The sequence below is a fragment of the Drosophila elegans genome, unplaced genomic scaffold (genome assembly GCF_018152505.1).
Source record: "Drosophila elegans isolate 14027-0461.03 unplaced genomic scaffold, ASM1815250v1 contig_149, whole genome shotgun sequence".
Lineage (NCBI taxonomy): Eukaryota > Metazoa > Arthropoda > Insecta > Diptera > Drosophilidae > Drosophila > Drosophila elegans.
The window spans coordinates 12,560,835-12,621,876 of record NW_024545513.1 but is presented as its reverse complement, the minus strand read 5'-3'; the positions used below and the strand labels follow the sequence as shown (position 1 = coordinate 12,621,876).

Below are 61,042 nucleotides of genomic sequence, written 5' to 3'. Positions count from 1 at the left end.
AACCGCCCCCCCCGCACACCCCTCACATGCACAATACCGAGTGCAATTGCCACAGAACAAAAGGTGCACATTAAAAACTGTTTCGATATCGAGATTGCATTGATCATGGCAGTCGAGGGTTAAGGGGACAACGCATTGTCACCAGCCGCCAGTCGGTCGGTTTTAAAGTGTTAAAGGGGTCCAGTATACGGTACGGTGCGGTACGGTACGGTAGCTCGAAATGATCAAAGCCAATGTGCGTGGTCATGTAATTGATTACGCTTTCCACTTGAATGGGAATCGCAATTGCGATCAGGATTGGGATCGAAATCGGAATCAGAATCGAAATCGGAGATGGAGATGGAGATGGAAATTGCACGAGGGGATTGCAACGAGATTAATCATTAAATCCGAAGAATGGTGCGATGATCAATGGAGTCCGATTGTTTAGGACTCTAATCGTTTTAAGGTGTGTCAACGTATTAAAATGATTTATCTTTGAATTTTGTTTAAAATGCACTTTGATTCAATTTAAAATAAGTACAAAGTAGGGTTCTCCCAATGAAGCAAAGAATTAATTTTTAAAATACTTGTGCCTATAATGTATCACTAGTTTTTCAAGCCATTAATTTTGAGTCTACATAAATTAATATTATATCATGTGATCTTTTGGTGTATTAGTTTATTTTAATTGAATTATTTATTTTATTTATTTGTTGTTTATTTATTTTATTATGTTTTCATAAAAAAATGAAATGAAATGCTTCTAAAAATGTTAAATACTTAAAAGTTAGACAAAGTTAATTTACTCATCTTTGTGTTATAAAGGTTTGTATAATTTTAATTCGTCTCCCAAAATGAAAAAGATACACATACTTCAATGTTTTTATTTTTGTATTTATGTGTCCAAAAATCCTTTCAATAACAAGCGTAGAATTTGCCAAAGTGATCTTCATTATCTGTTCCCTTTATCAAAGGCATTAAAGTGCCTCGCCCGGCCATTTAATTAACCAGAGGCAAGCTGAATGAGCCAAATTGAACATCCCCAAACGATGGCAGGGGATATGATGGTATATGGTGTAGTGGTGTATGGGATATGGTGTATGAGATATGGGATATGGGATATGTGGATATGGCTATGAGAACAAGATGAATTACCTTTTGCCACTGCACGTGAAACTGACACGCCAAGGTGTGTGTGTGTACGGCAGCCGGGGGTTAAATGTGTTGGCGGGGGTTAAGGGTGGGGGATTCAAAAAACCCCTTTCAACACGTTTTTGGCCATTTCTGTTGCTTCTTCTGCTGCTGTTGCTGTTGCTGCTGCTGCTGCTGCAACTTCTGCGTGACCGAATGATGGCTTAATTCATTTGCTCGCCCGGATCGCCCAAAATGCATTTTTAATTTAATTTCATGAGGGAAAGAAAAATAAATTGAATTATTTACTTTAGCTTGCAAAGAAAACAATAAAAACGAAAAAAAAAAGACAACATCGCGGCAACGAATCCATTAAAATTAGTTTCAATATGGCCGGTACGCTTTCGATTTGGACTAAGTGCAAGTGCCGGTCCCAAGAGCCATGGACATCCCCCACTCTTTTAATTGCCCACCTCAATTATGATAAATAGAAGTTGCTCTTCGCGAAACTCAACTCTATTTTTGCATAATATTCTTTTTCGCTATCCGCCGCCGCCGCGGATTATACGCAAATCGTCATTGTTGCCCAGGCTAATTTTCATATTTTTCCCCTTTCGGTTTTTTCGTTTTCATGCATTTAATTGGATTTCGAGTTGAAGTCGGAGAGTTGGCAAGCCGGAGTCTTTTAACTGACTGCGATTACATTCTAATTATGAAAAATTCTTAATTCTTAATAACCAAATGATACGAGGCGAGGTGAACAGGAGGAACTTTGAGAGGAAGACAGACAGGTGGGTGATCCAAAAGTCTACGACTCGAATTTTCTATGCTCTGAAATAAAATATTGCATATTAAATATTATATCTTTAAAATGAGTATATCAAAAAATCTACTAAAGTTGTGAAGACAAAATGTAAAATAAATATTAAGAACCAGATTTAATAATTGAATTTCAATAGCAACTCTTCCTGATGGTTATTTGTTTTAATGTGTTGGCCTAGCACTTTTTTTCTTTCCCTTTTATTTTAAGGTTTTCAAAATTTAAAATTCAAAAAACAGGCAGAGCAAAAATAAAAATATATAAAATAGGTGTAGGCAGTTTAAACCTTAGTTTTAGCTAACCATGAGTACGAGAAATGTGCCTAAGATTAGAATTAAGTTATAAAGTTTTTACGAAATAAATCATTCAATTAATTATTTGTATTTTAATTCCCTGTTGTTTGTGTTTGTAGTTTGGCTATATTTACATACATATTTTCTATGACGCACTTAGATACCCGTTTAAGCCCAATTATGCATATAATATCATATTCAGTTAATTACGTAATTTTCAACCGCTGTTTTTTATTTTAAGGAATTTCCACTTTTAAGAGTTGTCAAAGTCGCAGCTTGTTTGCATATGCCGGTGGATTTGTTGTGGCCATTTATGAACTCAGCTATTCTTTTGTAGCACAATTGCGAATGGAAAAAGCCGTGTGTGTGCTTTATGTATTTGGTCAGCTTGACGTGTTGTTGCCCAAATGCGCATATCAAACATCAAACATCAAAATGTGCAACATTTCAACGTCTTCGTCCGTCGACTTCAACTTCAACTTCAACTGCGACTTCCAATTCGACGGCAAGTTGTGTCAGTGATTTAAATATCGCAACATTTGTGTCATTGCGAATGAAATGATTTTTCGGCAAAGGATTTTCCACTTTTCCAGTGACCACCGAATGTTGCAGCAACATGTTGCCTGCGATCGCTTGTCTAAAAACTCAAAAATGACAACCACAAAATCAATGGCAAAAACAAATGGATTTGATTGAGTGCCTTTTAAATGGTGTACACTATGCAATAATTTCCATAACTCTTAATACATATGCATGGTATTTTAGTAAAGAAATAGTTGCTATTTATATTACTATTTGAAATTCTTTGATCAATTGTCGGCTGTGAAGTAATAAATTTATATCATAAATATAGCAGAACATGCTTTCTCTTAATGAATTCTTGAATTTTTTTTATTTTATTTACTGCACAACAAAAAGGACTTCTTGGAAGTGCTTTATTTTCTTATTTCGGCAATAACCCAAAAAGACCGTTTAAAAATCAGTTTTTGAATAAAAAGCCTGGTAAATAATTGTCAGAAGTTAGAGTGTCATGCATCGTTGGATTCGTCATAAAATTTCCAATGAAATGGCATTCATAGTTAAAAATTTTTCAGGTCTTCAAATTTTCGCAAAAAATTATGATGTACCCCCTTATAAAAAAATCAAAAAATGGTCATAAATTATATTTTTCCAAATCGACCGTGGATGTATCCATAGTAAAAGTATAGATTGCCAGTCAGTTTAATGGTTGTGAGTCTTTTTTTGACCAAGTTACAACAAAAAGACTCTTTGGAAATTTTCTTATTTCGCCAAAAACCCAAAAATACCGTTAAAAATCAGTTTTTGAAAATATTATTAATAAATAAATAAATATTGTTTTTGTTTTAATTCATTTTAAATTTAATTTAGTCATAAATGTAATCAAAACTCTTCTAATAAATAGTCAGGTAATCACAGGCTTTTCAGGTGACTTGAGTTTAAATAATCTAAATATCTCATGAATTTTCTGTTGCTTATTTTATTACAGCATTTAATAATTAAACTCTGATTTTGATTCTGGCTCGGCTCCTGAGGTAATTATATATAACTGTAATATTAATTTAAGTCCTTGAAGAAGTAATGACTTCTTCAAATCAGTCACAGTTTTCAGGGCTAAAAATGTAAAAAATGTTATTTAAAATTTTATTGAACTTCCTAAATTAATTAACCAATGTTCCTCACTTGCATTTCATTACGCTTAGTGTATGCACACGACGATTTTCAATTGCGCCATTTGACAGGCAGACAAAAAAGTTGAGAATTCGGACAATGGAGACGCTAGCAACAGCAGCAGCAACTGCAGCAGCAACAGCAGCAGCAGCAACATCAATTGCTGCAACGGCAATGCGGACATCGATGTGCGTGCCTGAAAAAAAAAGACTCTCCACTCTCCTCGATTCTGCCGCTCGCTTTAATTGAAAGATGTCAATTTGCAAACGCACAAAGTGCGTTGCGCAATAGCAGTAGCAACAACAACCTAAGACAACAACAACAACAACAACAACAACAACAATCTCAACAACTGCACATAACAACTGCAGTGAGCCACAAACAACGAACTGGGATATAAAAAAAAGAAAACAACAAACGAGGCGATCTGCGGGCTCCAAATAAATTTCAGCCAAATTGCCAACGTCAGCGACGCTATCAGCGGCATTTATCAGTTAGCTGCGGCGCAGTTTAAACTCCCAAGTACACAGATGAGCTTAAATACACTTGAAAAAATTGTCCGAAGGCTCAGAAAATGTATATCGATTTCTGGAAAAGAATGGTGGTATTTAAACAAAGATTTAAATTAATGGTATGATATGTAAAATCATCAATTCATTTAAATTACAACTCTAATAATATTAAAAATATACTTTTTTTTTTCGATGTTATACGTGATTCTTTATAACAGATTCTTTAGTATTTAATGGGTTTTTTTTAATCTCAACCTTTTTTGGTATATTGCGTTTGTTTTAAGCAAATTGGGTATTTTTTGTCAATTGTAAAGTTGAGTTCTTTGTTTTATAATTGTTTTTGAGTCCTTAAATTTATTTTCCTCTTTTTTTATTTTTGTTTATATTTTGATTACAATAAATTTCTACAGTGTCCTGTTGTGTGCGTGTGTTTTTTTGTATAGGCTGCATGCTTTATCGCAATATTTAATTGGCAAAATATGCGTCTAAACGCACATAAATTGCATTGCTAACGCGTTTGTTGCGTCTCCCCTCTCGCTCCCACCTGTCTCCATTCATCTCCCTCTCGCTCACGACATCATCTGCCGGAGCTTCTTCTTCTTCTTCTTCGTTGGCCACCGCACGCCAATTACCCCCAACAAAAAAAAAAAAAAAAACATCCACACGCAATGTCATGGCATTTCACTCAACTGTTGCTGCTGTTGTAATTACAGTGAACCTTCGATAGATGAAATTATTATTATAAAAGATATATATCTATCAAATATAGGCACTAATTTGTTATTTAACTTATTAAATTTTGATAATATAATTATTATTTAACCATAAAATAATTTGAATTTTGTTGATTATTTTCAAAAATCACCGTGTTTGTCAAAAAAAATTAATTACAAATGCAGAACAATATTTTTTCATTTATTTATAATTATGTCTTCAATCGGAGAGGCTTCTTTACGCTATTTTTCTCTATTAAACATTAATAAACATTTTTAGAAAATACTGAAAGAGTGCCTAAAAGTATGCTGTCAAAAATGTGATTTTGACATTTACAAGTAAAACAAATTATATCGTATTAGTTGATTGTAATTGCATTGACAATACGAAAGTCTGAAAAATTTGTATTTAAAACTGTTTAAACTTAATTTAGTTTTCAAAGACATTTTTATTATAATTTTGAAAATAGTTTATTTATGAAGGTACATTTCTGTATGACTACTGTACTTCTTTTGCCAGTTCTTTCGCAGGTTCTATGTTTGTTTCTTTTACTGTTGCTGCTTTGACTACTGCTGTTCCTACAGCAATTTTATCTGCTGCTGTTGCCGCCGATGTTGCTGCTGTGTTGCTACTGTTGCTGTTGCTGCTGCAGCGGCAATTGCTGTGCGGTTTGCTATAGCGACATCGGTTGGCATTAGTGCCGCACTTTGCAGATGGAGGTGACTAAGATGCAAGCTTCAAGAATTGCTGAGCTGCACTAACCTGCCGCAAAATGTCACAATTGTCCAGGCCCTAACTTTGGGCCTTGCTTACACTGGAAAAACAATTAATTTAAACGGACAAAAGGTTGTTTTGTATTGTGCTTAGAAAATTACTTAAACATTTCCTATCCTATTTCAATAACACGTAAGTTATTTTAATTTGAATTTTATTTGAGAAGAAAAAATTTACCAAATTTCAAAATAAAATAAATTGTTGTTCACAAAAAAACCAAATAAAGACATTTTAGTTGAGAAATGTTCCAATTATAGCAAACAGTACAATAATTTTTTATGTTTTGTCTATTAATTATTTATACTCTTATACTCTTTCAGTGCAATTGGTGGATTGGACCACTGACCACTCACGAGTTGAGGTCTGGTTTTGGCATTTGCGGCTTTTTGTGGGGCTTGTTAAATTGTGGCAAAGTTATGAGTCGTCCAGGAAACTCAACTGCGGCCACTTCGATGGGTTCTTAGTGCTCTTCCGTGGATGGGAACCGATTGACAAGTACGAAATGCTGGAAGCTGGCTTTAAGCAACCTTGAATGTGCTGCAAATATTTATATAACTTTAACTTTATACTATATATATCGGGCGGGTGAGACATCTCTTGCTGGCTGAACTTGCCCCGAAAACTTTTAACCAGCACAACGACCTTCGGTTAAAGTTGCGGAAAACCCAAGGCCCCCCGCTCCTCAGTTTTCCGGTGTCTGTGTGGGTGGGAAAAACTTTGTCTTAAAGTTCAAACTGGAGCAAAAACTATTTGCCCCAAATGCGGCGGCCACAATGCATTCCTCCTTCTCAGATCTCGCTGGCAAAACACATAGATACCTATGTGCATTTTCAGGGGTACATAGTATAAAGCATGCACTCGGTCTGGAGTCTGAGTGTGTATATAACTCTTTTTTATTTGAATGCCAGCGCATTGCCAGACAACGCACATTGGTCCACATTAAGGCGGCAAGGACATCAAATTATCTCGAATGAATTATATTTACATTCTTATAATATTGCAATACCTGATAAAATGTGTGGTTCTGAAAAAATTTGCCTTAGATGCCTCCGAGTTTAAATGAAAATTTAGTTTGAAGTTCTAAAATAAAGCATTAAAGCGTTCAATAAGTATTGGATTTTTTTATTTAATTTTGATAAGTGATTTTAATAACCTAGTAAATTCTGTAGCACTTTCAGTATTTAAAATTCAACAAATGTATGTATCAAATGGTTAAAATAGTTAAGATATAGGAAATTATACAATATGATTAAGAAATCAAACAGAAACTGGTTTTTTCTACTTTCACTGTTTATACCCCTACAGAAAGGGTATAAATATTTGTATCTACTTAACTGATAAAGATTTAGTTTAAATTATTTAACATGTTTTGTTTTTCTGGCTTTATGACTTATTGGTTTTAAAAATCACTTTGTTTAGATCACTTTTTGTTACAAATTTTATTAGCTTTTTGGCCAATGTACAACAGCGACGTTGCAGCTGTTTTCGCGAGCAACTTGAGCAACGTCCTTGGCCATTCTCCTGCTTGCACTTAAGCCTTTCTCTCACCGCACCACCCTCCAGCCCACAAATCTCCCGCTTTTCACCTCCATCCCCCCAACAATTTTCCCTACCCTTCGCCCAACTTTTCCTCTTTTTCCTGGTACTGCTGCTGCTGCTGCTGTTGTTATTGTTGTTGGTTTGTCTGGCGTTGTCTGAAAAGTTTTCCATATTTTTAGTGCCAGCGAACAGAGAGCGAGAGAGAGAGAGAGCGAGAGGGGTGAGCGAGACATACAGATAGAGTTTTCCAGTTTCCCACTTTGCAATAAGTTTCAAACTTAAATAAGGATAATAAAATGCTGTCGACTACAGCAGCTTCCTGTGACTGTGTGTGTGTGTGTGTGTGTGTGTGAGTGTGGATGTCTCATTTGTTCGCTTAGGTACCCACCACCCACTTTACCAACCTCACACCACCGCCCCCTAAGCCAACGTCCTTGGGTTTGTCTGCTCGCTGTCTGCTCTTCCTGCGAAGCAACAACAACACCACCAGCGGCGGAGAAAGAAGAAGAACAAGGACTCTTCGCAGCAACCTTGCCATTGCCACTCCCACCCACGTCCAACCCACAACCAACGCCCCCTTTTCGCCGCATGATTCACTCTTGAACAACTTTTTAACATAATGAAATCAAATAAAATGTAGGTAGAAAGCTGATGCAGCCAAAGACACCCCATACGTACATAGGTAGTATGTATATATATATATATATATATATATGCCATATATATGGCGAATGGGGGGCTGGGAACAAAATATATATTCCAGTTGTCTGCGGTTTTAGCTGCTTATTTTGTGGAACACTTTCGCTTTTCACCGGAGCAGCGGAAAATAATGCAGTCACAGTCACAAATACGGATACAAATACTGATAAAGATGCGGATGCGAACAAAGATACAGATACTTCAAATACAGATACACCACTTCATGTATACAGTTTTTGCCAATAAAGCTTTCATTCTACACCTTTTGAAAACAAATGTGTCCTTAAGAATGTCAGGGTCTTACTGTTTCTATTTATCTCGTGTTCTAGATGCTACAACTTTTTTGGACTCACAACGATGTTTTATAAAATTATTGGCTAGGCAATTTAAATTTGACTCGCAAAAGGATTTGTAAAAGAAAGCATGCCAAAAGTATTCATTCTCTTAGAAATTACTGTTTGCCTTAATATTTTGCCGTCCAGTGAAAATTAAACAAGCAAATTAAATCAGTTCTGCAAAAAAAACTATGTATCGTTTTCGTCAAGTTATTGAACAATTTAGGTCAGTATCTGAATTTTAGATAATAAAAAAAACATAATCGTCCATTAATCTGCACCTTAAATTCTAATATACAATATAAGCGCCTAAAAAAAATATTTAAAAAATGTGTATTTCCTTCATAAATTAAAGAATATATATCAACATTTTCACCCTAACTGAAGTGATTAACAAAATTCCAATGACAAGTCTCATTTCCCTTATATAACAGACGATGGTCATCCGGTCGTATACTTATTTTCGTACGTGTGTATACCATTTCCTTGTCGCTTGTCCAGCTAAATGACTTCAATTGAGCCCAAACACAAAAGCAACTCATTTCAGTTCATTTCGATTCGGCTCTATCCAATTCAATCTTGTTCTTCTCTTTTTTGCAATTTAAATATTTTCTAACAATTTGCCCATTTCAGTTGCGAAATGAAAATTAGTAAAACAAAAAAAGAATGGGTGGAAAAAATGTATTGAAAGGGGAATCTCCTTCTTTACGAACTGCTCATTTTGGCAAACAGCCGCTGGCAGCTGCCACAGTTTTCCATTGCTTTTCCCTCTTTTCCCGCTTTTCCCCTCCGTATATCTTGTCATCGTTTTGGATGCGACACAATGACAATTGCAGTGCAACTGTTACAATTGCCCCACCTTCAGAACCAATTTTACTTCAACCATTTCCCGGCTGCCTCATTTGTGAATGATTTTCTGCTTCAAATGAACTCGGCATTCGGCATTTATCAGCCGACTTTAAGACTGGGAGAACTTCTAATGAGGGGATACGTTGTTTTTACATATTTTTGTGTGAAATTTACGTTTTGCTGTTTTATTTTAATTAAAGGGGGATAGTAAGTGCATATTCTAGGATAGAAATTTAAGATTTACCTTACGGTTGAATTTTATTTCAGTTCAATTAATAAGTATATTTCTAGCTATGTTCATTTACAAAAATATACCCAAACTTTACTATATATTAAATAAATCTATTTAGTGTGGCCCTTTTTTCAAAATTTACAAAACAGTTATTTACATGAACAGGTTAATTGTGCATTGCTTTTTTAATGTTGTTCAATTACCCTGTACTCAGCTTAAGTTCTTTAGAATTTATTAAATAGCTTTTGCGGAAATTACAAAATAAGTTATGTTTTATATTTTTGCCAACTGGCTTTTAAAATTGTTACATTTAATTTATGACTGGTGTTTTAAAGTAAATTACAACTAAAAATGAATTTAAATAAACATATGTTAGCTAGAAATTTTCTTATAAAACCAACATAAACCTAATTCAACCATTAGGTAAATCATAGATTTTCTAATAAGAATATAAATTGAAAATATTGTTTGATTTTAGAATGTTAGATAACACTTTTATTTAAGTTTTCTATTGTAGAATTTTTAAATTTTTGCAAAAGGAAATGCGTTTTTTGTTTTTATATCCCTGACTTTTCAGCTTCCAGTTGCGTGCGTCTCGTTTTAAGCTTGACTTGGCCAACTCCCAGTGACCCCTACCACGCCCCTCCAGCGATCCCGCCCCCGACCTGGTGGACCACCCACCGTCCACCGCCCACTCATCCTGCGCTTCATTTCGTGCGCTGTCGTCCATCAGTGAAATAAAAATGTCACTCCCATTGCAATCCATCACGTGACAAATGTCCCTCTGCCGCTCCTTCTCGCTCCTTCTGCTTTCGGCGTAAAGTGCCGAAAAAAGGAGCAGTGCCAGGATCGGAGTACACTGAGCAACAAAATGGGAAGTTTTAAATTACAATTAGAGCAATAAATGATGTCAAAGCTTAGATCACATGCTATGGTTTTAGGTTTCTCAAATAAAAGTTGCAAATGAATGTTGTAATTTTTAAAATATATTTCCGAAAAATATATTTCCGAAGGATGATTTCGTTTCTTCGTAATAGACAAATTAATATCGAATTTACTACATTTAGATTTAATTCCGTTCAGTGCAGTGGGCGAAGTGGGAGTGCCAGGCGGCCGAGAGCCAAAGCCAAGCCCAGCGAATGACGTGACATGCCGAAAAACTTTTGGTTCGCCAGCAACACGCAGTGGGCGTGCGGTAGGGGGCGTGATACACACACACACACACATACACTGCTGTTTATTTTTTTTCCATTTTTTCACAATTTTTTTTTAGTGTTCTTCACTCTTTTCTGGTATGTTATTTTTATGCGCCTTAGTCTGGAGTTTGTCTTTCGCCTCGTTCCTTTTCTTCTTCGTTTTTTGTTGTAGATTGCATCCAAAATTTATGTTGTGTATATACGTGTGTGTGTGTGTATGGGGCGGAAAATGGGCGTGGTGGTGGGGGTGGTGGGGGTGGATGGGCGGTGCAGGACTTGGCCAAAATGGCCGCTCCAAGTCGATTATTTATAAGCACTGACAGCGTCGCGTCAACTTGATGATAAACTATGTTTGCCGCGGCGTCCTAATTGAAAATAATGTTAGTCTGCCCACCGCCCAATGGCCCACCCATCAGTTACCCTCCCCCAATTTCCCTCTCCCGCCCACAACTGCACTTGGAAAAATGTACAATTAATTTGTCTTTTCACAGTCTAACAATGATGCAAATCGGAAATAATTTACTATTTTCAGAAAATATATTTTAACAAGCAATTTAAAAATATCAACATATCATATTATGACTCGCTGTTGAAATATGGTTTTCCTCATATTCTTGTGTATTTTACATAAGATAATATTGAGTATCTTATGTAAAATACATTAAAAATGGTTCTCCCATTTTACTTTACTGAACAACAAAATACTTTATAAATAAAGCCACAAAACAGAACCATATTATTATTTATGCATACCCTAAAAAAAAAAGCTTGAATAGTTTTTGAAGATTTACTTCTGTAGGATCTCAAATATTTTATAATTTCTAATGATATACTTATTTTAAATTATTCTTCTATAATAAATAGTTTTTCTCCGTGTGACTGCGATGTCTTTTGGCCAGGCAGCGAAGCCAAAGGAGCTGTAGGCGCACTGGACGTATACGCAATGTCACGTAGGCGGTGGGCGGGCCAAAAAAGAGACAGTCTTCAAGGGGCTTGGGGGGTGGTGCATTGGGTGCTGTGTGAAAAAGGCGGGAGGTGAACACAAAAAAAAAAAAGTAATGGCGCAGCCCCCCGAAAAATTGCAATCAACTGCAAAATTGCCGACGTAAACGATGGCCAAAAAAGAAAAAGTACAACAAAAATTTTATATCGTCCAGGGGGTGGTAAAGGGGGTTGGTAAAGGGGGATGGGAGAGCGGGGAGGGGGCGGTAGTGGAAAAAATCGAAACTGGCAAGGACCGAGAAAAGTCGGACCCGGGAGGTGAAAAAGCGAAGGAGAAGTGCAGCCAGCAGCTGCCAGGACACGTACATCCAACAAGCCTGACGCTGATGGAGTCAGGAGCCAAAAACGATGTTTGTCCCACCCCCTTTTCGCCCCTATTTGAAACACCTCCTTACCACTCCGCCCCCCTCTTCGCCACACGGCTGCGTTTTTACTTCCCTTGCCTGCTTTTTTTTGTGTGTGTGTTGTTTTTTCTTTTTTTTTTTGCGCCAAGACCGTCGTAAAAACAAACTGAACTGAAAAGCAGCCCAAGGAAGCAGCCAAAAGAAAAGCAGGCCCCCAACTTTCCCGCGCTGCAGCTGCATCTCTTGGGAAATTCAGAGGGGGTGGCGGAGGTCTTGGGAAATGCAGAAGGGCGGTTCAGGTTGAGGCCGAAGGAGACCCGGCAAAAGGCCAAAGAAGCAACGGAATTAAGAGCTTCGTTGCGAAACTTTCGGCATGCCCTTGCTTTTCCATTGCGTTCGATCCTAATTTGGGGCCAGAAAACCGGGTAAACCCCAGGAAGCTCAAGGATAAATGACCATAGTTGATGGGTTAATGTCCGTAATAATTACAAAATTTAATTGATTAGTCAAATGTCTTTAATCTCATGATTTAAAATGATAATTTTGCTTTGGAACGATGGCTGGTAAAGTTACAAGATAAATAATTTTACATAAAGTTTTAACATTTACTAAAAACGATGAAAATGGGTTTCAACCTTCTAAGTTTTAATTTTTCCTTGTTCCAAATGTCTGGGTAAAATATTGTTGACAGCTATTTTAAGCCTTATAATAAATATTTACCTAATCAAAGAAAACAAAAGACAATTTTAAAATATTTTAGTAAGCGATTTCTTTAGCTTTGAAATGATTTAAAAGCTAAAAATACAAAACGGTAAAAAAGAAATATAGTAAAAATTTTGACAAACGAAGTGATAATTTGTTAATCACTATTATACTATATACGTACATATCTTATCATTATTGACCTGTTTCATGGCCAGTCGCGTTAACCCTTTATGGCCTGCGTGATTTTCAGAGTAGAGTACACACACAGAAAAACAGGCAGAAATTCCATTAATTTTTGTCCTTCTTATCGCTCGGTGGCTCAGTGGGTCGCCGATGGGGGGTTGATTTTTCCGCTTTTCCTCCGATTTTCCGCCCGCCCACTGCAATCTTTCGTTTTCAGGGTTCCCTGCGTGCCGCTGTGCTGCAGCTTTGGCTTAGCAGTGTCACGTGCTGCAGCGCAAACTTAACGCATTTTCGTGCCCAAGGAGCTGCACCAACACCCAGCGACACCCTCCGCCACCCACAGCCACCTACAGCCACCCGCAGCCACCCGCAGCCACCCGCAGCCACCCAAAACCACTCAGCCACCCACCAGAAATGCGGGAGAAAGGGGCGTGCTCAAGGGCCTTATTGATGGCAACAGCGACATGGCTGCGAAAATTTATTGAAGCGTTAAGTTGCTGCCTTCGGAGACTCGGTTTAGTTTTCCACCAAATCACTCCGCTTTTCCATTCTCCCCTCTCCCCGCCCCCCTCTGTCAATGGCCCCTTCATCACCACTTGGCAGGTATGAAATGCTCTTTTGCATGACCCCTGACCCATCCCTTCGCCTCTCTCCACCGAGTGGTTTTCAGTGTACACTCGTCCAGCTGTTGGTCAATACACGAAAAATGCATTACGTCTGTGTAATTCCATTTAATTAGTTGCCCAAACAAAGCCAGCAGAGATAGGAATTAAAAATAAAGAAAACACAAATAAATGGGGGACAACAGATTGTCATCCAAAGTTTTAATGTTATTTATACTAAATGAAATTATGTAAATTATGTTTATTATTTTGGCTAGTTTAACAAGACGCATTATCTCTTAATATACTACTTGCATTATCCAATTTCCAAAGAGTTAATATGTATAATTTATACGTATTAAAAATGTATCAAGCAAACAAAATTAAATCACTAAAACTATATATTTAAAGAAAAAAAGGCAATAAGCTTTACATTATTATTTTTTTTTACAAAAGGAAATATAATGAAATTCAAATAATTAAACATTATTAATTTAAAAATAAATGTATACCATTCGCAGCCGGTAGGATTCGAACCTACGCTCCCAGAGGGAATCTGATTTCTAGTCAGACGCCTTAACCACTCGGCCACGACTGCTCGATGTTTTAGCCAAGTTTCGATTTGGTCAAGACTTATTGGTCAGATTAATTCATAATCTATTTATATATAAATCAGTTTAGGTATGACAGAAGGAACATATAGGAATTCTCTAGGAATAGATAAGATTATACAATGAATACGATTTGAAAGAATCTTTTGAACTACCGATAATATAATCTGTAACTTTAAAAGTTAAAGAACAAAAATATTTATTTAACTTTTCATTACCAGATTAAGTAACAAAAATTTGACCTAATATTACTCATACGACCTATTGACGAATCCAATTATTTGGCCATATAGTAACATAATGATTGAATGTGTTTTGCCTACCATTTTAAATGAGATTTTCAATTATTAATGTTTATACAAGTTTGAGAGTCTGTTAATCTTAACCGAAATTAAATAAAAGTTGTTCACTTTGCGGCACTGTGTGTATGATGATATAAAAAATAATTAAGTAAGAAAAAGCCAACTTAACTCAATTTTCAACGCTTTTCCTGCCGCTTTCCCGGCCAATCAATGTTCGACTTAACCATAATTTATTTATTTTTAGTCGCTATCATGCATATTTTTCCCCCAAAATCGACGGATGCAACATTCCTGGATGGTTATGCAATTGTTGCAGTGGCAGACGATTTCCTGATTTGCCGACTTTCCCGCTTTTCCACCAGTCTTCTATCCTTTTGTGGGAAATGTGCATTTGCCGACTCTTCATGTCTATTAGGGCAAATTAATTGTGTATTTATTTTTTGTTTGCTGCTGCTGCCTGCCATCAAAATAATTTGACATTTAACATGGCAGGTGGAATGGCAGTCGAATTTTGTTATTTTTTTTTTTATCTATTTTTTGCTTATTTGTTTTTTTTAGAGTTCAGGGAGGACGATCCAAATCGAATCGAAAACCACTTGAATGCAAACAGGAAATTTCCAACCGTTGTTGTGCCATTAAAAATGAATTAAAGATAAGTTTGGGGACGGTAGACTTTTGTTTTGACGATGGGCGCCATTTTGTTCGGTTGCATTATCGATGAGGCGCCAAATTGATTCCAAGTGCAGTTACGTGCATGTAATTTGACTGGCGAAGGGTTGACTTTGACTTCGAAAGGATGATATGTCGGGAATACTACGTTTTAGAAACAATTACCGAACTCCAATGCATAGTTAACAATGGTTTCTTTAAATTGAAATGCACCATGCTTTTCAATGTTATACCTATGGTTGTTTTGGTTGGGTGTTAAAACATCTATTGTACAAATTTTTAAGCCTTATCTTAATTCAAATTATTACAAATATTTATAGCTTTAAGTGCATTTTTGAAAATGATTTCGGTACTTAAGTTTTTTGTAAAGGATTTATTTTGAATTTGTTTTTATTATGAGAGATGTAGATTTTCTTGCAACATTTCGTGTTGCATCAACAAATCAAAGAGCTCGAAAACTGCACCTCAAGAGCGGCGAAAAAGAGAGCGTGGCTTGAGCGCTAAAAGAGAGTGGAAAATGGCGAGAGCTAGAGCTTACACTGCAATTGAATTTTCACTCAAGCGTCGCAGCAGCAGCGCAGTCGGCGTTGCAGCCCGAAGAGAAACAGAGAGAGGACAAATTGAAAAGCGAGTGTCAGAGAAATGTGAGTACTAGCTATAATTCGAGTGCAATAAGGAAGAGGACGTGAGTGCATGTTGCAAGGAAAATGTGAGTGAAAAATAGGAGAGGTTATTTCAAAAAGAAACAAAAATATGACTTTAAGGAGGATTTTCGGAAAAATTATCGAAAAAGTTTCGGTTAAGAGTAAGTAAGGGTTAAGTAGAAGTTTGAGCAACTTCCCAAGCAAAGCCAAGGTAAGGTTAAGCAAAATGGGTCTCAGGAAAAATAAAAACAATTTAAACTATTTTATTTGTCTATAGATTTTGGCAAAAAAAGGATTGAAGGATAGGGGCTTAACAAAGATTGGCGCAGGATCAATCACTTGTTAAATGGTTGTTTTAAAAAAAACTTAATAATAACTTAATATAGTTTTAAAAACACGTTGAGTGTTATAAAAATAATCGGTAGAAGATAAGGTTTAAAGAGAGGGTCAATGTAAGAATAGCGAAGATCTGAGTATAAGAGAAGTAAGTGATCCCTAGATTAAAAATTAGCTAAGGCCTGGGAGGAATTGAGTGTAGGAAGTAAGTGAGTGCAAGACTTGCTAAATGAGTCCATTTCGCAAGTAAGAGACTGGCGAGTGCAATTTCAAAGTGAGTGCACTGCGTGCTGAAAGAGAGTTTGTCTGCGTTTGAGTGCATGGTTGACCAGCTGTTTGTTTGTGGGCGTACGAATAGGGGGCGTGGGTGGGTGGGAGCGGGGTGTGTGTAAAGTTGTTGAGTGTGCGATTTTTGGCAGCGCCGTCGACTGCAACGCCGGCAGCGGCAGAGGCATTGAGCCGGCGCACGTGGCCACGAAACTTCGACAACGTTCGACGTTGCAATGGGTGTTTTGGCCTCCCACCCCCTCCCGCTCTTCCCTACGACCCTGCCGCCCCTCCGCCCCCTCACGCATTCGCAGCCGCAGTTGAGCCCACTGGCCACGCCTACGCAGAGGGGGCGGTGGAGGCGCTAGTTGGGATTGGTGCGCCGAACTGGACACTGCCACAGAAATATAACACCCCTCCTCTCTTCTGCCCCGAATTCTTCAGCCTCCTCTGCCTCGTCCTCTTCTTTTGCCTCTTCTTCTTCGGGACTTTTCGGACATGGCGCGTAAAAAGGCGCTGCTCTGCTGTCGACGTCGGCGTCGACCTTTCCTGTAAAAATTTTTGGGGATTATTGATGCGAGGCGCACCGAAAAGAAGAAGAATAGGGGGTGAAAATAGGGTTAGAAGAGGTGTTGCAGAGAGTTTTGGGGGAGGGTGGGGGGTGGCAGAGAGTTGGTAGGGAGAAGAAAGGAAGTTCGGGGGGGTTTATTAGAGGGCGAAAGAAAGGGGTGCAAAGTAACGGGAAAAGGAAAGAAAGTGAGGGGTTGACGAAAAGGAGAGGGCGTAGGGAGATAGGGAAAAAAATAAAACGTGACCGACGGGGGAGGTAATAAAGGAGGGCTAAAAAAAAAGCGGGAGAAAGCATTCTGGGGTGCAGAACTACTGTTATTTTTCCTTTCCCTTCCTTCACTCCCCACTTTTTTTTTGTCTTCTCTCCTCTCCCCTTTGTCCGTGGGCAAGCGCAAAAAGCAAATGAAAAATATTAAAAACTATTGATGAAGCACATTCGAAAGAGAGGCAAATATGCGGCCAGAAAGAGAGGGTCAGTGAGAAGCCAGAGAGAGACGGCATGCGTGTGTGTGTATGTGTGTGTGTGTGTGTGAGCGGGTGGACATAACGGCATAAATGAGGCTTTAAGCTTGTTAACAGCCAACGCAGGCAGCGCTGTCGGCGTCGCAGTCGAAAAAGTTTTTAGTATAAGTTACGAAAACTAATCGTGTGTGGGAGCGAGAAGGAGCTAGAGGGCAGAGGTAAGTTGAGAGCAATATGCAGATGGTGAGGGGATGATGACCCCACCAAAGTTAATATGCAATTTTTCGCGACCATTTCCCTTTTCCACATATTTTTCGGGTTAATTACTCCGAGTTTCTCGGTGAATGGGATTTTTTGGAGGATTGACCAATATGTGGGCATGGGTAAACATGGGAATTTATCAAAGTGAAAGTTATTCTCACCATTTAATTTGATTAATGGTAAGTCAGCAAACATATTTCCATATTAACTAAAGGAAATTATTCTGAAACCTAATTATTTCAAAACGTAATTACTAGAAAACTGCATTAAAGGAAATATTAGAATATTGTACACTTCCTTATAAGTGTTACCAACAGCTAGAAACCTTATCGGAAAAAATGTCAAACGTCATCTGGTAGGATATCTTTATTTTCTCAAAAATAGGTACATTTTTTGTAGCATACTTATTTAGTGCAACGGTCTAAATAAAAATGTTTTTTGCGGACATTTCTTAAAAGTTTTTTTTTTCTTCTTTAAAATTTTACCTTTGCCGAAATAAGACTAATAACAAAAGAATATCTGACATTCCCACCTTTTACAACCAATACATCCAAGGGTTTCAATACAAAAAACAATTTTTTAAAGGTCTTTAATGGTTTTTGAAATTTAAAAAAAATCAGATTTCCTCAGAGTTTTTGTTGTAACTTGGTCAAAAAAAGACTCACAACCATTAGACAGACTGTTTTGTGCAGCTGGCAATCTATACGTTTACTATGGATACATCCACGGTCGATTTGGGAAAATAAATTTTATGACCATTTTTCGATTTTTTTATAAGGGGGTACATCATCATTTTTTGCGAAAATTTGAAATTATGACAAATTTGTATCTGTGAATGCCATTCGATTGGCAATTTAACGACAAATTCAGCGATGTATGACATTCCATCCTTTGACCATTACTTCTCAGTGTTTTGATAGAAAAACCGATTTTTAGGGTGGATTTTTGGGGTCTTTGAAGATTTGTATAAAACCAAAAAATCCTATAAAGTCCTTTTTATGTAACTTGGCCAAAACTGGACGTAAAGCCATAAAAATTACTGTTTTGTATAGCTGCCAACCTATACTACTCATCCACAATCGGTTTATAAATATAAATTTAGTTTTGATGCAAAGAGCGATTTTAAAAAATCGATTTTTTGAAAAATACATTTTTTGTCCAATTTTTGCATTTTTGATAAAAAAAAATTGTATCTGTGAATGCCATTCGATTGGCAATTTAACGACGAATTCAGCGATGTATGACATTTTATCTTTTGACCATTACTTCTCAGCGTTTTGATAGAAAAACAGATTTTTTTTGTGGTTTTGGATGCTTGGTAAAAAACAAAATCCCAAAAAGCGTCCTTTTGCCAAGTTATAGCCAAAATTAGACGTATAGCCATAAGAGTGACTGTTTTGTATAGCTGGCAACTACCCATACTACCCATCCACAATCAATTTAGATAAATAAATCAATTTAAAAAAAAAAATTATTATTTGACCAATTTTTGCAATTTTGATTATTAATTTTTTTGCGAAAATTTGAAAAACTGAAAAATTTTTAACTTTGAATGCCATTTGATTGGCAATTTAATGACGAATTCACCGATGTATGGGTTTTGGTTTTGATATAAAAACCAATTTTTATACCCTTGCAGAGGGTATTATAATTTCAGTCAGAAGTTTGCAACGCAGTGAAGGAGACATCTCCGACCCTATAAAGTATATATATTCTTGATCAGCATCACTAGGCGAGTCGATCTAGCCATGTCCGTCCGTCCGTCCGTCTGTCCGTCTGTCCGTCTGTCCGTCTGTCCGTCCGTTTATATGCAAACTAGTCTCTCAGTTTTAAAGCTATCTGCATGAAACTTTCCCAAAAGTTGTCTTTCTATTGCAGGTAGTATATAAGTCGGAACGAGCCGGATCGGACGACTATAGCATATAGCTCCCATAGGAACAATCGGAAAAATAAATGAAAAAAAATTATAACTTTGCTGTTTTTTAATTTTTTGTTTAGTTCTTCGACATTTAGTAATGGTTAAATATTTCCGATTTACGGTTTAAATTTCATCAAAATCGGACGACTATAGCATATAGCTCCCATAGGAACAATCGGAAAAATAAATGAAAAAAATTATAACTTTGCTGTTTTTTAATTTTTCGTTTAGTTCTTCGACATTTAGTAATGGTTAAATATTTCCGATTTACGTTTTAAATTTCATCAAAATCGGACGACTATAGCATATAGCTCCCATAGGAACAATCGGAAAAATAAATGAAAAAAAATTATTACTTTTCTGTTTTTTAATTTTTTGTTTAGTTCTCCGACATTTAGTAATGGTTAAATATTTTCGATTTACGGTTTAAATTTCATCAAAGTCAGACGACTATATCATATAGGTCCCATACAAATAATAAAAATATATAAAAGAACAATCAAATAATTAAGCTGCAAATCGTCATAGCTTCAATGTTTTTAAACATATACGCAAGTAAATCATAATTTTAATGTTTTCAAGAATATTTAATTCTTGCGATAGCTGCAAGGGTATATGAACTTCGGCTTGCCGAAGTTTGCTTTCTTTCTTGTTTAAGGTGTTTTTGAGTTTCTTCCGAGTTTCTTGGTTGTAACTTGGTCAAAACAGGCCGCACACCCATAAGACTGAATGTTTTGTGCAGAAGCCGATGTATACGCACGAAATACAATTACGTAATTCAACGAGGTATGACAATTCCAGTTTTGAGCTATACTTATTATTACATATAAAATATAATAATTTTAACGACTAGTTGAAGTCGTAAACATTTTATTTTACTCACTATAGTCATGTTTTATCCATTTCATTTAACGAAAGTGTAAAGTGAGGACACTATAAACGAAAATATCTTTATCCAGAGTCTCGATTTCCGCCTGGCCGTCACGCATCATTCATTGGCAGGACGAATCAATTTTCGCCCGGCTGACGAAACTCACCTGCTCGAGCACAACTGTACCTGGGCACGTCTGTATCGAATCCGTTTGGCGCGTTCGACGCGACATGGCAATCGCTCTAAACAAACACAAAATGCAATAAATTCCGATGCCCGATGTCCGTGTGTTTGGTAAGTGAGCGGGGTTCTATCGATTATGGGCCCAAAAATCCCAATTCGCAGACGGACAAAGGAGCAAAAAAGCAGGACTCCGGCTTTTTGCATGTGTGGCCCGCACTCAGACACTCAAACAACCCAGATACTCAGACACACGGCCAATAGATATACGCATTGATATAGTTCCGTCCGGGTTCGGGTTCGAGCCCGGGTCCGGATCCGGGGAATCCCAGACGTGCAGGGACTGGGTTAGAGTGACCGGAGTGGCAACCTGGCCAACCCGTAGAAACCCGAGTCCGAATCCTCATCCGCATCCGCATCCGAATCCTCGATTCCCCGAATCCCTGAATCCGAAACGAAGCCGCCCTCCCCCCAGCCCCCCAGTTTTTTCCTTTTGTTAATTAAGTTTCGTTTGTTTTGCCAGAGCCCTCAGACCGCACCGTTGTCGTATTTGAACTTTTGGCCAGGACACGCCAGGATGAGCACGAAAATACGCGCACCGGGAAAAAAGTCATATAAAATTCGTAGGGACATACTAAATACATCATCAATTAGGCAAATATAATGTGTGAATAACACAAACTTCTCAATGAGTTACAGAAAATAAAGCTCCATTATTAGTTTTATAAGATTTGATTTTATTTTTTTATATATTATATTTATATATTAGCTTGAAATGCTTTGAATTTTTCACCGTTTTAAAAATGTTTATGCAATTTGTTGATGTTTGAGGCATTTCATAGCTAGATCATTTTTTTTTTTAAAGTACCAGTGCTTAAAATTACTATAGCATTAAAAATAAAAAAAAATCATAGCATGGTAAGATATAAGCTGTACAAAACTATTTTATTTTTGTTAGTTATTTAATTTATTATTATTAATGCCAGTTTTATTATTATTAATACCAGTTAAGGGCTCGTGGGAATAATGGCAAATTGTTATTTGGAATATACTTTTAATTTTTCCATATTAATTATACTACTATCTAATGAACTAGTGTTAGTTAACGATTTTAGTTTCCTCACTATAAGATTTACTTATATCTAAGTTTAACCATTTAAAAAACTAACAGTGCATGGATAGGAACGAAAATTAGAGAAAATGTGGCCATATGAAGCAGGTAAATGAGATTTTATTTTATTTGAGACTGCGCCATGCGGGCGTTCAGTTTATTTTGAATGGCTTTTGGCTTTGGTCAAGTCCATTACATTTGAGTCGCCTTCAACCGACTGGAGAAAACTGTGGATAGTTTTCCAGCTAAATCTGGATCATCTGCAAGATCCGATGCCCACGGGGCAGTGCGCACTCACTCCCAAACAGATTGATTTTTACCAATAAAACAGCGGCAACAAGCGATGCGAAGACGATGTTGGGGGGGAGGTTACTTTAATTAATAACTTGTCAGTGTGCAAATGACATGGGAGGAAGCTACCAACTTGGCGCCCTTGGGCCAAGCAATCCGAGCCAAGTTGACGGGGGCTCCGTTTTCTGGATTCTCCATTCGGGCCAACATCTTTGCCTGACTTTTGACAGCAGGGGATGTGCGGTGGTAACAGAGTAATGGCGTAATGGAGTAATAGAGCAAAATAGAGCCAAACTTCTGGTCTTAATTCACGGCTCCCATTCGAACTTGACTCGATTCAGTTGTGTTTTTGCGGAAGATACAAATCATATCGTATGGCATATGCTGCTTTAGTTTTTGTAATTACTTTTCCCCCTCTCCACATAACAATAATGTTCTTTATCTCTGCTTAGTTTTTGCAAAGGAAAATTTAAGTTTCCTTAATGATACGTTTCGAAATTATGTTTATAACAACAATTAAGTTGTTAATACTTATGTTTAATGTTTATAACAATAGTTAGCTTATTATCAGCTTTCTTGGTAGATATAAGCCATGGGAGCATGGGTTATAAATAAAAAATTATTATCAATATAAAAGCATACAAAATGTAACCATCTTATTGAAAAAAATAGGTTTAAAAAATAATAATAATAGTATAATTTAGTTGGAATTAATTTGTCGGCGAAAATGTGTTCCTAAAGGACTTTTAAGTTTCGCTGGACAATTTTAAAAAATAAATTAGTAAAAAGGTTGGTAATTTTCTATAACAATGTTGTATTTTTAAATTTAAGGAAATTTGTTTTGTACAGCTTTTCACTTTTTTGATGCAGAATGTTTGTTAAAAAAATATAAATTTTTGTTTATTTAAAGCGTTTTGAACAGATACAAATTTCGGTTTTTATTTTAACAATTTTTTTTATTTCTGACCCACCGAATCATACTTTTTAGATAGCTGCAAAAAGAATATTTGTCTTAAAATTTAGGATACAAATTATTAAAACCATCATCCTTTTTTTTTTAATTTATATATTATTTTTTTCGAATTCAGCCAGGTTTTCTTCATCTTTGCTTTGTACATTTTTCGCCATCTCTCGCATTTTCGCTAAGCAGTTTTCCATTCCTCCAACTGTTTTCCTCATCTACTTCACCAATTGACCACAGATTTCGCCGCTCCTTTTGGCCACTTTGGGCGACGTTGTCGAACTTCATAACTTTAAGGTCAAGCAGATGAAGCGGAAAAATAAAATAGAAAAAAAACTAGAATAGAATAAAATGAAATAAAATAAAATAAGATAAATAAAAGTGGCAGCTATGAGCGTCCCGGCATTTGCAGCTCCATCTCCATTTTAGCCATCTCCATGCAGCCATGTTGACCTAATTTTTTAACCCTCTGTCGTTTGTTTGTCTGTCCGTTTGTTTGCGCAAAATGGGTTAAAACTTTTTCCCACTCCCTCTGCGATTGTGTGTGTGTGTGTGTGTGTGCTTCAGGCTTAGGGGCTGGCTGACTGGGGTTAGGTTAAGTAAGGCAAACTTAACCGACACCGCGTCCCCCGTGCCTTTCTGACCCCCACGCAAAATGTCACACAGTGACGCAGCGCTAAAATGGCAGTCGCAGTAAATGCGAAAAGTGGAGGGTAGTGCAAGGGGTGCCATGGTTAGGGGGCGGCTGGAGCTGAAAGAATGTCAGTGTCTTTCAAGGATTCGTAGTCCCCGATCCCCCACTTCTCCATCCAGAATTATTTCCCCCTTTTTCTGGTTCTGACTTTGGCGTGACAAATGCATGCGGCCAATGTGCAATGTAATAGAAAAAGTTAAATTAGACGCACTGACATGGGTTTTGGTATTAGGATTGAAGCAGCGAACTGGTCTCCAATAGTTTTAGACCATTTAATTAAGCTAAATCAAGTCAAACACCAAATGAATGACAGGTTCTGATGGCGAAACAAAATATACTAACAAAACTTCTAGGTTCTAATTTTTTTCCATGTGAAATCAAATAAGTCGTTGTTGTATATTGTTTTTCTTAAAAAAAAACTTAAAAAGACTTATGAAAATTAATGTTATTAAGGTGAATATAATTCTTTAGAAACACATTAGTTTAATTTCATCCAACTTTTTTAAGTTTTGTGAAAGATAATCTAAGGAATGTCATTTTTTGAGTTATTAAATTACTATATTTTATGTAGAATTGTAGAATTTAAAAAAAAATTGTAATTATATTGCGTTAAATTCAATCTGTATATCGTTTATCAAACTCATTATGATTTTTTTTAGTGAATTCCTTATCTCGATATGTATTTTCAGTTTTTTGTAATTTTGTGTAAAATTTAATATAGTTTCAATTAAAATACTATGCTTTAAATATACTTAATTCCATTTTTATGTCTTTCGGCACACAGTACTTGTACTCATAACTCTAGACACATAACTATCCTCAAGATTTTTGGGGCACTCAGGTTTGTATTTGACAGATTCGGTTTTGGTTTGGGTTTGAGTTATAGATTGAGATTGGCTTTCGAGATTGGGCTTGCGATTGGCTTTTGGCTAGTGGGGAGTCCCCTGTGATGTGCGTCAGTATCTGATGACCCGATTTTTAAGTTCCCCCATCAGTCGATGTGTTTTACAGCCGATTTGCGTAGTTTATAATCCACTTATATCACGACAGGTGAATTATATAAAAGAGACTTGTCATTATACCCTTGCAGAGGGTATTATAATTTCAGTCAGAAGTTTGCAACGCAGTGAAGGAGACATCTCCGACCCTATAAAGTATATATATTCTTGATCAGCATCACTAGGCGAGTCGATCTAGCCATGTCCGTCTGTCCGTCCGTCTGTCCGTCTGTCCGTCTGTCCGTCTGTCCGTCCGTTTATATGCAAACTAGTCTCTCAGTTTTAAAGCTATCTGCATGAAACTTTCCCAAAAGTTGTCTTTCTATTGCAGGTAGTATATAAGTCGGAACGAGCCGGATCGGACGACTATAGCATATAGCTCCCATAGGAACAATCGGAAAAATAAATGAAAAAAATTATAACTTTGCTGTTTTTTAATTTTTTGTTTAGTTCTTCGACATATAGCAATGGTTAAATATTTCAGAATTATGGTTTAAATTTCATCAAAATCGGACGACTATAGCATATAGCTCCCATAGGAACAATCGGAAAAATAAATGAAAATAAATTATAACTTCGCTGTTTTTTAATTTTTTGTTTAGTTCTTCGACATATAGCAATGGTTAAATATTTCAGAATTATGGTTTAAATTTCATCAAAATCGGACGACTATAGCATATAGCCCCCATAGGAACAATCGGAAAAAAAATTGAAAAAAAATTATAACTTTTCTGTTTTTTAATTTTTTGTTTAGTTCTTCGACATTTAGTAAAGGTTAAATATTTTCGATTTACGGTTTAAATTTCATCAAAGTCGGACGACTATATCATATAGCTCCCATAGGAACAATCGGAGAAATAAATGAAAAAAAATTATAACTTTTCTGTTTTTTAATTTTTTGTTTAGTTCTTCGACATTTAGTAATGGTTAAATATTTCCAATTTACGGTTTAAGTTTCATCAATGTCGGACGACTATATCATATAGCTCCCATAGGAACAATAAAAATATATAAAAGACCTATCAAATAATTGAGCTGCAAATCATCATAGCTTCAATGTTTTTAAACATATACGCAAGTAAATTATAATTTTAATGTTTTCAAAAATGTTTAATTCTTGCAATAGCTGCAAGGGTATATGAACTTCGGCTTGCCGAAGTTTGCTTTCTTTCTTGTTTTATTTTGTTTTTACTTGTACATCTGGTCACTAACTGCATTTGCTTTCGCCACATTTGTTACGTCACTCATTACGTCATCGAGTGCATTCTTTATTGTTGCACAACCCAAAACCATTTAGCCGCGCCTTGGACTCCTCCACCCAGCGAACAAAAAAAAAGAACCTTCATCATCCCCATCTCCATTGCCATGTTCATCTGCAGACTACAGAATGCAGACTTGCAGACTGCAGACCCATCATCATCATCATAATCGCGATTAAATTGCAATTTTTCTCACTTAAAGAACGTAATTCGCTTCGAGCCAACAATAATGACGGTCAAGTTAATGTTTTGCTTACCACATTCATTTCAACTCGCAGCAACTTTGGACACGGAAAGAAAACAAAATATGAACGAATAGAACAGAATGGCAGTGAAGTCAGGGGCGTTATTTTAGGGGGATTTTTTTGTTTTGGGGGGTAAGGGGCTCTCTTCAATGTGGGAAGGTGCGGAACATAATTAATAACTCAATCCAAGCGGAAACCTTAAGACAGGCATTCAGTGCAGTTTAGTTCAGCTCAGTGGAGTTGGAGTTGCACTTGATTCTTACTTGCTTAAGTACTGAGAAAAAATCATACGAATTCTGGAATTAGTAGATCATTATAAGCAGGATAGCATTATTATTAAACATAACAAATATATATCTTTCAAATTATTGATTCACTTTATGAAGGAATTAGATTTTTTCTATACTATTAAGCTTGTAATTTCAAAGTTGAAAATTTATTTAAGTGAAATAACCCTAAATCACAACTGAGAAAGCATTTGGTGACGTACTTACTTCTTATGTTATATTACACATTTTAAATTAGGTTTTCACATACTTTACTTTTAGATTCGGCGGCAAAATAAATAAATGTTAAAACTAAGGTTTATTTTGTAAATGTGAATACTATACATTTTTGTATTATATTAAGTTGGGTTTTGATAGTTGGATATTCTCTTATGGTTGTATCCAACTTTAAATATTGTTTTTATTTGTTGTTTTTAGTTAATTTGATTTATTTAAAGTTGTAACAACCAAATTAGAGCTAATCATTTCCTTTCTATATATTTTGATTGCGGTGCAGTGAGTTTCGTGGTGTGCAGTTCTCTGGTTGTTCGCACTCTGCGTTTATGAAGTGCGTGATCGACTGGAGGTTAGGATGGAAGATGGGCAGATGAGAAAGATGGGATACTAGTACTCCTCGTGAGTGGTCACGAGATATGAGTATTGGATGGAGGACCCACGCACATGCCGAGGCGGCAATTAAGTGCGGCAAGACAGCTTGAAAAGGCGGAAGCGTCGCCGCTTTTGACGCACTCATTGCGGCCAGAACCCGTGATTACAATCCAGTAGACCCTATATCTTTGGCCTGGCCTGTAATTAGCACTGCGAGTGGAGGGACTCTCGGCGAGTGCGTCTAACGCTGGTATGTGCACTGTACGGTTACAGTGGGCACTCGCTAAGACCCCAGGGCCGTGGGCGTTTTGGGGAGGCGTGTTTGATTGTTCAATCATAAGCGGCTGGCCGTAATCACAGTGCTCCCAACTGCTCTGTTTGCCTTGGCAATTAACCAGGCCCAGATAGTGCAGATTATTGGGATCTTAAGTGGGTCCATTTGGCGGGGGCTGATCATGATAAACGGCCGATGGATGGTCTTATAATGGAACCCACCGCAGGCAATACGAACAGAAAAGCGCACGAATGATATACATTTCGAATGCGGCACTAATGCGAGCTGAGCTGATTAAATTAATGAAGTAAACGAAGCGTGAAACAGGCAGAAATATTATTACAATTGAATTTTAGCTTATTTTAATCAAGCTTGCTATTAAATTAAATATAACTATTTGTTTGAACTTAGTTATTTAAAATGGGTTTGATCAATGGTATTATCACTTTTAAAGTTCAGTCAAAAAAATAACTATTTACAACAATTTTATGGCTAATTTCAGCCTTTTTGTTATTGAACCTGTATATTACACAATGTGATTCAAGATTAAATACATCGACTTTAACTGAACTAATCACAAAATTGAATATCTCAAAAAGAATGAGAAGAATAATGATAAATATAGTACTAAACAAATATAAGCATGAAAAGACCATGAAAAGAAATTCGGAAACAATGAAATGATAAAATTTGTTATTTAGCAAAATGAGTTTAGGTCACATTGTAAATTAGTAATGTTAATTAGTTTGCGCAATACCAAGTTATTTCGCATCTCTTTCTATATCCATCTTGTACGTTTCTCAATAGGTTTACAATTTCTTTGGATAGGTGCGAGAAACACTTGCCAAAGTAAGATATTAATTTCACTTTTGCCGCAGGGGCTGCCATAAATATCAAGTGTGATGCGACAGGCAGCTGTCGCCAGTGAATTCCCCCGATTGATTGAGTCGCCAGGTAGCGTCGAATTATATCGGTAAACCGAAATGCCGCGACTTGCACTGCCACTTCCAGGGAAAAGTCAAAGAAATGCTCTACCAATAGCCGCACATACTAACTGTATGTGAGTATTTACATTTTATTTATATGTTTATGCCTATGTGTCCGTATGTAGATGAGCATTTAACGCGCCGCTTGCATGTGAAACGAACAAGTTGCTCTTGCTGCTGGGACCTCCAGCTGCACCTGCAATGCATTTAATTGCTGTTAGAACTTGGCCATAACGGCTGATCTGCCCCTCGAATCCCCAGATCCCCGGATCCCCGGAAACCCCTATCCACGATCCCCGTTTCCCCTACAAGTCCCCAGTTCGCCCCGATGATGATGAATTGCATTTTGCACACTTTAATTGGATGAATGTGTAATTAAGTTGTGTGCCAGTTCATAAATTGAATGCAGCTCCACAGTTCGCAGATCTCGCAGAAATGCAAACTGCATACTGCATACTGCAAACTGAAAACTGCAAACAGCAGATCGTGTTTTTTTTTTTTTTTGGTTTTGTAGCCCGTCTTGAGCTGGGTTTCGGCCACAATTTCCGTGAAATCTTTAAATCAAACAAGACACATGCGTTGCGCATGCGCATTGTCCACTGCCATCTGCACCACGGCACCATTGCCACGCAAGTCCTGCCACCACACTGAGCAAAATTTTAGGTGATATAACAATAATTTTATAAACCTAAAACTTAAACTTTAAGGTAATGTAAGCAATGTATTAAATTTCCACTTAATGTCTACAACATTAAAATAGTCTTATTCTCCACGAACACTTTTCTGTGTTTACCTTGTGAAATTTTAAAATAGTTTATTAATGCTGCCATAAGTTTGGATGTAAGGAATCAACTATTTTTGTTGGTCCAAAAAGAAATAAATAAATTAAAAATTTTAAAATGAAAATAATTGAAGTTAATAATGCATAACAACGCGCAATCAAATATAGGAACTTAAATACGTAAAAAAATACAAATCTGTAAGTTCAAAAATTTAATTTGTACTATTAATTGTAAATATTTGATTTGTTTTATTTTATCATTTTTATTGCCTAAGGTACAATATATTGATTAGCTATTTATTACATAAATATTTTTTATTGCCTAAGGTACAATATATTGATTAGCTATTTATTACATAAATATTTTGAAGGGATCAGTTCGAAGTTAAGGCCCCTATTGACCAAAACCATAAAACCAAAAATTTTAAGTACTGGCTATCACGACTAAGGTAGGTCTGACTTGTCATTGTCAGACTGCAATTTTTTTCTCAGTGTCCAGGAGAGGGTGACCCTGGTGAGGAAATGGGGTGGGGGTCAGGAGGCGTCCGAGCGAAGGGGACTCCTTGGGCCACCTTGCTGGCTGTTTGCTGTTTGCTGCTCACTGAGCCGTCGTCGTCGTCGCGTTCAACTTCGTGTTCATTAACGCTTTGCCCATTAAACTTGAGGACTGGTTCCTGACCCCCACCGCCCCCCCGCTCCTGAGGCCCCTGCCCTAACCAGCGGACTGCTCATCACCCGTCTCCAGTGCTTTTCGGAAAGCGTTTAATCGCATTTACATAGATTAGGCAGAATTTGTGTGAAATTGAAACTGAGCGACTGCAAAAAAAAAATAAAATAAACACAAAAAACAGAAAAAAGCGAAGAAGCAAATGAAATAAATAAATAAAAGGCGTGCAAAGTGCGAAGATTACAGACACCCAGGTAATACCTGATAGACTGACGAACACCTAAGTTGACGATTCAGCGGAAAAGATATCAAGCCCTAATGACGATTTATTTATATTTATTAAAATATATTTCGAAAAAAATAGGGCTTTAGATTTATAAGCTTGTAACTGCATAATAAATCAAATTATGACTATTGTGGCTTATTTCAATTTATAATCAATAACCTACTACAAATAGAACAAACTCTTAATTAAATGCTAGTCAAAATCTATTAAAGGCATGGGAAATATTATGGTTCAATTATTTAACATTTTAAATGTCTTGTATCACTTTTTATTGTAAATACTTTTTGTTAAACTAAGAAATGTTCTGTGTACCACTTCTCATTGGAGCAACTACTCAAGTCCTATCAGCCCCACTTTTCTTGGCCCTCCAATCTTTAGTGCATATTTTCTCGATGCTTACTTTCTTGTTCATTTCGCTTGTGCATTCCTTTATTTCAGGGCTATTTCTTTCCTTTTTTTTTTGATTTGTTTTGACTGTCTTTTTTTTATCACAACCCAAATTTCTTCATCAATTAAGAACATCAACGAGGAAAAAGCAGCATCGAGCCAGAACAAAGAGTGGAAAAACAAGTCATGAAATAAGACCAGAAATGGTAAGGGTGGGGGTTGGAAAATGGCGTCTATGCCTGTCCATACTTGTTATTATCCTTCGAGTCGAGGACGCTGACACTTTTTCGTCATTACTGTTAAAAGCGTTAAGGCAAAGGACGAAGCGAACCCAACAAATAACAAAATGAAAAGAGTTTTATCAGGCAAAATAAAAGGAAAACAGTCAGAAAAAAAAAAGCGACGAGGAAAAATAAAGGAAAAATTGCAAGGAGCTGGCATAAAATCTCTGTAGGATCGCGGGGGGAAGCCGGGGAGGGGCGGGGGGCGTGGCAGGATGTTTTGTTGGCCAGGGTGCCAAAAATTGAGGTTATCGCTGAGCAACGGCAGGACGTTGAGGACTAGAAAAAAAAGGTCACTGGGAAAAATAGTGCATATGTACACAATTTTTTTTAATTTTTATTTTTTTTGTGCTAAGCACAGAATTTTGGGTTGCTTATTGCTTAAAATGTGTCATAAAACGAACAAATAACAAAATAAAATGATAATAACAAATATCAAAAGTGTAAAGAAAAGAAAAAAATATACTCATATAAATATACAAAAAAAGCGCTTCCACTCTTATGTATAATATTAAAGAAAAATTACTTTTACTTTTACTTTAGTTTAATTTAACAATGTTAAGAAATCATTTATTAAGCTGTCTAATATTAGGCACTGAAATAATAAAATAATCGTTTGTTATTTAATCGGTGGATTTCCGGCACCTTTTAGGCACCTTTACAATTGGTTTTAAAACAGTGGTCTTTTTGTTGGCAATTTTAAGAAAATTTAACATGTTCATAGGGAACACTCCGAAAATAATAATGGTAATAGTTTTTTGTGGCTGTGCCACCCAGCTGCATACAGGACAAAAATACCAAGGCGCGTGGGTCGGCATGTCCTTCATCAGGCTCATCAGGACATGCAGACGGATGGGCGGAGGGACGGACGGAAAGGATTCTCGTCTTCGTCCTCGTCTGGTGAGCTTCGTATACCATGCCATAGTACCATCTTACCATCGTACCATCATACCATAGTCCTGCGTGCTGCACGCGTCGTTGCGCTTAAATGCCAAAATGCAGTCCCTCCCATCCAACCCTCCCACCCCTTCCTTCCTCCATCCCAATTTATCCTTATTTCTGGAAACCCCCCTAACCCACTGATTGCCGTTTTTCCAGCCATGCCCACTTCACCCTGAAATCCCCCTGCCCATACACACATCTTACGACGCAAAACGAGTGACATTTTCAGATGGTACGGCACGGGTATAAACTTTTCGTGTTACATTCGTCATTCGAAATACACAATAATGTCTTAAGAATTTTCAACACTACTTATAAGTCTATCATTACTTTAAATAATTACAAAATCCAAAACATATCTATTTTTTAATTAGATTCAATGTTTTGCAAAGTTTTCTTTATGAAAATTCAAAAACGTAGTCCTCAGAATTATCACAATTATTTGTTATGTTATATGTTATATTCAAAATTAAAAAGGTTTTCATTGACCAATTATTATTAAATCTTTTAAATAAGCTAGCCAAGATTTTGTTTTGTAAAATATTTGTAAACCATTAATTACTTCTTTTATGAATAACAATTAAATTTCGAAAATCATTACCTAATTGCGTGCATATGCAAAGCTTTTTTGCAAGAAGATTCGCAACTTTATTTAAAATATTTAAGACAAACATAAAAGTTCACCAAAATGTTTGCGTAAAAGCTAGAATATAAATACGTTAAAGGCATCAGTAAGTTGGGCATTTATTTCTAAAGAGCTTGGCTTTTATGCGCTACTATTTTTTTGTTTGTGGGCGGACGTTAAGTTTTGCCCAAGTTTTGGCAGAGATTGATGAATTTTGATGATGTTTACGCGCAAAAGGAGAATTTTTCTTCAGCTGCATTTGTAGGTCTTCCGCACCCCCTTGTTCCACCAATTCCCCTTCGTTTTTTTTCGCTATTTTTTTTGTTTGGAGTTTTGGAGCTGCAGCGGCATCCTTGAAATAACCTTAATCCCCAGCACGAGGGGCAAAATGAATGATGTTCTGCGGGAGGCAAATGGAGAGATACAGATACCCAAGCCATGTTGCATTTTGGTGTCAGCGGCCTGCATTCCTTGAGCTGCTGGCTGCCACGCCCCCTCATCCCCACGTCCCCACCGAACCACGCCCGACGCTCCCGCTTTATGTTTCAAGGGTATCGTTTAATTTTTTACCCCACATTTTCGTCTTCGGTGTCGTCGTTAGATTTTCATTTTCATTGCAATTTCATTTGGTTGCCTTGCCGCACGAAACGCAACGAAAAGTGGCCAGGACCCTTCGCAGATAAGCCATCCCTCCGGCCTCCGCCCGCCGCACCCCTGATCCCCTTTTCGCCACCCCTGTGTCCTTCGGTGCGTGTGGAATGCAAGGACGCATATTAATATCCTTACTTAGCTGCATGAAATGTGCTTAGCACGTTTCCACACTTTCCATCGCCTCCCTCGCGTTTTCATCCTCTGTCACTTGAATAGGCGAGAAAGGGGAAAATAGGAGGCGAAAAGGGTGATGCTTGGGGGGTAAAAAAGGGACTCAAAGGGGCCAGAGCTACCCCTATTATATATAGGGGCCCAAAGAAGTTCTGTATTCCCAAGGAGCAAAACGAAAAGGCCTTGGATTTATTAAAGCTATTCAAAAGCATTTCAAATAACTTCAAGTTGATTGTAAAAGCTTAGGAAACTTATTTGTTATTTGCGATATCAATTGAAATTCAAGTCGAAATTATTAGTAAGCTGTTAAGCAATACTATTTAATAATGTTGAACTAAAAAATGTAGATATGAGCTGTTCAGCAGTACCATTTAACAATGACTTAACTAGAGTGTTATATAATATTTATTCTTATTTATGAATCTTTGACTTCAAAGCTTCAAAATGTTATTCAACAACAGATAAATTCCAAAATATATACAAAACACCAAAAATATGATGATTTGACCTAACTGAATTTAAATTAAACCTATTTAGTTTTCTAAAGTGTTACTCTGTGTAAGTGACGTCAAAAATCATTAGCCAAGAATACTATTTGGATCGAGAAGGAAACATTGGTAAGAAGATTTGTATAATCAAAGAGCGATTTACATTTATAAATAAATTCCGATACTCATTTCAAAGCATTTGTATGGTCAAGCTAAATACATTAAGTGCCCTCTCCGCAGGCAATTAGTTCCATTATGAGTTCCGGGGTCGTTGTCCATTATCGCAGGACCTCAAAAGAATATCGCTCATACCACATGTGGACCGGGGACGCCAATGGCAATCGATGAGAGGCTGCACCAACTGCACACAAGCGTGGGCGGCACACACACACAAACAGACTTCACACACCCAGAAGCACAACAACATGCAACAAGGACAACACAAAGACGACGTTTATGCAACAGTCATTCGCTGAAAATGGCAGGCCAGGGAGAGAACAACAAAGTGTGCGGGGGAAAATGGTAGAAGCTCTGGCAAAAAAAAACAAAAAGTAAAGAAAATTAGAGAGGAAGGAAAAGCGGAAGGCGGAAAAAAGTCGCTGGAAATGGCATGAAAATGAAAACCTACCGAGCTGCAAGTGGATGCTCTCTGTGTGTGCACTTTGATGCTCTTATTGCGTTTGCCACACACACCCACACACACACACATTTGGCAAATCAAATGAAACACCAAAACACAGACAAGGGAAAACCGGTGGGGAAAAGCCGGGGGAAAAGCGGGAAGAAATTGAGTGCCGCCCATGCAATTTGCAGTTATTGCCCCAAAGCATCGCAGCACAAAACCCCCTTGGAAAAAAAGGGACCCCCCTTTGGCACAGGCTTTCATTTCATCAGGATGGAAATGTGGATTCGTTTTCGTTGCTTCTCTTTTTTGTTTTTTATGTGCCACACTGCTGCGAGCATTGCCAAAAAATCTCCAACCGGACGCAGTTGGTCAGCTAAAAAAACCCCACACTCCACGTTCCAAAAAAAAAAAATATATATGCACGCTGGAAAAGTGCAAAAGAAAATGTAAATGAAAAGAGCGTGTGTTGGGTGGCGGGGGGTGGGAGGGGGAAAACAGAGTGAAACACACGAAACAAAAAGAAAGAAACTAATTCGATTAATCATCAGGCCAAAAGGCAGCAGTAGCAGGCAAAAGGCATCCTGCCAGGTCCTGCCAGCCAAACAACAACAACAGCAACAGTAACAGCACAACAACATCGACAAGGAAGAAAAAAAAATGTAGGGAAAAACTAAATGGAAAAGGACCATGGGAAGATAGAGATACTCCCAGATACTTGCAGCCCATTGCAGCTGAACGACTGTTGTTATTGTTGTTTCGGTTGTTGTTGTTGTTGCTGCTGTTGTTGCTGTTGTTGCTGTCGGCCCGCTGCCGTTGATGACTGACTGTAACACCCACCTACCACACCCACCCACTGCACCCAAACCTCCCACATCCTTTGGCCGATGCTCGACAAGCAGGGAGTCGGAAACAAAAAAAAAGGAATACGTTGGGTGGACAGCAATCAGAGACACAGGAAGTCGCATCGATGGAACGCGGAAAATACTCTAACTCGGAAAATGAACAGTCACCTTAAAACTAAAAGTAACAAACTACTGATAATCGCAATATTTAAAGATACTTTTTCAACCAAAGAATTGATTATAGCAATGTTGAACCCAAAAGCCAATATTTACTTTTTTATGGTAGTTTATTTTAAACTAAAAGCAAATAAATATTATCAAAAGGTAAAAAAAGCTTTGCATTTCTAAATAAATCTAGAAAAATCTATTATAATATTTCTATTTTATATAGAGTACAAATCAAAAAGTATTTAATTTGTTTGTCAAGTATATACAAAAATAAGCTAATTTATTAAGTGATCTGAATAAAATCGTTTTTTTGAGCATTTGATTTCATGGAGATTGAATGGTATATTTCGAGGTGCAAAGTCGATGTCCAGTTGATTGTACTTCGCGGCTGCAGTAATTCCCTTTCGAGAGTTCGTGGGTGTCTGGGTTGATGCGAAGGCGTTGCTACTGACGCAGCCCCACCCCCTGCCCTTCTGCTCCTCTGCATCTACTGCACCACTGGGTGTCCTGGCCTAAGCCACCCCCCCCTTTCCACAACTCCACTGGCATTTCAACCCATCCGAATTCAGTCCGTTCGACGCATGCACAGAGCGGCATGTGTGTGCAAGTGTCAGGGGCTTCGGCAGAGGGGATAGGGGATAGGGGATACCCCTGCCGGATGTCAGTGTTTGAACTGACCAATCTGCAGGCATTTATTGCAATAGGCGCAATCTGCAGGGTGCAGGGCGCACAGTGCGTATGCGCAATGCCCGGCATTCAGGTAAAAGAACACCAAAAAGGGAGAAAGGTAGCAGAAACATCTGCAACAACATCAAATAAAATACGGACATCTATTTTAGTTTTAAGATTTATGTATAATTATTCACAGTTTCAGTTCGGTATTATAATTTATTAAGAACAATATTGTACATTAAAAGTAATGAACACTTTTGAATAATAAAATTTCGTTTAATTGTATTATTATTTACATAAGAGTACTCATTTGATCAATTGCTTAATTTTATATTGTTATAGTTACTTTTCATTCAATTAAGTAACTAAGCAATCGATTATTTCGTGAATTTTATTTCATGATATTTAGTCTAGAAATAGTTTCTTATTTTTTACTTAACTCTTTAAAGCGTGTATGCCATTTTTAATGATACATGATTTTTTATGTAGCCTTGTATTAAAAATAAATAGGTTAACATGCCTCATTGCTGTAAATAGTGATATTGATATACCCACTAAATAACACCAATTCACATGACCAGTTCTTATGTTATTTTTTACGGTGTGCGTGAAATCTAGCAGAGGAGGCGGCTATTTAGAGCTAGTTGTTGTGCAGGAACAGAAAACTGGGGGCTGGGGCCATGCAATTAGTCTAATTGCTAAGCATGCCAGCCGGGCTATTTCCATTTGCATTCCCGTCCAAATCTGGCCAAGACAGATCGAAGAGGCAGCAGGCAGGCAACTGGCGCTAATCGTTCAAACGAAATCAGCAACAATTCATTTGCACAACAAGCGCCCAGCAGCCTCAGAGTTCCATTTTCAGAATCCGAGGTCCAGAATCCCAGTACCCACTATCCACTATCCACTATACAGTATACAGTATACAGTATACAGTATACAGTATACAGTATCCACTGTAGAGTACCTCAAACCCCAAGACCAAGTCCAACTGGCAGATTATCTTAATTCACGTTGTGGGAGACTAATGAGTGCAAACCGTCGAGGAAGTGGGAGAATATCCAGCGAAAACAAACGTGAGGCCTTTCTCTCACAAAACGTCTCTCATTTTGGATGTGGGTTGGGCTTGGATGTCGACTTGGATTTCGACTTGGACTTGAATTTGGGTTTCGGATTTCGCCTTAGATTTGGATTTAAGTTTGGTGCTGGCTTCCATCGGACGTGCATCCATCGTTCAGCCACTCAACATGCGTGCGATTGGCAGTTCTACTACAAAGTCTTGTGGAAGCTGCGTCTTTAATTGAATTAGTGAGACCAGTCAGCCAAGCCATGGCCAGGCACTGAGCGAAATATGTATGAATTCCTATAGATACAATACTCAAAAATGCCAGCAAACTACACACAAGTGAAATACATTGTTAAAATGTAAATGAAATATTTTCTTTCCGTGCAATCTGGTTACCATCTCCCGGCGATCTGTGCGTTTCAAAATCGCATTAATTGTGCGCAAGTTCTCGAACTCGAACTCAAACGCGATTGCCGGGCGATTCTGGGGCCCCTTAACCCGCTGATGGCCAACTTGCTTCCCCGGGGCCTTTCTTATCTCGGCGAACGCGTGGTGCGTTGCTTGTGACGCCTTGTGTCGCTTTTAATTAAGCATAAATTTCATCACACAAGATACGAGATGCAGTTGATGCAGGGGCACGCAGTGGTTTTGTTTGTTTATTGTTTTTTGTTTTCCTTTTTTGTTTTTTTTTTTTTTTTGATGATGTTATTGATGTTGATGTTGCGGCGACATGCAGAGCGGCTGAGGCAGCTGTTCCTCTCGAGCAGTTTCCAAGGAGATCCCGAGGGAGACGTTATGACAGCCGCCTAATTGATTGAGCCATTTCACTGTGCTGCCCCAAAAACTTTGTGTCTTGCAAGAGGCGTTTCGGGGCAAGACAACTTTCTTCGGGGCCCCCTCGTTTGTCAACCGTCCGCACACAGATTGCACAGCTGCCGGAGTTGGCCAAGACAAATGGAACAGCATTAGGGTTGGCCAGGAGCAAGTTCCAAGCTCCAAGCTCCAAACTCCAAGTACCAAGTACCAAGAACCAAGAAACGACAGCCAGTAGCCACGTCCTGCGGTCAGGCATCGAGCTGAAGAACCGTGGAGTTTCCCCAGCGAGCCATTATCACTGCCACTGGCCATCGATCAAATTGGATCATTGGAGGCTCCAGATTCAGGGAAACAACACTCACTTACACCTGTTTGTTTTAGACCAACACCCTTCCTTAGTTTCTTCATCAAAATCATAAAAATGTACTGCAAGTCTAGTTATATTTCTAGAGCTAACTACAATTTTCGAAAGAATATGTTTTGATATTGTTGGGGCCTGCCAAATAATATACTTGAAAGTTTATAAGCAACCATGTTTATTTATGTTGGGCATCATACATAAATTTTTAAATTAATTTACTAAGGTGCCCAAAAGTAAGTACTGAAAAATAAACAACTTTCGTAAGAAGTACATCCGGCTTAAAAATATGTTGTATATTGCAATAATCCTTTATAAGTTATTTAAAAAACCTTGTGATTTCTGTTTCCAGAATTACAAATTTTTATTTGGGGCGGTATCCCCAAGCCCGCCCATATTTCCAAGCATGTAAACACAAAATACGTATCAATGATTTAAGCTTATCTTTATTCAAAAGCCAAGTCAGGACTTCCGCCTTTGCATATTATATTCACGTATCGAACGGCTCTTTAAAAGCACCTCCAACTTCCTCTCCTTTCTGGCTAACTGGCGAAACGTGGGTCAATGACTTGGCCAAAAGCTTTTGTTTGGTTATTGCTTTTGTTATTACAACAGCCCACACATGCCATGCCCATCATCCATGGGCCACGTTTTCTTCTGCCATTCTTATTTCGGCTCGTTTTTTCAGAGGCTTGATAAGAGCGACAGACGCTGCCCATTCCGAGCACCTGACAAACACCTGTCTGGCCCAGGTCCTACAGCTCGTCCTCAGCATCAGCATCGTCCTCGAACTCGAGCCCATCCTCATCCTTAAATCCTTATCCTCATACTGTTCCTGTTCATGGCTCCTGCGGCCTGGCCTGTTCTGATTTTTTGTCATCATCGTTTGAAATCGTATCGCATTTTTTTAAAGGATATTGTTTCAAATAATTCAAACTGTAAGCACACTCTGCAAAATAAATATATAGAATGGAAAAGAGGCTTTATACCTTAGAACAAGTTTCAACGATTTTTAAAATACTTTTCTTCGGAAAGATAGATTTTTATAAATATAATTTTTCCCCATTCATACCAGCCTTCAATTAAAAGATACATTTTTCTTAACCCTAGCATTGTTCCACCTAATATTTGGCATACATCATTTTGTTTATATATATTAAAAATTAAACGTTTATTATTGTTTTATAAATAGAAGAATAATATTTTATTTTGTCTTCAAATGCAAAAATAAAGTTTGTAATGCAAATAAAATAAACATGCTCACAGCAAAAAAAAATCAGTATCTATCAATAATAAATCATGGCTGTTTCCTTACAATCCTAACAAATGCCAAGACTAAAATTAAATGTTTGCCTTTTGTTTTATTCTATCTTGTGACCATTTTATTTTGTGACCATATAGACAATTATGTAAATGACAATTTAAGTTCAATTACCCTACACATTGCTTATAGCCCAATAAAAAATATTTTTGCTTAGTGCAGGATTGGCTTGCTCTCCGCCTCAGTTAATGTTTGCGCCAATATTTTGCGGGCAGGTGGCTACAGCGGGAGGGGGCTTACTCCTGGGGTGGGGGTTTATTTTACCAAAGGGGGGCTTCGTTTCGCCGGTCTGGCGTGGTCAGCGTGAGGAGGCGCCTCCATCGGTCGCCAGTGGCAGTGGCAGTGGCAGTGGCCGTGCCATCGCCGTCGTCAGTGTGTCCAGTGGAGCGTGATGTCGTCTGACATTTACGGATATATGTACATGGACAGCCGATTACTCACATAGGGGACGATCTGGAGGGGGGTTTGAAGGGGGAGGTCGCGAATGCGGACTTTTCCCAGTCCATCCTCCGCCGGTTTGTGCCTCGTTTTATGTATTCCCGTATTTGCGTTTCCTCTTCAGTTTTTTGTTCCTCTTTTTCTTTTTTTTTTTTTTTGACTGCTATATGCGGCTCCTCCTCGAAAATATAGAGGATAACACGGAAAAAAAATACAGAGAAAACTTTGCAAAAATTTTGTTAACGTAAAAAAGTCTCTTTGTTCTTGTTTTGGTAAATGGTAAAGGGGGATGGGTGGGCGAGATTGGTAGGGGGGCTATCAGAGGTGCAGGTGGACGGTAGCTAGTATTCCAGAAAAATATGCTAGCCATGTGCTGCTCTTTTGTTGCCACCAATCTTTTGCCAAAAAAGTTACTTTACTGCATGAACGATTCTGATTATGTATTATCTATCAGTTTAAACTACAAAATGAATTAACATATATTTATTAAGTTTAGTCTTTAAGCTTAAATACTATATTTATTTCCCTACTATACCTAATGTTGCAATTTTCAATAATTTCTCTTATTTATATGAAAGAAATAACAATATGTTTGCTTGCTGATACAATTCTTTTAGACGTTTTAATCCATTAATTGAGAAATACTAATGAAATATGTATCACAATTAGGAACTAATATAATTTTTATTAGTTAAAGCTGATTTTTTCGGTAATTTGTAAGTTAGCCCTGTATATTGGCACTATTTTAGTCTCTTAGAGTATTTGGGCATCGTTTTGGCCCAGTTATCAGCTCCTTCAGTAGTTCCGCACATTTGGCTTTCACTCGTCCGTTTCAGGGACTCAGACAGCCCCCCGGCAGCCTCTTAACCCATGCCACCCCCCGAAACCCACCCCAGGCCATTACCTCTCTGATGTATCGTCAATATTTTGTACCTTTATCAAAATTAAATTCCGGCCATGAACGTGTGTGCCTACAAGAGTGGCCGTTTCTGGGGATTTCAGTTTTGTGTTTTGAATTTTGCATGTCTGATGTCTGGATACCCGCTCCAAAAATGGTGGAATTGTTACTGTTTCACTTTAATTGCGAATCCGCTAAGAATCACTGAATTCTGAAAGTTGTGGGGAACTCTGATGGCTGGGCCTATCAGCGATTGCTGTGGCATCCGATGGGGGTGTAGCCGGAATTTTCAACGTGACGATGGGTAATGGATGATTCAATGCAAACTGCAACCCCATTGCAACGCACGGGAATAACAAAGGCCCAGAGTACTTGATGGATGTCGGTCCTTGGTCCTTGGTCCTTGGTCCTCGGTCCTCGGTCGTCGGTCCTTTTGGTCCTGATCCCGTGTGCCATACGTGTGGTTGGGCATCCTTTTTGGATGGGTGGGTGGATTGGTGGATTGGTGGGTTGGTGGATTTGAGGACTCATCGATATGAGGCGCTGGCCGCAACCAATCGCAGCGCGAATGCAGCGCTGCAAAAAAACGCAGCTACAGTGCTGACCAAAAGGCGACGCCCATGTGCCTGCCTGCGATTTGCATGCGTTCGCCGTCGCCCAGCCACCCCCTTTAACCCTTCGCCGTGGCAAGGGGGTTGCTTATGTGCCGTGCCGCGTGTGCACGTTAATTACTCCGCAGTGTTCTCGTTCTCTCTTTCCCCCATCTCTACCCCCCCACCCTGCCATCTCGCTCTAAATCTGCACATACAAGTGGGTGTGCGGGTGTGTTGTGTTCATCAATTTGCCATCGATTGCAAAAAGTGAAGTCTCAATCAGCGGCAAATACAGCAGCTAAAAAATGTGCCGTGGCAGCTACTAAAGCCTGCGAATACCCTGTTGATCATCAGAACAATGCTGTCTACAAAAAAATCCCAGTTAAAGATTTGGAGAGAGCCGGCTTATGACTTTGTCAAAAATATTATATTGTATTGGTTTTTTATGTTATCCAGTATGCAATAATATCGAAAGTACAAAACCGTTTTAAACATAGAACTAAAAATATTTCCCTAAGCAATTTATAGTTCAATAAGACAAGAAACATTATATATATATATTGAAAGTATAAATATTTGTAAGCTAGCCAGCTGTTGACCTAATTTCTATAAAAAAAATTGTCTTTCAATATTTGATTCGATACTCGGTTGAGTAGCAATTTCTGAAAATATTAGTTTTAAAACAGTTTAGTAGGTTTTCTTTTAAAAAATGTAAGGAAATACACAAATAACAAAACACAGAAGTTAGAATGCAAAAAATTATATAATCAAATTAGCCTGAATCAGTTTAGCAAACGCATTATAACTTTCAAAACTTTATAAGTTTGTTTAATAACAAACAATTGCTTGAAATCGGTGCTTTAGTGCTTGGACCCCCTTCAAAACGTAGTTCCACTTGCAGAACATACACCAATCTTAGATCGAACCCTATTTACCCCCCTGGTCAGCCTAGTCGGAAACTGAAAATAGAGCGGGCCAGCAACAGCGCCGAGTGAGTGAGAGAGGGCGACCGCTGCGCCACCAACAATATGTTTCACATGCACCAATGTCGTGGGCATTTACTAGCATTTTTTCGCCTCTTCTTGCATGTCCTTAACTACACTATGTTACCCCCCAGGATATGCCAAGCCCCCCAAACCCCCCAACCACCCAAACCCCAGCAACCATCAGCCGTTTCCATCCATAATAATTGAATTGGAAAAAACCAAAGTGAGGAGGCGACGCGGTCTGTTGGTTGGCTTAACGCTACGCGACCACAGGAAAATTGTAATTAAACAGGATATGATGTTGGTAAAGGTCCAGGCCATCTATGAGTGGGTGTGTGATGGCTGGATGTGATGGCTGAATAAACTTGTTGTCTCCTAATTGGGAAACCGCTGGGGCAGCGCGTGAAACAAAACCCTTGCTGACGGACTTTAATTTGTCATCAAGCTTAAATGAAGCGGACAGGACGCAAAAATATGATGGCGAAGTGCGGTGTGAGCAAAAAAGGATTTACGATACGCAGCCGGTAGGATTCGAACCTACGCTCCCAGAGGGAATCTGATTTCGAGTCAGACGCCTTAACCACTCGGCCACGACTGCTGATGGTATTATCCGCCGATCTACATGGGCATATACCATTCAAAAGGGTGAACAATTAATATAATCCCTATTTACTTATTTGAGGTATTTCCTCAAACAATTGTGATCCTCATTTTCAATAAATACTTTAATATGTTGGTCTTACTTGCATATCGACACGATTGAGGCTGTTATTAATACAATTTTGTTTTTATTATTTAAAGAATCAATAATAATTTCCTAATTTTTTGCAGTAAATATGCAAAACAATCAAATTTGTCCTTTAGTTTTATTATAATTATCACCCTTAAATATTAGTTAATTAGACAGGGAGAATAACTTCATTTAGGTTTATCAATTATTTCTCAATTCAGCTTAACCAGTTAACATTATTAATTAAATATTTATATGTTTTATGCAAAGCTTAGTTAAAGGTAACCATTATGTTGCCAAGAAAAATTGGTCCTAATATTAGGAAGATAATCTTTTGCATTATTTTTTGAAATGTTAATTATGTTATGCAAAAAGTAACTATTACTTCGCAGCCGGTAGGATTCGAACCTACGCTCCCAGAGGGAATCTGATTTCGAGTCAGACGCCTTAACCACTCGGCCACGACTGCTTCTTGTTCTTATTGGTGCCAATTGAGCTGCTTGACATTCAAATTTGCCAATGCCAGAGAATCACAGAACTTGCACACTTTCAATGACATTAAAAACACCATGTAAATGAAAGCAAAAAACATAAGGAACTTAAATCTTACATAATAAAAAGAAAAAACATATAAAATTCTTTTGGCTAACGATGAAAATATGCTCTGGCGGTCAATATTTATTTACTTTTGTTGTTTATGAGTTGACGTTAAAAATAAAATAAAATGTATACTTAAAAAATTGACTTTTTCGACCGTGACAGGACTCGAACCTGCAATCTTCGGATCCGAAGTCCGACGCCTTATCCATTAGGCCACACGGTCAGTTGTTTCAACGTGGCTTAAGCTCTCAATAAAAGCCGCCACCTGAATTAAAATTGTGACTTAAAAGGATGTGCAAGGAAGAGGCAGGATGTCCGACTCTATAACACTGCTCAACTAATTTGTAAATGTTTTCTTAATATTTGTGTTATACATTTAAAAGAAGACAGTGAAAGAAGGGTTACGCACTATATAATGCGTTACACTCGCACGCACTGTATTCAATGCATGGAATCGAGCGAGAGGGATATACTCAATAGATTAAATTAATTCTGCAGATATAATATAAACAAATGTATGCTAGCTCCATTTATCCAAGAATACTTTAAAAGAGTCTGTTGAGGGTATTGCAAATTAAATTACGGTGACTGGAACGAAATTTAAAGTTTAAATTCAATATTTCAACATATCTTCTTAAATACACTTTTAAATAAGGTACACAAGAAAAATACAATTTTTTTTAATATTTAATTTTTCAACATTGAAAATATGCTGTAATTACATAACACAAGGAACGTCATTTGTGTCTTAAAGTGACCTTTTGTTTTGTAAAACTGTTTGTATATTGTTCACATAACATGCGATAAAATACGTGCGTAATAAGTAGGAATTGAAATAGAGGGAGAGAGGGCGAGAAAGTTTAGGGGATAGAGGGAGAAAGATAGTTCAGTAGGGTGCTAGGGGAAGAGCGGTATATAATATTGCATAATTTAGTCAACCGCAAAATCGATCGTACAATAAAAGTTAACATGCGACTTAATCAAAGTCCCGATTTTAAACATTTATAATATTATCCTGTGAATTTGGCCAATAATTATTCCTTTGAGGAGGGGATTCAGACTATTTTCGCGATCTTGCAGGCGTTTTTTGTCACCAAGCAGTCGTGGCCGAGCGGTTAAGGCGTCTGACTAGAAATCAGATTCCCTCTGGGAGCGTAGGTTCGAATCCTACCGGCTGCGGTTTTAAATAAGTCATTTTTTTGGGAGCTCAGAGTATTAAAATTCCTAGACAGAAGAAAAACGATCACTGTTTTTTTGGGAGAGATCATTTATTCTAGTATTATCGATTTTATGATCAAAACTTATTCAAAATATCAAATAGAAGTATCGGCTCTATAAAAACAAGGTGCAATTTTTGTTTAATTAAATGTTCTTGCCGGAAAACTGAAGTGTCCCATTAAATTGATAAGTCTCTGCACAGCGTTTTCATAACCAAAATCCCAACGGCTGAATATCGTTCTTAAATCCCCTGCCAAATCTAGATTACCACAAAAACACAGCCCGCGCTCAACATCTAAATCAAAGGTGAGTTGAAGGCGGTTGTGGGACAGGTGTAAAACAGGCGACCAGACAGACAGCTACTCCCCAGCCCCACATTTGCTTTCACCTTTCTCGCCAGCAGACAGACAGTTTATTTCATATCTCGGCGAATATATTCGGGCTTAATAATTAATTTTTGGCGAGCCTCTGGCGCCGTGTCCTTTTTCGCAGGAGCAGAGGCCTTGTTGAGCACAACCGGCGACATCCGTTTCAGATTTGGATCTCCACTCCACTCCACTGCACTGCACTTCACTCCAATCCCCCAGACCAACCTTTTCTTTTTTGTTGGTAGCTGATTAGCCGCACTTAGTGGAACGGCATTAGGCCACTTGACGAAATTAAAGGGATACTCCAGGGGTCCTGCGAGAGAGGTCCTCGGGCGGTCGTGTGTAACGGCGACAGCTGCTAAGACGTGCAAAATAAACAGAAATTCCTACCGAAAATATAATCCGGAAGCAGCCACATAATGACAAACGCCGTGTGGAAGCGAGATGGCAGAGCGAGTGAGAAGGAGAGGAAGATATCCAGGACGAGCCAGACAAATTGCCTTGTTCCAGCTCGAGCCGAAAAGAGGAAAAGGATTATAAAATACGACAGAAAAAAAACGAGTACTGGACGGACGAATGAGCCCAGCTGACCGAAGAATTGAATACACTTTGAGGTTTTAAACAGATTACGAAACGTTTGTAATTCAACATAAAAAAAAATTTGTTTTCAAAAGAAGAGGTTAACAGTGAACCAAATAAGCTGAAAAATCAGAAAATCATAAAAGATTTGTCATATTTCAAATTTGGCTCTATTGAGTTTAGGCTGTTAACGATGCATTTTGCTTGCCAATCAATTTTTCTTTAAAAGATCAAAAAAAACTTTTTCTCAAAGTGTAACTGAGGAAAATAAATAAATACCCTCAGAAAGAGTATTGGCCAAAAAAAAAACGTTGACTCGGGGCGATGCCAGTGTCATCGACAGCGGCGTCATTTGGCGTGCATAGAAACCGTTAGTCCGGCCCTCAACAAAATACAAGTAAATATATCCAAACAAAAAAAGGAACCCGATGGACGGGGGAGCCAGAACGTTTGTACTTTAAATGACATTCCGCAGTAAATTTCACGTTTATAGCCGGCACACAACAAATAAATATCAAGCGTTCGGCGGCGCTGCAAGGGCTGCCAAACAATTGAAAGTGGACGGAAAACGAAACGGATGAGGGCATCCCGTCTGTTGTCCTGCTGCCACACCGCCAGGATCAGCTCCTCGGACCAGCAAAACAATAAAAAATGATTGCACAAAATAATAAAATAGCGGCGCGGAGCAAGGAGGTGCGCCCTTCTCGGCGCTTCTCATAAATTGAAATGAGTGAGAGCCATCGTCCTAGGATGCCAGCAATTCGGAGCTTCGGTTATAAATCCACTATATGCGCTATAAATAAAGAGTGGGAAAGGGTACAGAAAATAAACTGTTTTTGGGTATTCTGTAAAATAAATGTTACTTGTTACAAGTTATCATCCAAGTTTATTATATTTTAAATATATATATATATATATATATGTTTTTTTTATTTAAGAATAGGGCATCTTTTCACACAGAATTTTATCTTTTCAGGAATTCTTTCCCACCCATGGACACACGTTTCCTCAATAATTCTGTGGGCATCTGGGAATTAAGTCGGTGCGGGGCGGGGCGTGGCGGGGCGGGGCAATCAACCATGTAGTCGGGGACCCAGACTGAAGTCCTGAGACGAACATATCAGCGGCACTTCATCTTGATTGACATGCGCATTGAGAGCGTTGACATAATGATGGACAGACCTGATCGCCGGTTGCGTTGCTTGATCTTTCCGCTGGATCCGGACTGGATCCCAAAACTGAGAAACTGGGAAGCTGGTAGCTAAAAGCTGGGAGTCGGCGCTTGGAGTTGGCCACTCCGGCCGATATGCGTAATGAGAGGAGCTGCGGCTGCGGCTGCGATAGCGGTGATTGCGGCCTTTAAGATTTTCTACAATATCAATTTTCATTGTTTGGAGGTCCCAGGCTCGATTGGGATTCGGATTCGGGTTCTGATTCCGATTCTGATTCCATGGCTTTGTCACTCACGATCTGTTCTCGATCGGTGCGATCTGCACTAGCTGCGATGACATAAATAGACGCCAATTAAATGGCCCCTTGATGGGACACGTTTTTTGGGCTTTGCACTTGCAAAAAGAAGGTTTCAATTCGATCAAAATTTTGGAAATTTTGAAAAAAAACAGTAATTGAACAAATTTAACTTTTACGTCTTTAAATAATTTCATCAAACACTGAATGATGAATGCTTAGTTATGCATATAACTTAGTGTTGTGTTTCGTTTAAAATAAACTGATTTAAAAGCATTCAAATGTGTTATAGTTGGTTTAATATAACGATAATGTTTTCTACATGCCAATTTCTTTTTTAAAGTTTGTAAAGCTTGAAAAAAATCTGTTTTTGAACTTACCCTGCTATTTTGCGGGAACCGGAATTGAGTCAGCCACAAAGTAACGGCAAAACGGAAATAATTTTACAATAAATTATAACAAAACGAATCGCACTACACACATAGTCACAAAAATATGACACAGAAAGTTATCGGCGAAGGGAAAGGGACAGAACCAGTTTCTTGAAACTTTGCGAGACATAACGGCGTCTGTGCCAGAAAGGCAACCGACGACGTCCAACAACAACGGCAACAGTGGCCAAAAGCCACTGTCGTGGGCGGGAAAAAGGGGGTCGTGGCAGGCAGAACCCTCCAAAACTTTTGTGGCGACAATTTCCCCGACTCTTCGCACCCTATCTTAAATGGGTATTTTAAGTGCTACATCGAAATTTAATATTAGGCATTAAAGGAGAAAAAATAAATAAAATTTTAATAATTAATGATACTTCAATTAAAACTTAACAGATTAATAAAGATTTTTTTTTGGATAATGGAACGAATTTTGGGAAGTATTGGAATACGAAACCGTAAAATGTAAACGTCCTCCCAAATTGAAATAAAAAAATTCAGTTACATTTCATTATTCGTTGTTAAATCCACCGCATTCAAATGGATTTGGAAATACATATTTTAAATATTCCTTAAGGAAATAAGGGCGAGGTCCTTAGGGTATTCGGTTGAAGTTTGAGATTCAAACCGAGAGCTTTGTATTTTTTGCCATGCTTATTTTAGTCTGTTTTTGTGGCATTCGGCCTAAAATGCCGAGACCTGTCGAAAACTTTTTCATCGACTTGCGAGGATTGCGAGTGGGTGCCACAAGAAGGTAAGAGTTTGCTTTATCGCCAACTGGCAATTGAGTTTTTTATTTTGTACCCTTTATCATTTCAGTCTCATTTGCCGCATTGACTATCGAAGGATTTGTTATGGAGCCGCCAAGCCAGGCAATAATAGTCTATATTTTACCATGATTTTGGAATATTTTGTAAGCTCAAATTAATGATTTAGAAAGAGATAGTTTTGCCTACTATCAATTAATAGTTTTCAATCTCTTCTAATATGTCGCGAATTAGAAAGAGAAAGATTCTTATGATCTTTAAATAAAAATTAGAATATTTTCAATGATTCCATTAAAACTTTTCATTTGCTCAGCTGGGAATCGAACTCGGGACTGCCAATCTCAAAGCAAACAACTTAGCCACTGGGCTACACTTTACCATAAGAAACCTGTGTATGGTGGGCACAAGTTAAGGCACACATGTATAAAAATAGATGAATAGATAAATATATTTTTGTGAACTTTTAATTAATTTTTACAACAATAAATAGAGACAGTTTTCCCATTTAAACTGTTATTTTTAATTATAGCAGATTGTATTATAAAGCAAAAAGAATGTTTACTTATCGCAGCCGGTAGGACTCGAACCTACGCTCCCAGAGGGAATCTGATTTCTAGTCAGACGCCTTAACCACTCGGCCACGACTGCTCGATGAGAGGGTGTCACGAGTAGATCATAAAAAGGTGGAAAAATATCTGCCTTGTTTATTATGTATAGAAGATACGATCTAATAAATACATTGTTTAATAAAATAGAGCTATTTAACCTTTATCGTGTTCTAATTATAAAAATATATAATAATATATTTGTTTTTCTAATCTCTTTTAAGTGTTAAATTGTTGTCGAATCTTTGACAATTTTTTCATACGAAAAAACCTTTGGTATCCATGAATTTCAGCAGAATACAGCTGATAAAATAAGGCCTCTCGGTTAAACAAATTTATTTCTAATTTAATTGTTTGCCATCCAAGTGGGCTCGTAAACATGGTTCCCCTCCCTTCAGCTGAGCTGTCTCCCGATGTCTGGTGCTTTGTCAGATTTTCTTATTGCGTGCTCTTAATGACACGGCTCCAATTAAAGCGGCGCACATTGTCAAAATAGCCGCCAACGAATTGAAATCAAGACGGGGCCCCACAACAACAACAAAAACAACAACAACAAGCCTCTGCATACTGGCGCAAGTTGAAAGCTTCAATTTACCACCCATTGTGCCTTATGGCAACTCTGGCAGATCTTTGGCAGATCCAAACGACAGAAAGGAGACCACGGCGCATGCGCCCCGTTCCAGTTTTTATTTTTCAGCGGTGACCCGCCGCCCCGTTCCCTCAGTTTCCCCCAACTTGCGATATGCAAAGAGAGCACCTGTCGTGCGGGAGGGGGGATTGTGCTATAGGGATTAATACACTTGAAAAAGTGTATATGTGATATTTAGGAGTGTTTGAAGAGTGCTTCTAAATCAAGACACACGTATTTTTAATACTTTAACAGGAATAAAAAATACAAGTTTAAAAGAAGGGTGATTTTAAAGATCTTGATAAATCTTAAAAAAATTCGATTTTTAAAGCAAACAAAATATATTCCAGATACAAACGTATCATTGAAGTGTTTTTTTACAAAACACCATATTTGCCAATTTTTCAGATTTGATGTAAAATTTGTTCCCGCATATTTGTGTGTTGAAGTGTATTTTGGAATATAGAGCGGGGAGTTGAGTTGGTGGCGCGTGGGTTAAGCAAATTTCTTGATTTACGTTTTGTGGTGGCCAGTTGACAGGCAACGCGAGCCCCGAAAACACCAAAAGCACCAGAAACTCCGAAACGAAGCCCCGAAGCGGAGACAGCGGTTCCCCTTGATCTGGATTTGGATGTGGATGTGCATATGAATGGGGATTGGGAATGGGATTGGGAATGGGAATGGGAATGGGAATGGGAATGGGATTGGCAATGGCTATGGGTATGGTAATGGGGCCATGGGACCCCTGTTACAAATTTTACAGCTAAGCAAATCGCTGGAATTAATTGCCGGCCGATAAGCAGGTGCCCCCCTCAACATTCAATTAAGTTGTTCCTTGGATTGCAGGTGCATCCTTGGCCGGAGGTAACCCTAATCCCTCGCCACCGGAGGAGGTGCGAAATCCCCGACGCACGGCAGCCGAAAAATGCCAAACCCCTTGCGAATTTATCCGTTACTTACCATCGAATATCCCATATCCCATATCCCATATCCCATATCCCATATACACCATATCCACATATCAAATCGAGGGATCCCCTTATGGATTGTAAAACTGGCAGCTGCCCCTTTGCCACTGAGGTAGTCGTATTACCGGGCATCATCATCATCGCCCCAGGGCCACACAATTTATGGAAGCTTTTTGGGTTGGGTTGGGGGAACACGCGTCCCCTGAACTCGGCATTATCCATCGCTGGCTTCTCAAAATTCCCCGATATCATCGTGGCACATACCAGGTCAATCCCCTCGTTACTACATCACTTTTTTGCCAGCATAAATCGATTTATTGGCCGCTCTCCTTGACGAACGCTACTCTTAAATTATTCACTTTTCAGCATTAATTTGCGTTAATTCGTTTCACTTTAAGCCGTGGATTTTATATAGCAAATAAAAAAGTTATTCGTTTTCTCTCTTATAAGGGAGATTAATTAGCCATATTAAGTTAATGTTATTTACAAAAAAATAAATAAGATAGTCGTATCTTAAGCACCTTTTGTAAAACTCAAAAAACCAGAAACGGCTACTGATCGATTTAGGTTAACATTTTTCTACAATATTATATTTTTACAAGTTTTATTAATGCCCCTTCTGTCCTTTCTTAAATATGGTGACACTATATTAATTAATATTTTTATATACCAGTTTTTTTTAATATTACTTTGTGTTCTGAATCCAGGCTATGAAACATAGATTCTTTTTTTAACTACTTTTTTACTTGCGCATTTTGCAACCAGACTGGCTTATCTTATCTCCATCGGCTTATCTTATCTTTGGCTAAATTAGTGCTTCTTTTTATAGCTGAGCTGGCCTAGCAAGTCGTCTGCCGAGAGGTATATCATCTTGGGATATCGCCCACTGGCTTCGTCAGCGTTTTCCCTCCCTTTTCCTGGACTTTTCACCATCGTCTCACCCCTCCGACGATCTTTTTATTGGAGGCATCGACTGCCAGAATGTCAAATGCACGCAACACCAGCCGAATGCCATTAGCTTCTCCCCAAGTTTCGCCCACTTTCCGCTGGAAAACTTTAGTCGGCCTTTCTCTTTCTCTTTCCCTGCCTCTCCTGCTGTCCCTGTCTCTTTCTCTGTCCCCATCTGCCATCTCTTTTCCGCGCCGCATGGCCCATTACGCTGTCCATTTGAGTGGTCATTATAGTAAATTTGATTTGGACTTGGCTGCCTTGCTCAAGCTGGAACACTTGGAACACTTGGCCCGCCGGAGCTGCACTGAAAAAAAAAGTTCTGAACAGGCTTTAAATCCTGATACTTATTAATTTGCTGATTTTATTTAATTTTTCACTCGAGAATCAAATTTTGTAGTTTTTAAAAATTGATTTTGGAAAAAGGATTAGTTTTATGACCAACTATCTCGTTTTTAATTTTTTTTCAAAAAGGTGTTATATAATTAAACTGTTTTGGCTATAAATGCCAATCGATTAGTCATTTTTTAATGATGTATAACATTCTTGCGAACTGTAATCAACCGCAATTAAATACAAATATTTTTTAAAAATATTTCTTTAAGTGCAGAGCACCCTGGGCCACATCATCAATAGCCAAGTGACATAGCTTTGAGTGGGCAAACGGGCAGGGGGCGGGGCAGGTGCAGGGGCGCCGAGGGGGAGGTTTAGCTGAAATATCGAACACGTAGTTAATCAATCCATTGGTGGTCCGAAAACACGACGCGCCAGCAATTACTGTTAACTGGATTGTTGCTGTTACCATTCCTCAGCCTGCTGTACGCACTTTTCTCCATGGGCGGCGAAGGGGGTCGTAGGGGGAAGAAAAATGGAAGAGAGGGGCCTGGCGAATGGAATTGCCTGCCAACGTAGGCGGCAACATCTCTCACAGTTGGCAACATTCTATTTTCTAATTCTTCCAAAGGTTTCTTTCCTCCTCCTCAGCTGTTTTAACTGCAATTAAAACGGTTTCTGCGCCACATTTCATACAAACGTTTTCCGCAAAGTAATTACAATGCCAATATGCGGCCTTATGGCACGTGGTGAAAGTTTAAACAACTCAAGGAAAAATAACAATAATAATAATAATAATAAATTCTGCATTTTTGATAAGGGGGTACATCATAAATTTTTGCGAAAATTTGAAAAACTGATAAATTTTTAAGTGTGAATGCCATTTAATTGGCAATATAATGACGAATTCACCGAGGTTTGACATTCCATCTTTTGACCATTACTTCTCAGCGTTTTGATAGAAAAACTGATATTTAGGGTGTTTTTTTTTTGAGTTTTTGGAGACTTGTCAAAAAAACAAAAATTGAAAACAATAATATAGATTGCAGTTAAGCATTTCAGCCAGCTATGTACTTTTATAAGTCAGAGTTGTTTGTGAATGAAAAATGAATGTTCTCATTTTTCCCACTTATGTATGTACATGATGTTTCTTCAACTATTACCCTGCGATTAGATTAGTTATGCTTGTCTTGGCAAAGACGCGAAATTCCGACTTTGATCCAAAAGGCGGCAGCTTGAAAAGAAAAGGAGGCGTGGTCAACTGGGTTAAATACAGGGGGGAGTGTTTAGTTATTTTGCATACACATACCCGAGTGTCGGGCCTTTGACTGCTTTGTTGTCGCGTTTCGCATAATTACGCGCAAAGCTCAATTCTAGACTTAATTAAAATTATTAATACCAGAGTCGGGTCAAAAGGGGGGTGGTGCGGCCATGAAGATGCGCAGAAAATGCGTTCAGGCGGCCGGAACTAATAATGCCGTGCATGCAAAGCGGCTACTGCCCCTCAGGCCAAAATAATCTCAATCCCAATCCCCTCCAGCTATTCATTCAATTTGTGATGACAGCGTGAGGCGATATCGTGCTAGAGATGGCACCAATACACTGAGAAAAAACATATTAAAATATAGGGAATTTATAAAAATGAATATAACGTTATGAAATAAACATTATGCTCGGTTTTTATTGGATATAACACAACATAAAGCTTGGAAACTATTTTGAGTTTCATATTTTGCTTACAATCGATTATTTAAAAAACTTGGGGTTATTCCGTACTGTAATAAGCATAGTTTTCAATTCTTAAAAAAAATTAAGGCATTCATGCTTAAACGATTAATACCTTACTATATATATATTTTATATATCATTTAACCTTAATGATTAAATTAGGAAAACGTTTAGGAAATACTATAGGGTAACAAATGGGTTTCCAATAAGCTTACAGAAATGGAGGATACATTTAAATTTTACCTAGAGCTTCAAACCGAAAACCAATATGCAGGCTGTGTACTGCTTATTTATCGCCCAGAATTCCACTGACATGTTGCTGCGGTGCAGCAACTTGCAAGTTGCAGGTTGCTGGTTGCTGCTAGCTGGTTGCAACCGACAATCAGCACGCAATTGCGAAATGTTTTGCCTAATAGAATCCCATGTGCGCATCGCATCGCATCGCATGCAAATTGCGAACAATTATACGAAGCGGCAGCGCCAAATAGGAAATATTTTTATGCAGAACAATTTAACATTTTCATATTTGAGCGGCGGGGCGAAGCAGCACATATATTTTTTAATAGAAATAATTGCTGGCGAGCACATGGAAAGTGGCCAAGATTCGCACCTGGCCATGTAGTTTGCCTCATCGTATATTGCGAGTATCGCGTCGAGATGTTCGCACTTCGTAATTTGTGCCTGTGTCGCCCCATAAATTTGATGCCCAATTATTGAAATTGCATTAGATGTGCGTAATTGCCCGGGCAACATTCACTTGCAAAAAATTGGAGCCTGGCTACACCGATTGGCTTGTCCAATTAACACTTATGTCATCAGCGGACGGTTTGGAGATCGTTCGAAAGTGGGATTTTTACTTTATTTACAGCCCCCCAATTGCGTTGAGGGGGCGTGGCCAATGTCCGAGGCTCAAAGGAATGCGTTTTCCAGCGGTTGATTGTTGACCAATTTCCTTGTAAACGGAAGTGTCGTACGGTGTTTACAAGATCTTACGAATAATGTGCGGGGTAAATCGTACATACATACAATCTGGATTCGTTTATCGCAAACAGTAAAACCAGAAATTTTTTTCTTTTGGTTTCCACATTTATTTATTATGAACCCTTTTTAATAAAGATATTAACAATATATTTGTCACTATTTATTTATTTGTTGCATTCGGAGTTGAGAAATACATTTTATTTGCTACTTTAATTTTTTCAATTTTGTTTTAGTAATATGACAGCGAATTTTGTTGATTTTTGGCTCTAATCCTGATATAAAGTGAGCTTTATAGGTAATCCTTTTCTTAATTATTGAAAATTTGTCTGAACTGCAAAACTTGAAATTTTCATTGATTTCTTAAAAGATTTGCTTCGAAAATCTTGCTTACTAAAGTTATCTGACCCTAGTTCAGCCTTCCACCGTCAGGTGGCGTTCTACCGGCCTCCAAAAAAAAAAAAAAAAAAAAACGAAGTCAAAAAAAAACTCGAGCTTGTTTATTCATTAGGTTCTGCGGAAAAACGTGTTTAATTTGTGACAAAACGAAGCGAAATCTCCCGACAACGTTGGCTACTGATTCCGACTCCCCTCGGACGGCTTTTGGCCGCAACTCATATCAGTATCGGTGGCATCTTCGACTCAACTGCGGAGTGGCGGAGTGGCGGAGCCCCAGCCTCCAGTGGGCTTTGGCTTTATCCACGGTGGGGCAATAAAAATTTATGAAGCCAGCCAAGGAGAGAGGACAGGGTTCAAGCTTAACCCATTAAAGGCCAATGATCGTGATAAACGGGGCGACGGTAACGGGTGCTTGAAGCGAATGGCTTCTTACCAGAGTGATTCCCCGCTTGTCGGCTTCTTTATTATACAGTTGCCATTTTTACAAATGTTTCAAAAGCGAAACTTATTTTGAAAGTGCGTACCTTTTATTTTAATTTATTTATTTATTTAATTAATAATGGGCTTTTTTTCAATTTAAAGCCATTGTAATTTGTGTTACTTAGTTAAGCAAAGAAAATAATTTTGAAATATATAATAACCCATTAAAGTGATTTGAAAGTTGTTTTTTTTCCTCACTATTTTATATTTCTAATGCAAAATATATTTTATTTAAAACTACAGAATATTGTTTTGTGACTATATTAAATAAATAAAGTGTTAAATAAGCATTTAAATATCAATTGTTAACTAGTTTTTATTGTTATTATTATGTTACAATGTAAATTGTACAGCTGAACTAAAAAATTTTTATGTAGTAATAAGACCTTGAGCTAAGTGTTAAGTGTTATTTATTCAAATTTATGTTTGGCAACCTATAAATGGGTTTTTTGATCGGTATTTCTTGGGTTAAGGTCAAGAATGGGGGTTGGATTGGAGCTGCTATTCGGCGATGGTGCGTACAACTGCGTCAACTTCTGATGCTGCTAAATTAATAAGAATCGGGCGCATGCATTGGGAACTCGTTGCTCAACTAGGCTCCGACACCCCCCTCCCCCTCCACCTTCCCCTTCCCCTACCCGGTATCCTGCACCGTACCTGGTTTGAGCCTGATTCGACTGAACCTTGGCAGATGTCACGACGCGCATTGTCAAACAAGCCCGAAAAAAATTCAAGCCAGGACAGGAACAACAAAAGCGAACGGACTCCAAAAATACAACAAAAGTTAAGAACCCCAACACACACATCAGCACACACAAAAAGCTGAAAAACAAACGCAAAGTTGGCAACATTTTTTCGCTTGGCAGCCACCAAATTGTAACATAAATAGACTGGCAAAAGTTAGTTAGTGGAGTTGCAGTACACCGCTCAAAAACTGAGGATTATGGATTTCTAATTTAAAACAATTTATTATTCAATTATTTCCTTATAAATGTATTTCTAAGTAATAAGAAGGGTTATTTAATTGATTTTATTTTAAATTCTGAGAATTACAATGTGGTGTCAGTGTTTTATAATATATATTTATGCTAAGTTTTTGGGATCATATATTTTTAAGACGTTCTTGTTCTAAAAATGCAAATATGACATTTTATGTAATAAAAATTGTATTAAAAATTTATTTATTTATTTTAATTATTAAAATATAATGTTTGTTCTAAAAATATAATGTGTGTTCTAAATTTTAACTATTTCTTGGCTTATAATTTTTTAAATCATATAAGTTGAACGTATTAGATCCAAATGGCTAGAAATATTTTCATTTTCTTTCCTCTGTGGAGGAGTCTTTACTTCTGGGGAGAAGGAATAGTGCCAGGGGCGTGGGTGCGGGATTTTGGAAGGGAAAGGGGGTATCTACACTGAGGGGAATCGGGGGGTCGGGGTGTCTCCTCCAAATGCTGCTGCACATGCGCAACTGCAACAGCAACTGCAACAACAGAAACAGCAACGTCAACGAGAAAAGTTCAACATGGCTTGTCGGTCTTTGTGGCGACCATGAAAAACGTGACATTTTTATGTTGCAAACTTTAAATCTTTCATATCAGAAAATGAAATGTTGCAATGCAATTGACTGCAACAGCAACAGCAGCAACAGCAGAAACAACAACAACATTGTTGGCATTTTAAGCAACAACAACCATTCATGTGCACATGTTTCTCAGTTCTTTGGCCTTTTTTTTTCATTTTGTTTGGATTGAGATTTGGGTTTGCTGGAGGTTTTGCATTCTGTTCGAGCCTCATTCGAATTAAGTTAACAAAAGACAATTGTCAGTACTTTCCATCTCATTTTCAATGGAGATTCACAAGAATAATTCAGGGAAGGTTGAACAATGTTGTGTTGCCTTAGAAGATTAACGATTAATATTTGTAGGTATGTTTAAAGCCATAAGGATTTTCAAAGTAATTGTTAAAAAATGGTGGGCTTCTAGAAATTCTTATTGGTTGGAGGAAATTTTGTATTGTTTTTTGTGCATTGTTTGTCCCTATATTAACACCATTATTAATAAGCTGTAAATATGTTTTAGTCAAAGCAAGTTATTGTATATTTAATGACAAGAATATCAGAAACAAATAGTCCTTTGATCTGTTATTAGTGAACACATCAAGAAAGAAGCGAAAGAATCGAAAGAGGCTTAAGTCTGCGGTAAAGAGCGGATAAAGTTGGATCAAAACTGTGCACAGACAAGCAGAATTTTTGTGTTCACCTTCATCAAGTTGCTGCATTGATTAGCAACGCAATGCAGATGGAAATTCGAAGTGGTGGGTGGGGTTTCGATTTTCCCACTGACTTTCAGCTCTGTTGGGGACATTTCATTTATGCTGGCGTTTTTTTTTTTGCTCTTATTTAGTTGTTTATTGTGGTACACATATCCGTGCCACCCACCAAAAGCACTGTTCGATTTTGGTTGGCCAGCGCATCGACACGCATCTATATCCATATCCATATGCATATGCAGTGTACACACATACGCCCCGTTGGCCACCACTGTTCTGCTGATTTTTGTCGTATTTTCCTTTTTAATTACAAAGGAAACAAGAAGGATGCAGCTCGCTTTTCCTCTCTCTCTCTCTCGCTTACTCTCTCTAAACCTCTATATATTCCGAGGTTTTTTTTCGGTATGTTTTTGCTAGTTTTTGGGTGGTTTCTGCTCCTCTGCAGTGGCAATAATTCGATTAGTGCTCGTGTCTATTTTCAGCCTCCTCTTGCTGTCCATGTTTTTTGTATCTCGGCCCCCTGTTTTCCCCTATTTTTTTGTTTTTTTGTTTTTTTTTTTCGTTGTTCTATGTGAGCTTGCTGCGCCCAACAGTTTTTCCAGCTTTCTGCTTGTTTTGCCATTTTTCCACCCATATTTTTTAGCCAGCGTTCTCGTTGTTTATTTTGTATGCCTTTGTTGTCGGCAAGGATGTTGCATGCTGCTGCGCTGCAGGAGCAGGACTCGACTCTATCGAAGCGAGGACACCCGCGCCTGGACATTGGTCATCATTCATCAAAGTGAAATGTTGATTTAGTGCCCCGAGCTGATGCCACCAAAAAAATAAGAAAAAAATGGAAGAAAACGTTGCAAAAATGGGCAAAAAGAGGGCTGCCACCATTGGAGGCTGCACCTCATTTTCCTACTGGAGAAGTGGGGGGTTGCTGCGGCAGTTTAGGGTGGATTAGGGTGGCTCCAAGTGAGCCAGGCCGAGCCTGGTGGCGCCATTTTGTATCCTGATGCCGTTGTTGTTGCAGCATGTGATGAATTGGTGCTGTTTATTCGACTGCAAACATAACCAGCATGTGCAGCAGTAGAAAAAAGAGGGGCCGGGAAAAAAGGGGGTGGCCAGAAAGATGGGCCGGGAAAAAGGAGGTCAAAAATTGGGGGAGTGACTGTGGGTGGTTGGGTGGTTGGGCGGTTCAGCTGCTGCTTGTTATGCTTTTTGATTAGCAGCGAACGAAAAAAAATGGCACAAGAAATACTAGTAGAAGAAGTCGAAGCAGATGAAGGACGAGAAGAAAGCAAAATTAAAATTTCCCAGGACATGTGTGTGTGTGTGTGTGTGTGTGGGCGCCTTGGTGTTAAAATTATGCAAGCATTCAAATTGGTCGACTGGAAAATGCTCTATTGAAAGAAGCATGGAAACAATTTATAACAAGGCATAATTTACTTTTTTGATTTGTGTAAACTACTTTACACTACAGCATAACAAATGATCAAATCTTAAAGTAATGAGTTTCTGTACATATATATGAGGGATATATTAACGTAATCCCTTGCATATCCAATGCAACCCATGGACCTCACACTGATTTGCATACCCTGCATCCTTGCCCCTATATAGGGTATGAAAATTTTTTCGCAATGCAACATTTTTTCTCCCTCCCGTTTTCATTTTTATCCTTTTTTTTATTGTCCTTTTTTCGGTGTACGCCGTTTGGCCGCTCTGTGCGGGCTCCTTTCGCCGGCCAATCAGATCGGCGGAGGCGGCCGCATGCGGGGGCGTGGCAATGCAGGGCCGATATCGAGCTATAGGTGCCGCAGATGTTGGACTCACATACGAGAGCAAAAAAAAAACAAAAAACAAAAAAATGGGAACCGATGACGATGCTGGACACATTTACATAGCAGAGAAGGATGTGTGTGGGGGGATCAGTGAGGTCCTTTGACAAGCTCCCTGGCATATTGATTGAACGCTGCCCGCATGCAGGTGAAGTCCACCTTCTTTGGATTTTCCACGGATTTCCCTTGTTTCTTGTCCACTGCGAGTTCTTTTTAATTAACGCTAATTCCAATTACATATTTCGTTGGTTTCCTTGTTTGATTTCGCCAGGTCAGAGATTGCAGATGTCCCTCTACGATTATATATGTTCTATATATACATATATATATTTCCGTATGGCTTGTCCAGTTGTCATGTTGCCTGGGAAATTTCCCAGGGTTCAGATACTCACATGTCTTAATTGGGGATTATTATAAGGAGCTGTCACGTACGCTTTGCTTATTGAATGATTTCTTTAATCAAGAATTATTTTTAATCGCCGCTTTAATGAAGGTAAGCTGCTTGCTTTTTATTATTTACTTTAGCTTTGAAATTTTGTTAAGCATTATTTCGCATAAGACTAGAACAAACAAATATTTTGAAAATTAATATCATAAGTTTGCATTAATGTTTGCTTAAAACTACAGACTGAACATTTTTTTAAAAAAAATGTTTATTTTTCGATACTTTACTATGAATACAACACCACCAAGTATTTTTAATTTCAATATAATACATACATTTATGCATTAGCTAAAAATGGTTTTATATATCTTTACATTATCATGTAACACAACAATACTAAATATTTTTGAACCTTTTTTTTAAATTAGTATTTTCCTTAACTTAAAGTAAGATGGTAAACAAGTCTTATTTCATTTTTGTTTATTGTTATTCGGTTCGCTTTTCAGCAAGTTGCGGGCGCCATAAACATGAGGATCGCTGGGGATCGTCGTCGAGCGACGCGAATGACATTCGTTGCACTATTTTCCCACTCCTCCGCCCCTGTTTTCTTTTCTTTTATTTATTTATTTTTTTTTTGTTGTCTTTCGAGCTGCTCTTCTTTGCGTTGTTCTTATGCATTCCAATGGCACTGGGGATCGGCGAAAAATGCGCAGATTTTCGTTTAGTAGGGTAGGAGGGGGAGGTCAGGGGCGCAGTGGCAGTGGGGGAGTGGGAGGGCATAGGGGGCATAGGGGGTGGACAAAATGCGCAGGCGGGTGGGCGCCGTTGGCCCCATCGCGAGAGCCAAGAACGTAAAGCATAATAAAAAGTCGTGCCTTACGTGCAGCAGTT

At 38.1% G+C, this 61,042-nt stretch overlaps 6 non-coding genes across 6 annotated transcripts; 1 reads left to right on the top strand and 5 right to left on the bottom strand.

Moving 5' to 3' along the window:
- Window positions 1-14,117: 14,117 nt before the first annotated feature.
- Trnas-aga lies at window positions 14,118-14,199 on the bottom strand. The gene has a single exon. It is a non-coding gene; the product is annotated as a tRNA-Ser (tRNA).
- A 28,762-nt stretch (window positions 14,200-42,961) lies between these two features.
- On the bottom strand, window positions 42,962-43,043 carry Trnas-cga. Its single transcript has one exon. It is a non-coding gene; the product is annotated as a tRNA-Ser (tRNA).
- Window positions 43,044-43,562: 519 nt separating this feature from the next.
- Trnas-cga lies at window positions 43,563-43,644 on the bottom strand. The gene has a single exon. It is a non-coding gene; the product is annotated as a tRNA-Ser (tRNA).
- Window positions 43,645-43,925: 281 nt separating this feature from the next.
- Trnar-ucg lies at window positions 43,926-43,998 on the bottom strand. Its single transcript has one exon. It is a non-coding gene; the product is annotated as a tRNA-Arg (tRNA).
- Window positions 43,999-44,872: 874 nt separating this feature from the next.
- Trnas-aga lies at window positions 44,873-44,954 on the top strand. The gene has a single exon. It is a non-coding gene; the product is annotated as a tRNA-Ser (tRNA).
- Window positions 44,955-49,168: 4,214 nt separating this feature from the next.
- Trnas-aga lies at window positions 49,169-49,250 on the bottom strand. The gene has a single exon. It is a non-coding gene; the product is annotated as a tRNA-Ser (tRNA).
- Window positions 49,251-61,042: the final 11,792 nt, after the last annotated feature.